This window comes from Narcine bancroftii, chromosome 5 (assembly GCF_036971445.1).
Source record: "Narcine bancroftii isolate sNarBan1 chromosome 5, sNarBan1.hap1, whole genome shotgun sequence".
NCBI lineage: Eukaryota > Metazoa > Chordata > Chondrichthyes > Torpediniformes > Narcinidae > Narcine > Narcine bancroftii.
In genome coordinates this window covers 33608063-33680151 of record NC_091473.1, presented here as the reverse complement: position 1 = coordinate 33680151, position 72089 = coordinate 33608063, and positions in this window count along the sequence as shown.

Sequence of the window (72089 nt, the reverse complement as noted above, 5' to 3'; positions counted from 1 at the left end):
CAGGAAGTTTCTTGTTGGTTTCAGAGAGAGATTTGTTGCTTGTTGGACACACACAAACTGATTCCTTCCAATCAGCCACTTCAGTGTCTTGCCGAACAAACTTGCCCCATCAAGGTTTTCCAAATGATAACCTCTTCTTCTGCAGGTCTCCACAGAGTTCCTTTTGTTTCCATTATTTCAGGTGAAACATTCTAGCCAGCTATTTCCTCTTGTATGGACCACAAGGGTTTTCAAAGGGCTGAACTCAGAACTCACAACCCATCTTCAAAATGGGATTTCAACAAGCGGCCAGCTTGCCATGACTGCAGAAACCAGTTTCTCTCTCTCCCCCTCTCTTTCTCCTTCTCCCTCCCTCCCTCCTTGCAAAACCACATGACATTCTTAGAACAGCAAACTGGAACCAGACTGATTGCATCACCGGACCCAAAATTCTGAGTCCCTTCATCTGTTGCTTTCAAAACAATAATCCATTACTCCACAGCATCTCCAATTAATACCTACTTGTAAAGTCTCTATAGACTTTCTTCAAAGTTTTTACAAAGGCACTCGGAGCCTGGACTGTCTGGCTTGAGAAAAGCTCTTGCATTTTAAATGAGATTTGTTTTGTGAAGTGTTTGTTTGTGACCTACACTACCCCCACAATATATGTCCTTCAAAACCATATCTATATACAATATAAAATATAATATAATCTGTCACAATACATATTTCAAAGTGTAGTTATTCGGCCACATTTAATGTTTTTGACAGGGAAGTGGATTTGAAAAAGGCTAATGAATTTTAATGATCTAATTTTCTTCAATATACCATCTATTTTTGGATGCAAGATTGCCGGAGAGATTAACTTTTAGAGGTCATTCATTGATGGGTGAAAATGAACAAAAATGGTGAAATGAGGACAATTAAATCATAAGAATATAAAATTAAACCAATTTTAAATGGTTTAAACGCAGAGCAGTGGGACATGCCCAGCACCTCAAGTTGTGCTTGAACATAGAATATAGAGCATAGGAACAGGCCTCTTGGTCCATGATGTCTGTGCTGAACATGATGCCAAATTAAACTAAATATCTGCTGCTTGCACATGGTTATTTCCTATGCTCATGGTGAAAGATAAACTGAGCCAACGGATCACTTCCAACAGAAATGGTCAGTTATGATGCAGATAAGAGAAAGCCCTTTAAATGAAGTTATAGAATTCAATATTGAGTCAGGAAGGCTGAGGTATGACCAAGATGATGATGATTCACTGTAATGTCATTGCACCAATAAACCAGCCAATGAAATACAATCTGCATTGACCAGAAGTTAGAAAATAGTGCTACAATAAAACATGCAATTAAAATCAACCATAACACTATTCTACAATGAACTGTTAAAAAGTACTGATTTTTACAATGCAAGTGCAGTAACACTCGCACCGTGATTCGGTGTTCAACGTAGTCACAGCTTTATTTTAAAAAAAGCTATTGGTGCATGAACAAAGGCACCTGTAACATCTGTCCGATGAGAGAAGATTTGGGTTTGATTATGTTTCTCACCCTGCCCAGATATCATTCCCTATAGATGATTTTGATGGTAGGCAATTGGATTCCAATAATCCATTGGGCAGTTTTCACTCCCCTCGAGCCTATTGTGATCTTGTGCAATGCAATTCCCGTACTGCATCGAAATACCGTATGTTAGCACACTTTCAATTGTGCACCTATAGAAATCCAACAGTTTCCCGGGACAAAGATGTATCTTCCTCATGGTCCTCAATGAATAAAGATACTGTTGTGCCTTTTTAGTCAGAATTGAAGGACCAAGTGAGATCTTCAGAGATAGGGGTGCCGAGCAATTTAGAGCTCAGTAAACGATCCACCACCATTGATGTAAATCAGGATGTGAGTGTGGCTTCTGGCACGCCTGAAGTCCATTATTATCTTTATGGTCTTCTGAATTGAATGTCAAGTTGTTATCAGCAGACCACAAGGTCAGTTGCTGCACCTCATCCCTATAAGCTGCTTCATCATCCCCTTTAACCAGGCCTACCACCGTGGTGTCATCTATGATGACAGATAAGTTAATGTTACCCAAACTTATATTGAACAGTGTTATAACACTGCAGGATGCTACTGTCAGTTATGTCAGAATGGCATTGATAAGGAGAATTAAAGTGACAAGCAGCAGGAACCTGAGTCATTGCTGCAATTTGATTTCAGGTCCCTGCAAAGGTGCACCCAATTTGTGTTTAGTTGCTTAATTATATAGAGATTATATTGCATTCAGTGAATGCAGTAAATGAAAATGGCATAAGTGCAGGTGATTTGCTCCTTCATTTGGAAGAAATGTTTGGGTCTGCGGAAGGTGGGACGGAAAAAGTAGAAAGACTTGCATTGCATCTCCAGTGACTGCAAATGAAAATGCCATTAGAATGGAAGTGACTGAGCAGGAATGGAAGAGTGCACCAGCAAGTTGCAAAAAAAAACAGTCCCTTTGAAATGTATAGAGGCAGGACAGGGAAGATGTGTCTGATAATGAAATAGATTGAAAATGGCAAAATTTGCCAAGGATGATTTGTTTCATGCAAGGTGAGGAACAGATATACTCTCATTGTTCTGTCAAAGGCATAGGAGTGACAGCAGAGATGTGGAAAATAGATGAGATGGAGGTAAAGGCTCCATCAACCATGGCAGAGGGGAAGCAGAATTCAGAAACAAGACATCTTAAAGGAATCTGTAAGCCATATCATCAGATCAAATACAACAAAAGCGGTGGAAATGGAATGGAATCCTTACAAGAGACAAGGTAGGAAGAATAATAGTTAAGATAGATGTCAGAGAATATGGAGAGGCAAATAATGTTTTTTGCTCATCAGTGTATCCCTATTCTCCCCCCCCCCCCCACCCCCCCGATTGGGATAGAGAAATGCAGAAGAAGAAGGGAAGAGTTAAGAGATGGACCATAGGTAGGTGAGTGTAGGGTGAAATTGGGCAGAAAGTTTCTGCATGACAGCAGAAAGCAGCATTGATGCAGCCACTGATACACCAGAAAAAAAAAGTTGAGAGAATTGACTGGTGTTTGACTGAGACTAAATCATGTCCACGCATCCAACAAAGAGGTAGATATAGCTTAGTCTCATAAGAATGCCTATGCTATTAACGTCAAAGCACAATTAAAGCACGTGGACCTGAAGGAAGAGTTCAATGTGAGAATGAAATTAGCCAGGCCACTGCCAATGTTGTTGGGGAGAAATTAGTTGGGCCACTGTTCAAGTAGAAAGTGGAAGGTTCTTGCATCTTCCGCATGTGTGATGGAAGTGTGGAAGGATTGCACGCACATCTGGAGCAAAGATGAGCTCCCTCCCACTTCTCTGTGACTTCAAACCAACTTGTTTCTCTCTTTCAATTTTGATGAAGGATTTCATCCTGAAACTTTATATCTTTTAACTGATGCTGCCTGATCTGTTTTTATTTTATTTGATCTTTACAGCTGCACATTGGTTCTGCCCCAAAATTACAAAACGGAGAGCGTTATGGAGATGTGACAATTTGTGCTCCATGGGCCTGCCTTCAGTTCGAATGTTAAATGCTGTCTGTATGGGGTTTAGCGTATTCTCCCTGATTCCACGTGGGTTTCTAGACAGTCCTCTGCTTTAAACCCAAAGGGGAGCTGGTGGCTTAATTGGCTGCTATCCATAACCCTTTATAAGTAAGTCATAAAAGTGTCAAAATGGAGATGGTGGGTATGTGACAGAGAATAAATTGTGGGGCCCGCAGAGAACTAGTAAGCAGAAGAATGAGAGTGGTGGCATTGCTGTTGAGAGCTGGCAAAGAGATAAAAGGCCAAATAGTTTCTTTGGTGTTATGATAAGTAAATGAGAGAAATTAGATTTTACTTTATAACTTTTGGTTTAATGAAAGCAAGTCAGAACAGCCTGTGCAAAAGTTACATGCAAGAAATCATGTTGACGAGATCTGTTTTGAACTTTTCAGAAATACAGTTTGGTTGATTTCCTTAAATGATCACTCAGATACCAATAGAAGTGAATAGTTGAGAGGGCTTTCCTTGTGGATGTTATGGATGCAAGGAGTGCTACCTGACAACCTGAATGCACATTGAGGTTAATGAAATAAGAACTGGGATATTGTTAGCAACTTAAATCAGTAAAACTGGCAAGATATTTGATATAGGAACAAGTACATGTTGTAAGGACTTTATCATTGGTGTTGTCCAGAGGTTGCCTACTGCTGAACATTGACAGGGACATTAACAAATGTCTTTCCTGCAGATCAGGGAGGTAAATGACTGCTCAATACTGAACCTTTGTGAAAAGCAGTCTAATTAGATCATATAGGGCTGTACACAGCAGGAAAGTTAGAAGCAGCTATATTCCAAAGTTTTGAAAATTTATAGAAGGATTGTGGTGCCTAATTAATCTATGTCAATTCAGTGCAAATACTGAGAGCAAACAATTATCTGAATGACCCATCGCAAGGGCTAACTTCATGAGTGGCAAGCACTGGTTCAGGCTGGCCTGTGCTTTTAAAGGACTTATGACAGCAGTAGGTGATGAAGTTTGCTGTAGAAATCATTATATCCTGAATAATAATGATGCAATATAGGATGTAGTGAGCTCCAAGGTTTACCAGTGCTGTAGCAGAGGTCATGGTGAAGGAGGGATTTGCTCCATCCATCTGGAGCCTTATTGAAAATTATCCACAGTCAAAGAGATACACTATAATGACAGAAAAAAAACCAGATCATTCCTTGAGTACCAGGATGTTCATTGAGTTGCAAGGTGGTGAATGACAAATGAAGGCATCTTTAAATGCTTCAGCCCACCAACTGCATCGCTAACTTTACACTCCACCTAATTCACTCTACATCCCTCAAGTTGCAACAGCTTATATTAAAAACCAGAAACCATTTGGATCTAAGTGGAAAGAGACATATCCTCATGTCTCAAATCTTTGAATGAATGGTGATTTAATAGTGCATACATTGCTGAGGTGGAGGGCAAAAGCTATAGAAATGTTGAAGATGATGTGAATCTCTTGTCTCCTTATTCTCACGTTCCTCCTGGACTCAAAACTCTTTCTAACTTTAAAGTTACATTGCAAGTGATGAATGCACTCTTTCTGGCACAGTCCCTTGATATACCCAACTATTTCGAACCTCATCTTCAGGGACAGTCAAAAGCTAGAATTGAGAGGAGATGCAGTCACTCAGTTTCACATTCACAAAAACTGACCCTGAGTGTAAATTAGAGGAGCCGGAAAGGTGAGATATGCCTAATTGGCAAGGCAAACAGTCCAACTGGTTGGTGGGTTAATTCACAAATAAGTGGAAGTTCAGTTTGCTGCCATCATTGGTGTGGACTGTAGTGAGCATAAGTATGAAGGAGGCTCACACTAAATCACAACATTCCACTCATCTGTTGTCCTGTCAATCCCTCAGATTTTTGAGGGACCACCTTTGGGAAGTGGAAACAGTTCCATTGTACTGCCCTTTCTCATGCCTAGAACATTCATTTTCCCTCATTGAATGGCTAACAGTGGTTTTATAGTCAGCCAACCCAGATTGATAGTGCCCATGGCAAGTGTGCACAGCCCATGGATAGGGCTTCTAAGTCTCGGGTTTCGCTCAAAGACCAGCAACAGGCTTCTTCAATGAAAGCACTGGACAGCAATTATTTTCCAAAAAGTTTGCTTCCTGAAAAAAAACATTGAGGATTATGATAGACAACTTCAAGCTGAACACAAAGATAGTTTCAGATTTTCTCCATCACATAGGAAGTTGGAGAAACATTATGTTAACTTATATTGAAATTAGCGTGTTTAATTCCGAGTACCTCTGAACCAAGCTCTCAACAAATGTGAGGAGCCCAGGGTTTGTCTTGGTCATTGATTTTATAACTGAAGAAGATCTCATAGGCTTTCTTTATGAGTGCAGTCATGCTGTGTCTATGAGCCTAAAGCGTATGGCTTCACCGAGAATGGGTAAGAGGCACAGAATAGTCAGGGTTGAAATCAGAAACGAGCACTCTTTTCGAAGAACAAAAAGGATTTAGCAGGTGTCACGGATAATGGCAGGTTTTTTTAGATATTGTATATTTTGTTCACCTAGTCATAGACAGCCAAGGCAGTTATGCATCCATGACTGCGTGGCCAGGCACAATTCCAATGCCATCTACAAGTTTGCCGAAGACACCACAGTTGTCAGCAGAATGACAAACGGCAATGAGGAAGCATACAGGAGGGAGATAGATAGCTCATTGGATGGTATAACAACAACATTCTTGCGCTCAACATTAGCAAAACCGAGGAAATGATTGCGGACTTCAGGAGGAAGTCAGGGGAACACGACCCAGTCCTCATTGAGGACTCAGTAGTGGAGAGGGTCCAGAACTTCAAATTCCTGGGTGTCAACATCTCTGAGGATCTGTCCTGGAGCCTCCATTTTAATATAATCACAAAGAAGGCTCAACAGCGTCTATACTTTGGGACACTTCTGAGGAGATTTGGTATGACAATGAAGACTCTCATAAACTTCTACAGATGTACCATGGAGAGCATTCTGGCTGGTTGCATCACTGTCTGGTATGAAGGCATTAACTCTCAGGACAAGAATGAACTCCAGAGGGTTGTTAACTTAACCTGCGACATCACAGGCACCAGACTTCACTCCATCGAGGACATCTACATGAGGCGGTGTCTTAAAAAAGCAGCCTCTATCCTCAAAGACCACTACTACCCAGGCAATGCCCTCTTTACTCGGGAAAAAGGTACACAAGCCTAAAGATGACCACTCAATGGCACAAGGACATCATCTCTCCCCCCCCACGCCATTCCCCGCCATCAGATTCCTGATTAATCATTGAACCAAAGACACTGCCTTACTCTATGTGCACTATTATTTTATTTTTTTAAAGTAATGTCATAAGATTGTAATAACATGAATGTTTGCACTATGGATGCTGTTGCAAAACACCAAATTTCCTGACTTGTTCATTGGCAATAAATTCTGATTCTGATTCTAAATGTTCCTCTTACAAAATGTGGATTATCAGGGAAGCCAACGTTATACCTGACAACTTCATTTGTGAGAAGTGCATCCAGCTGCAGCTCCTGATGAGCTGAGTTACAGAATTGGAGCTGGAGTTGGATGAACTCCAGATCATCACAGGGGGTGATAGACAGGAGTTACAGGGACACTATCACACCTAGGAGGAGGAGAGTAGATGGATGACAGTCAGGAGAGGGAAAGGGAACAGGCAGGCAATGCATGGCACCCCTGTGGCCATCCCCCTCAATATCAAGTATTCCACTTTGGATACTGTTAGGGGAGATGACCTCATAGGGACAAGCCATGGAGATCAGGTCTCTGGCATGGAGCCTGGTCCTGTGACTAAGAAGCGAAGGGAGAAGAGGTGAGCTGTAGTGATAGGGGATTCCAAAGTTAGGGGAATGCATAAGAGGTTCTGTGGAAGAGATTGAGTATTCCAGATGGAATGTTCCCTCCCTGGTGCCTGGGTCTGAGATATCTCAGATTAAGGTTATGGTATTCTCAGGAGGGAGGGTGAGCAGCTTGATGTCATGTTCCATTTAGGGACCAATGACGTGGGTAGGAAAGGTGAGGAGGTCCTGCAGGAGAGTTCAGGAAGTTAGGTGCTAGGTTGAAGGACAGGACTTCCAGGGTAATGATCTCAGGATCGCTACCCATGCTACGTGATTGTGAGATTAGAAGTAGGAGGATAATACAGCTTAACAAGTGACTAAAGACATAGTGCAGGAGGTTTCTGAATCATTGGGCTCTCTTCCAGGGAATGTGGGACCTGTTCTGATGGGACGGTTTGCATCTGAACTGGAAAGGGACTAATATCCTGCGGGATATTTTCCTAGAGCTGCTCCAGTGGATTTAAACTAGATTTACAGGCGGAGTGGAACCAGAGTGTGATAGAGATAGAGGAGTAGAGGAGGGAAAAGATGGTTAAAATTGTGTGCCCCATTAGTTGAATGTGGTGGAAATGTTCTCAGGTGCATGTATTTCAATGCAAGGAACATTGTAGGAAAAGCGGACAAGCTTAAGCACGGATTGCCACGTAAAATTACGACATTGTGGACATCAGTGAAACTTGGTTGGAGGAGATGGAGGGCTGGCAGCTCAATGGTCTGGGCTTCTATCGCTTTAGATGTGATAGAACGGGGGTGGGGTGGGGAGGAATAGGGGAGGAGTGGCATTGGTTATCAGGGAAAACATCACAGATGTGCTCAGGCAGGACAGACCAGAGTGCTTGTGTACTGACACTATATGGGTGGAGCTGAGGAATGGAAAGGTATGACTCAACTCTTGGGGTTGCATTATAGACAGCCCAATAGTCAGTGAGAATTGGAGGAGCAAATCTGCTGAGAGATAGCAAACAGTTGCAGAAAACATAAGGTTGTGATAGTAGGAGATTTAAACTGTGCACATGTTGATTGGGTCTCCCATACTATAAAAGGGCTGGATGGCTTGGAGTTTTCAAATGTGTTCATGAAAACAGCCAAGATGCACATAGCAAGTTCCTGCAAAGCAGTAGTGAGGTAATGATAATAATGCGACTAGTCTGCCATCAGGTGAAAGGTAGAGGAACACCTTTCACCAGGGTCGTGCTGTCATTGTTGGACCTCAGGACTATATTTCCCTCTCATAATGTCAAAGCATTAAGCATCAGGAAAGATAGAATAACAACATTATTTTTAAGAATCTATCTACTTATTAAAAGGTATTAGCCAGGATACTGCATTTCGATTTGTTCAAAGCCTAACTAAGTGTTCCAGCACCATGCTCTTCCTGTAGCTTTAGCACAGCTGCTAGAAGGTTACTGATTTCACTGGACAGCAAAGATTTTTCTTCCTGAACACTTTTGGGTGTATTTTATGGAGTTTGGGCTGTTGATCACAAAAATCACCTTAAAATGTTCCTATTACATAAAACAACATGGGAGACAGGCCAACTTAGCTTCATGTAGCCATTGCTAATTGGTCCTCACATAGACATTGCCATTTTTTTTAGATATAACCTATTTTTGTGATTTCCTGTCATATTTTGTCTACTAGTATATTGCCCACAAAGCAAGCTGTTTTGGTCAGTCCAAGCACATCTGGGCAAGTACTCAGTGCATGTGCTATGCAAATGCTTTTATGCCTCATTTGCTCCAAGTTGCCTATACCTGTTAAACACCTCTCTCCTTCCAAACCAACTCCCCAATATCCCTTGAAACCCAAAGGAATTTTCTATGCCTGCTAATCTTGTTTTTAATCCTGACAGGAACATACAAACTTTGTACTCTCAAAATTTCACTTTTGAAGGTCTTCCACTTACCTAACACGCCCTTGCCTGGAAACAACTTATCCCAATCCAAATATTCTAGACGTATGAAAATTTTTACTTTGAAAAAGGACCACTCAACAACTTCAAGCTCAAAAGAACAGCTTTATCTGGGATGGTGTACACACGAGACAGGACTGGGTCCCTTTCTGTTCACTGCTTTATCTGAGTCTCCTTTACAGGTGACTCTGACAGTTTTTCCAATGAAAACACCATCTCTGGAGATACATATGTAGTATCCAGTGTCTCCAGGAAAGGTAAATGTCTTAGCGCATCGGCGTTTGCATTATCCCCACCAGCTTTGTACACAATAGTGAACTGGTAGTCTGACAATGTGAGAGCCCAACGGTGTATTCTAGCTGACGTTAGTGGTGGGATGCATCTTGTCTCACTGAACAGGCTCACTAGTGGTTTATGATCTGTATAGAATGTGAATGCATGTCCATAAAGACATTGATGAAAATATTTGACCACAAAATCAATGGTCAGACTTTTTTTGTTTAGCTATGAATATCCCTTCTCATCAGCCATTTAGGGTTTGTGAAGTAAAACCAATAGACTTTTCTGAACAGTCCTCCATTAAATGTGAGAGAACTGCCCCTACTCCATAGGGTGAGGCATCACATGAAATGGTGATGTCCTTATCTGGGTCATAGTGAACCAGCAGCTTCGCTGAGTGGAGAAGTTCTTTTACATCCTTGAAAGCTTCCTCCTGCTCTTTACTCCATTGCCACTTGGAGCTATTGTGCAACAGCTTGTACAGTGGAGCCAAAACCCTTGAGAGGTCAGGAACAAACATGCCATAATAAATCACCATGCCCAAAAATTATCTAAGTTCAATGACACTCTTTTGGCTTGGGGTTTGTCCTCCACCAGGCAGAGTCCCTAATCTGTGATCTTGTGTTCCAGGTAGGTCACACTCATTTTAATCACAGCACTGCACCTGAGAGGCTCTTTTACACCAGTTCCAAGTTAGTCAGATGCTTCACCTCTGTGGCCCCCAAGATCAATATATGATCCAGATACACCTCTATATGTGGAATCCCCTGCAGCAAGGTGTCCATTGTCCTTTGGAAAATGGCAGGGCTGGACACCACTTCAAACACCAGGCGATTGTATTTAAATAATCACTTATGCGTGTTAATTGTGACGTACTCTTTTGAATCCTCGTCAAGCAGCAGCTGTTGGTAAGGGTGGCTCATGTCCATCTTGGTGAATAGTTTAACCCCTGATAGAGTCACAAACTGGTCATCCACCATGGCAATGGGAACTCCTCCATCTTAGAGACTTGATTCATTGAAGCTTATAGTCCCAAAGTATTATCACCATATGTCTGCCTTCAAAACTGGAACAATGTGAGCTGCCCACCTTGAAAACTGGACGGGCTCAGTGATGCCAAAACTGCTGTAAAATGTTCAGCTCCTCATCGACCTTGTCTTTCATGGTGTAGGGCACCACTCTGAGCTTAAGAAAACGTGGTGTGGCCTCAGGGTCAACATTAAAGGGCGTGTCAGTGAAATTCAATGTGCCCAGCTCATCCCTGAAAATGTCACTGTATTGGTGCAAGATGTCCTGCAGCGTGTGTGCATATTTCATTTCATGCCAGTTGAGCTTGATTTTGTGAAGACAAAAGACTGGGCCCACTACCCTTAGCTATCACCAGCTTGGCTTTCGCCATCTGACACTGGCTAAAATATCTACATATAAGACCTCTAAATGAGGTATAGGCTGTCCCATATAGGTCTGGAGATTGAGCTTTGACAGTCTGATAGAAAGCAGGTTGGACCCCCTTGTCCTCCTATAGGTCGTCTCACCAATGACTGATGCTCTGGCTCCTGAATCAATCTCAATATCCTTTCCCCTGTCAGTAACTGTGTCAGGATATGGTTCAGGTGGTTCCTCATCTGTTTCTACTCCAAACATATTGTAAGCACATGCTCTTTCTTCATCTGCTTCTTCTTGGTAGTATGCGGCTGCCAGAGCTTTCCTCTTCACCTTACTCTTTGAACTCCTGCACTTCTTAGCTAAATGTCCATTTTTGTTACAACCATAGCAGACGGTGTCTTTGAATTTGCATAGTCCTGTCCCTTCACACTGAAAACATTCCACTCGCCTTGCTTGTATACCAGTCTCCCTCCTGACCTGGTACACTGGAAAATCTCTAGGACTTTCTTGAACGTCAGCAGCGGGGTTTCCCCAAACAAGCAGCATTGTATGGCATCATTATTAATATTGCATACCATCTTTAACAGAGCATATCGTTAAATATTGCCTCAAAATCACAATGGTCCAATAGCTGCTGAAGCTCGGCCACAAAATTGGCCAGGGACTGTGCTGGCTTCCTGAAAAATCTGTGAAACTTAAATCGTTGGATTATCACAGAAGGTTTTGGATTGTGGTGGTTCCCCACAAGCTTGATCAGTTCATCAAATAGAATTTCCCCCCGGTATCCGTGGTGTGACTAAGTGCTTTATCAACTTGTAAGCCTTTGCCCGACACACACTCAGGAGAATAGAACGCTTCTTAGCCTCCTCAGTCATTCTATTAGCACAGAAAAAAATGTCCCAACCTTTCTTCTTACACCGGCCAATCCTCATTTCCATCCACGAATTCACCGATAATCCCAAATGTAACCATCCGAACACATAGCTCTGGTTTGAAACGGGTTGACACTTCCACAAACGTCATTAAAAATGTGATAACTTCTTCTTTGAAAAAGGACAACTCGATAACTTCAAGCTCAAAAGAACAGCTTCATTTTGGACAGCAAAACCATATATATTATTTAAGATTACTACCATGTGGCTGAAGAAGTTCATAGCACTTCTGCTTTAAGCGGACGCCCTGCAATCCTGAAGTTTTTCCCATCTTGTCCTTGACTCCCACATGGGAACCAACCTTTCTACATTTAGCCTGTCCACGTCTTTCAACATTTAATATATTTCAATGAGATTCTCTCCCCCCCCCCCCAGTTCTTCCAACAAATGCAGAATGTCAAACACTCTTCATATGATAACCTTTTCATTCCTGGAATCATCCTAATGAATCTCCTTAGAGCCTTCAAACGTCAGCACATCTTTTCTTAAATGAGAAGCCCAAAACTGCTCACAGTACTCAGTGAGGTCACATCATGGCCTTATAAAGCCTCAACATCCCTGTTCTTAGATTTAATTCCTCTTGAAATGAATGTCAGCATTGCACTTGCCTTCTTTGCCACTATCTCAACATGCATTTACCTTCAGGCTATCCTGCACGAGGACTCCCAAGTCACTTTGCATCTGGGCATTTTAAATTTACTCCCCATTTGGAAAAAAAAATAGTAGGCTCTTTTTTTTGACCCAAGTGCATGATGGTACACTTTCTGACATTATATTTCATTTGCCACTTCTCTGCCCATTTTCCTGATGTACACCGCAATAGCTATGTGCTGATATTATAACAGATACAATGGAAACCTCATTAATTTGATGTATTAAATGACAAACCATTCATCTCTGATCATTTACAACCATGCACTTCTGAAATAAGCAAACATATATTCAAGACTTATTAGGAAAATGGAGGAATATTTGTCAGAAATCTAACAATGTTTTTAAAAAGATTTAAGTGTGCAATTATGTTAACCTCCTATACAAAGTGAAACACTGATACTAAGTCATAGCATAAGTTAAAGCTGCACATGCATTAATGTGTTTATTTTCTACATTTTCTAATCTATAAAATCTATTTAATTGCATTTCTTAATCTGGTAATATTTAATTGGACCACTCTTGCATAATAGTGACCCATTTCTGAAAAGCAAAGAGAGAACATAATCAAATAGATGTAACGTACATTTGCATGTTTGACCAATTCATTTTGAGAATCCTCAAAGAATACAATACACATAATTAATTTAATTAAAGCTTCTGCTCATTTCCCAGAATGATCATAGTTTTGAAACCATTATAACAATAAAAGCATTTAGGAATCTGTCATATAGGAGGAGGTTGGATGAGTACATGGATGTGGGGGGGGTTGGAGGGTTGTGGCCAGGTGGATGGGTGGGTGGAACTAGTGGAGTTAACATAGGTTGGTGCGGACTGGAGGGGCCGATATGGCCTGTTTCCGTACTGTAAATTTTATATGGTTATAAATCCAACAAAAATAGAGTTGGTTTATTCACTATCAAATTAAAAATGGGCTTCCTTGATCTACACTCGATAATCTTGAGGTCATTCAAAATTTCACTGCACCCAATGTCTCTTATTTAACCATAGCTGCTGTCTTGGATGACCACATTCATTTCTGGTTTTCATATTGTTATTGCCTCTTTCAGTGTCTGAAATCCTCTTAGATTTCTGATTTCTTCCAATTTTTCCTTCTTACTCATCACATTATGAGTGATCACTTATTTGGCTCTGGAATTCTCTCCATAAGTCTCTTCATCTTTTTATTTTTTCCTTATTTTGGATAGTCTTTTAACCTCTTTGATTAATCTTCTGCTCACTTGCCTTGATATATTCCCAAGTGACTCGCTGCTAAGTTTTGTTTGTCTGATCATTAATGTAAGAAGCACCAAATACGATGTTTTTTGTTGCATTAATTGTGTTAAATAAATAATTTTGTTTTTTTTTTGTTGTTGTTTAAAGTCACAGGAATTTTGAATTCCTAGAAATTTGAATTCCAAATGTAATGTAGTCCAAAGAGAATAATGGGTAGGCCATTTTACAAATACCAGGCAATAAATAACACCTGAGACCCAGACTTGTCCTGCTTCAGATTAAAAGTGAATTCCTTAAACTGTATACATTAATCAAGAATCTAATTGTCCACCTACGGCTCCTAGAACGCTTCCACCAGCGTTGTCTCCGCTCCATCCTCAACATCCATTGGAGCGCTCACACCCCTAACGTCGAGGTACTCGAGATGGCAGAGGTCGACAGCATCGAGTCCACGCTGCTGAAGATCCAGCTGCGCTGGATGGGTCACGTCTCCAGAATGGAGGACCATCGCCTTCCCAAGATCGTATTATATGGCGAGCTCTCCACTGGCCACCGTGACAGAGGTGCACCAAAGAAAAGGTACAAGGACTGCCTAAAGAAATCTCTTGGTGCCTGCCACATTGACCACCGCCAGTGGGCTGATAACGCCTCAAACCGTGCATCTTGGCGCCTCACAGTTTGGCGGGCAGCAGCCTCCTTTGAAGAAGACCGCAGAGCCCACCTCACTGACAAAAGGCAAAGGAGGAAAAACCCAACACCCAACCCCAACCAACCAATTTTCCCTTGCAACCACTGCAATCGTGTCTGCCTGTCCCGCATCGGACTGGTCAGCCACAAACGAGCCTGCAGCTGACGTGGACTTTTTACCCCCTCCATAAATCTTCGTCCGCGAAGCCAAGCCAAAGAAGAATTGTCCAACTGTAATTTGCCATACATTTCCCATCACTTACAGTTATCGCTCTACCTACACAATAGAAAGCAAGCAGTTTAGCAGTTCAAAAGTTTACCTTATTTATTGCTTTCATTTTCAATTTAGTCTTCTAAGTAGGCACAAAGAATTACCATAGGTAAGAATAGTGTCCTTCTTTAAATATTAAGTAATGTCATGGTGTTGTGTCTGCAACTTTAATTGTGCATTGAGCAGGAAAGGTTATTGTAGGATTTCCTTGAGGGAAGGTCAGTGAGAAAATGGATCTGGTATCAGAAGAGGAACTGAAGTGTCTCTGGGGTACTTAGAAAGGTTCATGCTACTTCTGTCTTTAAACTTGTAGTGGACCTCCCAAAGGGCTTTCCCATGAGAACTCTCTCCACTTAAGAAGTTAAAATTATCCCAAACCTGAATTACCAAATTGAAAGGTGGTTTGACAAAGTTATTTGTTGGCATCTTCCTCTCATTCCATCAAACTCCCAATCTACTTCTTTCCAGTCATCTTATCATGTATGATCATCACCAGTGGTGCTCTGAAGACTAGTTAGCTGAAGCTATGCTTTTAAATACAAGGATATTTTTAAAAATATATATAGTCAGGAGTATTGTTAACAGATTGAGTGCCTCTTTTTTTTTAAATTTATGATTCCTTTCATTTTTTTTCAATTGGAAATATGTATTCAATTGAGGCACACATCTTCGAGACATTCTCACAGCTGTTCAGGTGACATACCCATTAAACTGACCCTTACTAGATTTGACAATAAGTATAAATAATTTAGATTTCACCAAAGGTACTGATGCTATGCGATGTTTGTAAGTTGGCAGAATAAGTCAAAGGGAAAATAAAATCAGCGAACCTATCAAGTGTAAAATTCCCCTAAAGGGTATGGTGTTCCCTGTTTAACAGTGGACAGCAAAACAGATAAGACACTGCTCTACAAACCAAAGCATCTGATGTACACTATTTTCCATCTAGAGAAATGTAATAGAGTGAACAGTAGCAAAATCTCCTGGAGATGACTACAGCAGGTGTTTAGGGTCTACTTGAAATCTTGTCAATATTTCAGAAAATAAAGAATGTAGCAATCTTTTTAGGTTTCCCATCACTTACTGGCTAGATGGAAGTTAACTCGTTTACTCAACAGAATTTCATTCCACAAAGCAGTTGAACTATTTGGCAAGCTTGGTATTCAACACAAATTGCATGCCATCCCAAGGAGTCTGTATGGGTATGTGATCTCCAGAAACGTTGACTAAAGAACTTTTCTTCTTTGGCTTGGCTTTGCAGACGAAGATTTATGGAGGGGTATGTCCACGTCTGCTGCAGGCTCGTTGGTGACTGACAAGTCCGATGCGGGACAGGCAGGCACGGTTGCAGCGGTTGCAAGGGAAAATTGGTTGGTTTGGGTTGGGTGTTGGATTTTCCTCCTTTGTCTTTTCTCAGTGAGGTGGGCTCTGCGATCTTCTTCAAAAGAACTATGTACATTAGAAATGCATTTTATTTTCAGTCTGTTGACCAATAGCAAATATTTTATTTGTAATCCTATTAATTTATGAAATGTTAGTGTCAGTGAATAAGGCTACGTGAATTTCCTTTCTCATTAATGAGATCGGTGTAATTGCATTCAGGAAGCAGTATTAGAAAATGTACTGTATGGTACTGTGCTGCTATTGATGCTGGCATTATCCTGTTGAATTAATTCTTCACATGGACAATTCTACTCATTATATCAAAAAGAAAGTGACAAAGTGATGGAACAGCCACATCCTCAGCAAATATTCTATGAAAATTAACATCTCATTTTAAACCCATTCACACCGTAGTCTCTTGATTGGTATTGAAATACAAAAATCTGCAGGCACCGTGGATTAAGTAAAATCACAAAGCTGGAGAAACTCAGCTGGTCAAACAGTGGACTTTATATCGCAAAGGTAAAAATACGAAAAAAATGTTTGGGTCTTGAGTGCTTCATCAAGGTATGAACCAATGTTGGCAGTTGCCTGAATGGTAGGGGCAGGGGGAGGAGCAAGGAGCCAAAGGCAGGAGGTAATAGGTGGATAAGAGAGGGAGGGCCCGCGACCAAGCAGGGAAGGAGGGATAGCTCTGTGAATGGAAAGGGGGTGGAGAGCTAGAGGAAAGAAGATAAAAGGAAAGGGAAGGGAGGGAGAATGGAGAAATGGGAGAGGTCGATGTTAATAACATCTGGTTGGAGAATGCCCAGATGGAAAATCAAATGTTGTTTCTCCAATTTATGGGTGGGCTTGATGGGATAGTACATGAGGCCATGTACAGACATGGGAGTGAGCCATGGAATTAAAGTGGTTGGCCACAGAGAGATCCCTATCACTGATGCGGTCAGTGTGAAGGTGTTCAGCAAAAGGATCTCCCCATCTCTCTGTAGAGAAGATTACAAAGAAACACCGGATGCAGTAGATAACTCCCACAGATACACACATGATGTGTGTACCTTCATTAGAAACATTTGGGGCCTGGAATGGTGGTGAGGGAGGAGATGTGGGCACAACTGTGGCATTTTCTGCGGCTAAAGGGGAAGGTGCCAGGAGTCAATTGGTGTGAAGGAATGAGTGGATGAAGGGGTCATGGGGGCAGCGTACCCTAGGGAAGGAGGAGAGGGGAAGTTGTGTCTAATGGTGGGATCCTGATGTAGGTGGTGGAAAATATGGAGGATAATTTGTTGGATGCGGAGGCTAGTGAGGTGGTAGGTAAGGACAAGGGGAATCCTAGGTTCGTTATGTCTGGGGGAAAATGGAGCCAAGAAATGGAGAAGAATGGGTCATGGCTGAATTGATGATGATGGAGGGGAAGCCATGTTTGTGGAAGAAGGTGGATTATTTCAGATTATCTGGATTGGAGGACCTCATTTTGGGAACAGATGCGGCAGAGATAGAGAAACTGAGAAAAGGGAATAGAATCCTTGCAGGGAATTGGGCGTGAAGAAGCATAGTTATGGGAGTTGGTGGAAAGCTGGTCTCCCGAGATGGAGACAGAGAGATCAAATAAGGCGAGAGTGTAACCGGAGATAGACCAGGTGAATTTGAGATCAGGGTGGAATTTGGCAGTGGAGTTGATGAACTCATCATGAGTTGTCAATATAGGAGAGGAAGAGTTGAAGCAGATAGAGGTCAAGACAAGGTGTTGTGGTTTGTTGCATTGACTTCTACCTTGCCAAGGCCAGACAACAGCTCACAGCCACCTCCTCCTTCTTACCCCTTCCACAGAACCTTACCACAACACTTTAAGCCACCATCTCCATCCTCATCACTTCTTACCTTGACTCCATCGTTTTGCCCCTGGTTCTACCTACAAACATGTACTTCAAATGCCCTCCATATTTTCAATGACTTTCAATTCCCTGAACTTGATCAGCTCATTTTCACCATGGATGTCCAATCCCTTTGCATTTCCATCCCCCATATAGAAGGTCTCAAAGCCCTTTGTTTCTTTCTTGACAAGAGACCTAACCAGTCATCCTCTAAGACCACCTTTCTTTGCCTAGCAGAACTTAATAACATCTCCTTTCACTTATCCTACTTTATTCAAATCAAAGAAGTAGCCAACGGTAACCTCATGGTGCAAGCCTACACAGGCAAGGCCCTTCAACTCTTCCTCCACTGTACTGACAGTTCATTCAGGGCTGCCTCATGCACCTGTGATGAGCTCGTCAACTTCATTCACTTCGCTGCCGACTTCCACCCCGATCTTAAACTCACCTGGTCCATCTCCAGTGACACTCTCCCCTTTCTTAATCTTTCTGTTTCCCTCTTGGGAGACAAGCTTTCCACTGACATATTTTACAAATCTACCAACTCTCCTTACCTCAACTACACCCAGTCCCCTGCAATGATTCCATTCCCTTCTCGCAATTTTTTCTCTGTCTCTTCCACATCTGTTTCCAAGATGAGGTCTTCCCATCCAGATCATCTGAAATGTCCACCTCCACCACCATCAACTCAGCCCTTTCCCCCATCTCCTCCATTTCCCACTCATCTGCCCTGGTCCCCTCTGCCCCTAGAAGCAACAAACCTAGCACTCCCCTTATCCTTAACTAACATCTCACTAGCTCCTGCATCCAATGCATTATCCTCAGTAAGTTCCTATATCTACAACAGAATTCCACCACTAGACACATCTTCATCTCTCCTTCACCCTCTGCCTTCCATAGGGACCACTCCTTCCATGACTCCCTCATCCACTCATGCCTCCCCACCAATCGCCCTCCCCCCCCCCCCCCCCCCAGCACCTTCCCCTGTGGCCACAGGAAGTGCCACACTTGTCCCCACACCTCCTCCCTCACCACATTCAGGGCTGCAAACCGTCTTTTCAATGAAGCAACACGTGTATTTACAGGAGTTATCTGCTGTATCCACGGCTTCTCTTGTGAGAGACTGGGCGCAAATTGAGAGTTTGCTTCGCTAAGCACCTTCGCTCTGTCTGCATCAGTGACAGGGATCTCCCAGTGACCAACCACTTTAATTCCGCACCCCACTCCCATGCTCACATGTTTGTCAAGGGCTTCATACCCGTTAAATGAAGGAGCAACACAAATATCTATCTGGGCACTCTCCAGCTGGAATGGCATTAATATAAACTTCTCTGGTTTCTGCTAGCCTACTCTCTGTTCTCACTCCCTTCCCTTTCCTCCAGCTCTCCACCCCATTCCCTCTCCATTCTCAGAGCTATCCCTCCACCCCCAGCTTTCTGGTATGCCTTATTCAGAAGTATGCTGAACAGGCTGATCCTTGCATTCATTGACTCACAATGCTAGTTTAACTGCAGAGCTGCGTTTTGAAATACTTAGCTCCAATCAGCACATTCTTTAACTTTGAACAAGTGAATAAACATTCAGATGTAGAAAAGGCCACCTAGGGATGCTATTTAATGAAATCACTACCTTCTTGTCGGTGGACTGCTAAGGTTGATTTCTTCCAGCTATTGTGATCATTCTGTTATGTTTGGTGCTTTCCTGAATGGCTGCATTCAAAAGGCTGGATTTTCTGTCTGTGGGCCATCGCTTCGTTTGTTCAGGTGCCTTGCTGTTCGGCATGGGCAATCATGTCTCTCCGTCTGTGACGACTCTGACCCTCTGAATTGTAATTATTGCCTCCCTTGTTTCTAACCAAGATGTTACTCCATCCATCATTTTCATTCTCTGCCTGCCTTTGCTTATTTTACCTTTCAGCATTCCAGTTGTAACTAAACGTTCTTAGTATCTCTTCGCATGATGTGTCCGAAGAATTTTGATTGCTGTTTTCTGATCCTTTTAAGTAATGTACATTTTGTTTTCATTCTTTGTGGAACTTGTTCGTTTGTTATCCTGTCCGTATATGATATGCATAGCATTCTTCTGAGAAACCACATCTCCGCTGCATTGATTTTTTTTTCCCATTGCATTTGTGATGGTCCATGACTCGCAGCCACACATCAATACAGGAAGAATGTAGCAGCTGAGAGTCCTAAAGTGGATGTCAATTGCTATTTTCTTGTCCGTTACGATATTTCTGATTTCTATAGATGCTGTTCTTGTTATTGCTTTCTTGATTTTATGTCTATTTTGCATTTGTCATCAGATGTTACCCATGATCTATGATACTTGAAGTTGTAAACTTGTTTCAGGATTTCATTTCCCAATACAATACTACAATTTGGAATATCAGGTTTCTTTGATATTACCATCACTTCAGTTTTCTTTTTGTTTAAAGTTAGGCAAAGTCTTTTGATCTCGGTGTTGATAGTAGACACTTATTTTATGTAAATTTACTTCACTGTTTGCTATCAGTACTGTATCATCTGCATAGCAGAGGCTGTTAATATTGTGTCCTATACTTATTCCAGGTAGGTCTTGTATGTTCTCATGTACAGGAAGAACAGGTCTGGTGATAGAATACAACCCTGTCTGATTTCTCACTTTGGCTGATATTCACCAATCTTATTGTCTATCTGTATGGCTGCATTTTGTTGCCAGTAGAGATGCCTGATTATTCTTAGATCTTTAAGCATTTTCATGATGACTTGGTGTTTCTCTGTGCGAAAGGCTTTTGTGTGGTCAATGAAACATAAGTATAGGGCTTGTTGTACTTCTATTGACCTTTCGATAATATTTGTGAAAATTTAAGTGGTATTTGATGTTCCTTGCCTTTGACAAAGCCTCCCTGTTCTTCACTGATCTCTGGTTTAATTTTGTTTCTTATTCTGAGCAAGATGATTCAAAGTTGAAAAGATATCAAAAATATGACATATCTCTCTCACACACACACACACACACACACACACACACACACACACACACACACACACACACACACACACACACACACACACACACACACACACACACACACACACACACACACACACACACACACACACACACACACCACACACACACACACACACAAAACACCACCTAACCTATTCTATTCAAAAAAATGAAAACTAACCAAAAAACCTGAGGGTTACATATACTTTGTAGCTTTTAATTCATACCATGAATCAAAAAACAAAGGTAAGACTCTATCTCATCAGGAAGAGTGAGTACATCTAATCACATTAAATATATTTACGTCAAATGAAAATAAGACTTAAAAGGTTGCCAAGTATCTCTAAATTTCAATGCATGATATCTAATTTTTTTCCTGAACATAAACAGAACATGATATGAGAGAGCCATTGAAACATTATTGGAAGTCTGGAGTCTTTCCATTTGAATAAGATGGCTCTTCTAGCCAACAATGTAGAAAAGGCCACAACCCCTTGTGCAGGAACAGAAAAAACTTCCTATGTCTGGATCAATAACCCCAAAAAGAGCTCAACCTGAAATATGATTGAAAAGATATTAACATTTTTTTCCAATAGATTTCTAAGGATGGACAAAACCAAAATGTAGCAAATCAGATTTGCATCTGTCACAAGTAAGGTTAATATTAGAAAAGATACAAGCCCGCCTATCTTTGGACATGTGAACACGATGCATTTCTCAGTCTTTATCATCGTATAGATCTTTGATATATTCTGACCATCTTTCATTTTTCCATAATTGTAAAGTTATCTTTTGCTTTTATACATTCTGTTGTTACCTGCTTTTCTTCCAATTTATGACATTTTTAATCGCAACGTGCATATGTTTACTGTTGTTGGTCTTCTGCAATTGCTCTATTAATTGTTAGGTCTGCTTTCCCATCTCATGATGTTTTACCTAACAGGAGTACAAGGACACCTCCCCTTCTTGTTACAGCCCTGCACAGGGTAACTCCTTACACATTCCCATCTCATGATGTTTTACCTTACATAACTCACACTTGTCCTTAAGTCATGTTTCTTTTGGTTCCTTGTACTTGATTGTTATTTGTGCATGCCTCAGATGGGCAAAAATAAGCCATCAGTCTAAAAAGCAATCAAAGGGGAAAGTGGAGATCTGAGGATCAAGTTATTTGTACAGAGGAGGTGGTTATGTGAATAAGCTGTCAAAGAAAGTGAACGAGGCATAAACAATTACCATTTTTAAAATGCATTTGGACAGGTACTTGTATAGGAATGGGCCATCAGTGGGGAAGTGGGATAAGAGTAGGCTGACATCACAATCAGTGTGGATGAATGGGCTGAGGGACCCATGTCTGTGCTGTATGACTCGATGCAACCACAAGGACAATGGGATATATTGATAGTTGAAACAGGATAATTGTTTTTTTTTTCCTGATAGAAGATGGATGTCCATCCAGATGTTTCCCAGTAATACTTCCCAGTATTATCTCAGAAATTCTGGTAATTTGCTTGAAGGCAGATTGCTTGACCACTGTAAGATCCTATGATGGTTGTAATCTCAACTGATGTGGAAACTTGGCCTTGTGTTCCGACTACAATAACAGAAGTCTTTGAATGGACACGTGTTGGAATGAAAGCTTTGACTTTGGCTGTTAAATGCTAGGTCACATATGGCCATATAAGAGTGAAAGCCATATGTTGACTGTTTACACATTGGAAAGGAAATGCTGCAAGCTCTGTACAAAAACTTGTGCTCAACTGTGCTGAACACATTTGCAATTAAATAAAATTTCGCTCCCCAATGTTTCCACCAAAATGAGAGTCTATAATTCTCAAGGTAATCACCATAAAATCTATTTGAGAGTTAATTAAAGATTTATTTCTCCATATAAGAGGCAAAAAGCACAGATGTACAGTATTTAAAAGAAAGTTGAGGGTTAAAGAAACAGTAGTATATACTGTCAAACTTATATTTTGAGGTAGGTAACTACAAGAGGCAAAAAGCACAGATGTACAGTATTTAAAAGAAAGTTGAGGGTTAAAGAAACAGTAGTATATACTGTCAAACTTATATTTTGAGGTAGGTAACTACAAGAGGCAAAAAGCACAGATGTACAGTATTTAAAAGAAAGTTGAGGGTTAAAGAAACAGTAGTATATACTGTCAAACTTATATTTTGAGGTAGGTAACTACAAGAGGCAAAAAGCACAGATGTACAGTATTTAAAAGAAAGTTTGATAAATATCTGAGGGTTAAAGTATAAACCTAAAAGTCCTGTACATGCGTGAATAATGCAATTAAACCTAATTTGTTTAATTACATTATATGTGTATATATAGGGGACATTTTGCACAAAAGTTAATGCACATGGTTTCAGCTGTGTTCCCATGGTGACACCCAGGTCTTATAGAGAATTGTTACATTTGTTAGCACCCTTGTGGATTTGCAAATTACTCAATATAATACATGATGGGTTCTGGATTGGCGGATTTCACCTGGGTTGTCAGCAGATTGCAGGACCTGGTTCACCAAGTGGAGAAAATCAACCTCCAATCTCTCTTTTGATCACTGTGAGGCTACTGTTGCTATAGAGCAGTGGTTTTCAAAGTGCCCACCTAAACTCACATTCCACCTGAAGCAATCCCTATGACACAAGTGCTTTGTGATTAGTAAGGGATTGCGAGTGGGAAAGAAAGGTTGAGAACCACTGCTCTAGACCCAATTGCTACTGAAATATTTTGCTTGAGAAAAAATATAATTGGCCCATTTCCTTTGGAGTTACAAAATTCCACTCACATGAAGCAATCCCTTACTAATTAATCACAGAGCACTTACGGCATAGGGATTGCTTCAGGTGGCATGTGAGTTTAGGGAATTGTAATTCATTGCTGTAGAGTGTACATATATGTGCATCTCAGGCAAAGACAGGATGAGATTCAGCTGTTTTTTCCTCATAGTAAAAAGCTTGTCACATTCACAGTCCAAGCTCCCCTTGAACCATAATCCACTAGATGTGATTGAAGTATGACAGACGTCCACAGAATACAGACTGATCAGGCATTCTAAGAATGGGAAATAAAATCACAGTGCTAAAAGATTCATATTCTTCCTTACTTTTAACAATTTCCAATGATTGGTAAAATGCAAAATCAAGATGATATTAACAGAACTGGATATACTTGTTGGTATATTTGTTGGATATACTTTTCACATTCCTTAAATGGCTCTGACCTGAAGCTCTGGTTATTTTTTTTCTGTGTGTTAAGCAAAGAAGATCCAAAAGTTATTTCACAATTAAATTACAAAGTCAGCCTCACCTCTGGAACCTCCAACATTCTCTTCAAACATTGAAGTGGCTGCTCCGTACTCTGGTTTTAAAAACCTTGTCTCATTGCAAATCTTGAGAGATGCAGATGAGGAAGGCACCTTGGCTGCTCATTTCTCTTCCAGAGCAAGCATTAGTCAAACATGTCACTGTATCCAACCATTTAAAATATGTTTTAAGGATTTTCCTGTTCACTATGCCACTTATTATAGTTCACAGTTGTTTAAACCATACACCACCAACCCTTTAGCCACAGAACTGTGGTCAGTGTATGAAATCCGAACATAGCTCATAGGAATAGCATAGAAGAGTCAATTACGTAAACTAAACAAAAATGAATTGAGTAAATGTTATAGTTCAAAATAAACCATAAAATTACAGGAAAATTGATATTATGGTAACACCCTGGCCTTTATTTCCTCTGTTAATCGGACCCTGTTAGTCAGGGGTCCATTTTTCAGCAAGATATCTTTTATTGTGGGAGTCCAAAGGCAGAACACAAGCCTGATTCATGGATAAGTTTTATGTATTCCTGCAACTGATCAATCTATTTGAATTGACAACACCAGCCTTTTGGTGGAACTAATCTGTGGATATGGAAATCCAAACACATGAAGTCCCCCTCTGCTGTCTTCATCAACTTTCATGTGTGATGATATTTTCTAGATTAATTAATACAGAAAATCTTTGTGAGGTTTTTCAATTGGTTGTTTTTCCAGACTCTATTGTGTAGTCTTCCAAAGGCGCTATTTGCCTTGGCGAGTCTGTTGTCTATCTCGTTGTCGATCCTTGCATCTGATTAAATGGTGCAGCCGAGATAGGTAAACTGGTTGACCGTTTTGAGTTTTGTGTGCCCGATGGAGATGTGGGGGGGCTGGCTGATGGAGGACCTCAGTTTTCTTCAGGCTGACATCCAGGCCAAACATTTTGGCAGTTTCCGCAAAACAGGACGTCAAGCGCTGAAGAGCTGGCTCTGAATGGGCAACTAAAGCGGCATCATCTGCAAAGAGTAGTTCACGGACAAGTTGCTCTTGTGTCTTGGTGTGAGCTTGCAGGCTCCTCAGATTGAAGAGACTGCCAGTCGTGCGGTACTGGATGTAAACAGCGTCTTCATTGTTGAGGTCTTTCATGGCTTGGTTCAGCATCATGCTGAAGAAGATTGAAAAGAGGGTTGGTGTGAGAATGCAACCTTGCTTCACGCCATTGTTAATGGAGAAGGGTTCAGAGAGCTCATTGCTGTATCTGATCCAACCTTGTTGGTTTTCGTGCAGTTGGATAACCATGTTGAGGAACTTTGGGGGGCATCCGAGGCACTCTAGTATTTGCCAAAGTCCTTTCCTGTTCACGGTGTCGAAGGCTTTGGTGAGGTCAACAAAGGTGATGTAGAGTCCTTTGTTTTGTTCTCTGCACTTTTCTTGGAGCTGTCTGAGGGCAAAGACCATGTCAGTACTGGATGTCAGTACTGTTTGCGCGAAAGATGCACTGTGATTCTGGGAGAAGATTCTCAGCGACACTAGGTATTATTCTATTTAGGAGAATCCTAGTGAAGATTTTGCCTGCAATGGAGTGCAGCGTGATTCCCCTGTAGTTTGAGCAGTCTGATTTCTCGCCTTTGTTTTTGTACAGGGTGATGATGATGGCATCACGAAGGTCGTGAGCCAGCTTTCCTTGGTCCCAGCAGAGCTTGAAAAACTCATGCAGTTTGGCATGCAGAGTTTTGCCGCCAGCCTTCCAGACCTCTGGGGGGATTCCATCCATACCTGCTGCTTTGCCACTTTTCAGTAGTTCAGTTGCCTTATATGTCTCTTCCCGGGTGAGGACCTCATCCAGCTCTAGCCTTAGGGGCTGTTGAGGGAGCTGGAGCAGGGCGGATTCTTGGACTAAGTGGTTGGCACTGAAAAGGGATTGGAAGTGTTCTGACCATCGGTTGAAGATTAGCGTATACAGAGCCGTTGTCATACCCACACTCCTGTTCGGCTCCGAATCATGGGTCCTCTACCGGCATCACCTACGGCTCCTAGAACGCTTCCACCAGCGTTATCTCCGCTCCATCCTCAACATTCATTGGAGCAATTTCATCCCTAACATCGAAGTACTCGAGATGGCAGAGGCCGACAGCATCGAATCCACGCTGCTGAAGATCCAACTGCGCTGGGTAGGTCACGTCTCCAGAATGGAGGACCATCGCCTTCCCAAGATCGTGTTATATGGCGAGCTCTCCACTGGCCACCGTGACAGAGGTGCAGCAAAGAAGAGGTACAAGGACTGCCTAAAGAAATCTCTTGGTGCCTGCCACATGACCACCACCAGTGGGCTGATATCGCCTCAAACCGTGCATCTTGGCGCCTCACAGTTCGGCGGGCAGCAACCTCTTTTGAAGAAGACCGCAGAGCCCACCTCAGTGACAAAAGAGGAAAAACCCAACACCCAACCCCAACCAACCAATTTTCCCTTGCAACCGCTGCAACCGTGTCTGCCTGTCCCGCATCGGACTTGTCAGCCACAAACGAGCCTGCAGCTGACATGGACATTACCCCTCCATAAATCTTCATCCGCGAAGCCAAGCCAAAGAATACAGAAAAAGTATCCCAAGATCTTAACTGCATCATTGTCATATAACTAAATGTAATATGAGGTCACATGAAGATATTATGTTAGCTGATCAAAAGCTTAGTCAGAGAATTACATTTTAGGAAACTTTTTTAAAAGAAGGAAAGGAGCTTAGAACCTTGACCATACTTGATGGTGAAGTGATTAAATTAAAGCTTGATCAAGAGGGCCAAATTGGAGGATTGCAGTTATCTGGTTCATAATGACACCAGGTGGTTTTGCTCATGCTAAACAGATACTGAAGAGATGAAAGCAGTCAATGGATAGGAAAGAAACTTTGTGGCAATGGGCACCAGACCTAATCAGGTCCACCCACTGTCAGAACAAAGGCGGGGAAACAGCATTATCTGTCCAGGAGTTAAATTCTTAGGCTTCCTGCTGCATGCATTGTAATGTGAGGGGTGCATTGAGAAAGACTGCATATTTTCAAGGACTATCTATTGATGTATTAAATATTGTTGCAATTGGAGACCATCGATCTGAATATACCATTCAGAGATGTCAACTTTAAAGTCAAATGTCAAAGCACCTCAGATCAATAGGCAAAAGAATGTAATTGACTCAAACCTTGAATGCAAACAAATCAAACAAAGGGAAAGAGGGCAAGAGTAAACAAGAAAAACAAAAAAAAAATTTGAATTCTTCCTTATTCCAAAGCAATTGTTCAATAATTGTCAATTACAATGTAGAAGTAAGTTAATCATTCAGTGTTTACCATTTATTTTTTCTCTCTAGGTGAGGTTTCATAATCATGTGACAGATTTTGTGTTTTGGAAAGTTTGTGTTGCAGCCACAACTTGGTGCCTTTACTTAACATATTGAAAACCCCAAACAGCTGTGAAGGCTTTGCGTTCATTCAAAGTAGAGAGGAATCAAGGGATGCTTGTTTACTGCTGAATAATGGTGCTGAGATCAGCCCACTTTTTGAATAGCAGAACAGGCGAGGGGATGAATATCATAATTCTATTTCGTATCTTTCCGGTGTTATTACAGAAAGTTGTGTTCAAGCTTCATAAGTCACAGTATGTAGAAAGTAATATCCCTGTCAAATTTAAATGAAAAATGGGATGTGATGACCTATTTCAATCCAAGTTACTGCGTTCGCAGCGAAAGGAATGATTTTCTATGTAGTTCATGTTGTCACGATGAAATGGTGATTTTCAAAGAATTCACATCCCAAACAATCTGATGACTTCTTGATAGCTCCAGACATGGTGCCATTAATGAAACAAAATCGAAGGAAGCTTAGAGCAAAGTAGCTGGTAGGCCCAAAAGTAGCTTGGACAGTTTATATGCATGACCAATATGTAGAAATTCTGCTTGGCCTGCAGGGAAAAGAATCTCAGGATTACTTACAATGTCATATCTTTACTCTGCCAATACATTTGAATTTTGAAGGTAAAGATAGTTGAAATGGTTAATCATTTGGTAAATGGTTCAATAAATGGTTAATAAGTTGAAATGTTGCATGAACAGGGTCCATAATGATATACAGATGTGAGTCTGGGGCTTCAAGCATCCAACACAAGTTGTTATGTTCGTAATTTTCTATTTTGATCTCATGGTGTTTGAATTTGTGTAGTAAGGAATGTTCTTGAATCTGCCTTTAGAGAACGTATTGGCTGATTAATCAACATATATCGCAGCATAAAATAATTTTCTATTTTTGAGAAAGAACTAATTAAAGCCAATTTTGTGGATACTACCCTTGAGCCTTTTAATGATGAAATTAAGTTGACATGTCTTGAAAATGTCTGCAAGCTATTCATCTGCAATGTATTATGGTGTATTCAAGCATCAATCTGGTGATTTTTAACCAATGTCCCTAGTTTTTGTAGCATTCTTCTTTATTAGCATTTGGTACAGGTATTTAGTTTTACTGAAATACAGTAAGAGAGAGATAATATCAGGTCCATAATAAATTCAAGATTCAATTTATTGTAATAAAAGAGTGTCGTATTACATGAAATTTCCTTTTGCCTGCTGCAAGGCAGACAGATTAGCCACCGGCAGAAATTGCCAAGGCGCCTTTTGCATTTCTTACAGCCAGAAGGCTTTTTCAGGCACATTCTATGCTAAGAATGTGCCTGAAGAAGCAGAAGCGGCCCTTTAAATTGCAGTTCAGGTGGCAGCGTTTAAAGCACAATGCTGGCCACCTGAAGGACACAGCTGCATAGGATGTGGCTCTGAGCACACTCTGGCCCCTGCCCAGTGTCAGCTGTGATTAGCAGCCTGACCCTTTAACATCTGCTTTCAGCCAGCTGCATTCAGGTGGCTGGGGAGCCACTGAGCTGAATTGATTATCCCTCTCGGAGGAGGGTTACGTAGTTTGCCTCAAGAGTGCTTCCTGCACATTCAGGTGACCTCAAAACAGCTGCATATTGCCTAGACTTGCGGCTTTACATGTGGAGCAATTGGCCACTTGAAAGTGCCTTCTTTCTTTTGGGAGTCTCCAAGCCTCAGAGGTCTCCAGCCCGTTCGAGTTTGACCTCGGCGCCAATCCTGCCTCTGCAAGATGGCGCTGACATTTTGGTGAGTTTTGCCGTTGCCGACCTGCGTTCACGTGAACCCGTGCATGCGGGCGGTCTGGGGACGTGCAGTGTAGCGTCAGAGGATGCTCCTGTGCATCTGGCGGCTTTGCCTGGCTTGCATGGGGCATCCCGGGTCAAAGAATTGCTGGACAAAGTATGGACTTTGGGGGAGCCCAAAAGATGACGTCCCGAAGAGGTCAGGGTGCCAGCGTCAGGTGTCTAGACCCGCAGCCACTTAGCTAAAGGATCTACGATGACTGAGGAAGAAGAGGAACTTACCTTATTGGAATTTGCCCAGGAGGAGGAGCCTGTAGTTAAAGGAGGCAGACCTCAAAAAGTGGAGGCGGAATCTGGAATAAATTCAGTGTTCACTGTTTTGGAAGGGATTGCTTGTCAAATGCACAATATTTCAAAACAAATATCAACTCAGGTGAATCAAGGATTATTGGAGATGAAAATAAAAATGAATATCCTCTGTGATGAAATGTCAACTATGAAACAGGAAATGACTGTAGTTAAGAATGATATTAATAGATGTATAAAATCAGTTGATACTGTGCAAGATAATTTTAAGAAAATTGAAACAGCCTTTTCTGAATGTCAAAATCACGTGGAACATAATAGAGAAAAAATGGAAAAAGTGGAACGTTCTTTTGTAGATTGGAGGATTCAAAAAAGAGATTGATTTGTTGGAAAATCAAACCTGAAGGAAAAATGTGAAAATAGTTGGTCATCCAGAGGACATTGTAGATTCCGATCCAATAAAAAATTTTAAGCATTGGATCCCAGAGGTGCTGGGTAAAGAGCTTTCTCCTGAAGGCTTGGAATTGGATCGGGCTCATAGAGCTCTGAGAAGAAAACCACTTCCAGGACAAACACCGAGAGCAGTCTTGGTTCGTTGTTTAAAATACCAAGGCAGAGAAATTATTCTACGTATGGTGGTACAGAAAGCACGGCAGAGTCAGTCTCCATTAATGTTTCAAAATAACATAGTGTTTTTTTATGCCGATTTGAGCCAAGAGGTTATTAGAAGAATATGAGAATTTAATACAGGCAAAGATGTTTTGTGGTGAAAAGGTTACAAGTTTGCTTTTCGTTATCCTGCAATTTTGAAGGTTTTTTATGGAAATTTTCAATCTCAATTCTTTGAGAATGATCATGATGCTTTGGTATTTGCTAATTCTTTGCCGGAACTGCGAAGAAATGGGTGTTCTTCCCCGTTGTCACCTAAGAGGAGGGTAAATGGAAATGGAAATGGACATGGGTATGGAAAGAATGAAAAGAAAGAAGAGTTGACACAAAGTCTTCTTGATGTTGAAGATCTGGAGCAGTCGTTGGGCTTAGAATCATTGGTCTGAATATATGGACTATATTTCATTGTATTTAATTAAATAATAAATATGTATCTGGCTGGGGGGAGGGGTGGATGGCACTGAAATCTTTGATAGTCATCTGCTGCTAGTGGGGTTACCACACCCAGATTTTTAGTGTATTACTACCTTTGGGTGAGTTTTTTTGTGTTTTTGTGTTTTTGTGCTTTTTTTTATGGTTTTTTTTTTGAAGAATTATAGAGGGGAGCATTACTTTAGTAGTTAAAAAAATGTCTACATTGAATTTTGCAACTTTTAATGTTAAGCGATTAAATAACCCAATTAAGAGAAAGAGAATATTGGCTTATATTAAAAAAAATGAAAATTGATATTGCTTTTTTACAAGAAATAAATTTGACTGTAAAAGAACATTTGAAATTGAAAAGAGATTGGGTTGATCATGTTTTTTCTCTTCTTTTAATTCTAAGGCAAGAGGAGTAGCGATTTTTATTCATAAAAATTTACTATTTGAATTGGAATCTTCAGAGGGGTACGCTGGCAGAGTATTAAGAGTGAACTGTAAAATATTTGCTGAATCTTTGACTTTGCTGAATCTTTATGCCCCTAATATAGATGATGAGTGGTTTATTTCAGAAGCTTTTTAACTGTTAACTGAAGCTAATGAAAATGTCTTAGTTGGTGGTGATTTTAATTGTGTTCTGGACCCTTTAGTGGACAGAAATCCATAAAGTATAAGGAAATCAAAGATGGCAGCACAAATTAATGCATTAATGAAAGATTTAAATTTTGTGGATATTTGGAGAAAAGTTAATCCTACAGAGAAAGATTTTTCTTTTTACTCTTCACGACATGATTTGTTTTCTAGAATTGATTTATTTTTGGTATCAGCACATTTACAAGGTAGAGTATTATGAGCTGAATATAAAAGTAGAGTTATATCAGATCATTCATTATTACTTTTTTGTTGTGAAAGTTCGGAGGTAGTACATCTATCGTTTAGATGGAAGTTTAATGCAATGTTATTGAAAAAACCAGTTTGTTATTTTTGTTAAAGAGCATATCTCTTTATTTTTGACTGAGAATATTAATTCTGTGGATCGTCATTTTGTAATATGGGATGCTTTAAAAGCTTATTTGAGGGGGAAGATTATTAGTTATTCTACGAAAGTTAAGAAGCAATATATGCAGAAAGTTTAGTTAGAAAATTAGATTGCTGTGTTAGAGAAAGATTTTCAGAAAGGTGTAACAGAAGATTAAAAAAAAGCCGCATTAGCGAGGTTGAAATTATGTTATAATACTTTACAAACTTATCAGTTTGAGCACTTAATTAATCGATCTAAACAACATTATTATGAGTTGGGGGAAAGAGCTCATAAGGTACTTGCTTGGCAATTGAAAGCTGAACAGACATCTCGGACTAGTAATGTTGTTAAGAAGAATTCAAAAGATACATAAACCTCAGGAAATTAATGACCAGTTTTATTCATTTTATTTAAAAATATCTACTTCTGAGGGGAAACAAGATAATGGTTCTATTAACTCTTACTTATCTAAATTAAAGTTACCGGTATTAGATGGAAATGATGTGCAGGAATTGGAATCTCCATTTACAGATTTTGAAATGAAGGAAGCTATTCAGGAAATGCCTAATGGAAAGTTCCCAGAGGTTGATGGATTCCCAGTGGAATTTTATAAACTTTTTATGATGATTTCTCTAATGTATTTGGAGAAGTGTTGAATCAAGTTACTGAAGATCAGAAGTTACCAGAATCATGTTCAAGTGCTTTAATAACTGCTATTCCAAAAAAAGATAGAGATCCTTTAAAAGTTTTTTCATATAGACCTATTTCTTTATTAAATGTAGATTATAAAATTATAGCGAAAGTATTAGCTAATAGACTTGCTAAATATTTACCCAAATTGGTACATATTGATCAAACAGGTTTTATTAAGAATAGAAATGCATCAGACAATATATTTTGATTAATTACTTTGGTCAACACATACTGAAAGTAACCTAACAATTGCAAAAGTGTTGAAATTTGGAGAATTATCGGGATATAAAGTTAATTGACATGAAAGTAAAATTTTACCAGTTGGAGTGGGAGATTATTCTGAATTTAAACTATTACAAAATTAAGGTGGGCAAGTAAAATTAAATATTTAGGTGTGTTTATGGATACGAATTATCAATCATTATATCAATTAAATTACCTACCTATATTAAGATGGATTAAAGCAGATTTGATTAAGTGGAAAGATCTTCCATAAACTTTGATTGGTCAGGTTTATTGTATTAAAATGAATATTTTTCCTCGAATTCAATATTTATTTCAGTCAATACCTTGTTTACTTTCTAAGGGATTTTTTTCAAGATTTGAATAAAACAGTGTGAGAGTTTTTATGGAAAGGTAAATTAGCTCGAGTGGCATTGCATAGACTTGCATGGAAGTATGTATTGGGTGGACTACAGTTACCACATTTTCAAAATCATTATGAAGCGGCCCAGTTGAAGTTTGTTAGTAGATTAATGGATTTAGATCAGCCTCCTAGGTGGGCTAAAGTGGAGATGGCATATATTTCTAGGGTTGAGATACATGAATTTATATTTCATTGGAATTTGATTTTATTACAGCAATATGATATGCTGATATTGAAACATTTGTTAAAAATTTGGATTAAAAAATAGGGTGTTAGGGTCAAAAGATAAATTATCAAATTTAACTCCATTGTATAATAATCAGCCTATTCCTTTTTCAATGTTTAATAATCATTTAAAGATTTGGGTCTCTAAAGGTATAAAGACAATACAAGGTTATTTTGAAGAGGGGAAATTTCTTTCTTTTAATCAATTGAGAGAAAGAATTGATATACCTGTAAATTCTTTGTTTGCGTATTATCAACTTAGATCTTTGATTAAAGATAATTATGGTAGAGAGATGATTTTACCTACTTTGTCGAGATTTAAGTCTTTGATTTCCTCAATACCAAAAAAGGGTTATATTTCAGTTATGTATAATTTGTTACAAGATAGTATGGATAAATCAGATTGGGAGAAATCTAAACTTAAATGAGAGAGTGATTTAATATTTATTTTTCCCGAAGATGATTGGGCAACTGTGTGTCAGGACAATGTAATTAAATTGACTAATGTAAGATATGGAATGGTTAATTATAATTTTTTACATCAATTATATTTGACCCCAGAAAAGCTAAAAAAAATATGGGTTTAGTAATTCAGATTCTTGTTTTAGATGTGGCTCATGTATTGGAACTTTTCTACCTGCCGTTTGGACTTGTGGTAAAGTTCAATCATTTTGGCAATGAATTAAAGTAGTTTTGGAAAAATTATATAATTTTATATTACCATTAGATCCAATGATTTTTTTGTTGGGAAATATGTATTCATTAAGGGGAATGGGATTGGACAAAATTCAAATTGCTTTTGTATGTTTGGTGTTATCAGTAGCACATAAATATGCTGCTAGTATTTGGAAAGAAGATACTGAGATTAATATATCACGCTGGCACAATGAATTGAAAGCATGTATTGTCATGGAAAAAATTACTTATAATTTACATGATAATTATTCTTCATTTGTTAGTAAATAGTCTCCGTATTTGAAATATATGCATTTAGAAATACTTTGAAATGTTATTAATGTTTATAATATTTTCTTTTTATATATATATATATATAATTATATATTTTTTTTGCTCCCCTTAAGGGAGTTGTTAATATCTTTGTAAAGTTTTTTTAAAATTATTTCTATACTGTATGTTATGTTTTTTTCTATCTTTTAAATAAAGTTTGAAAAAAAAATGTTGCTGGCACTCCAGTATGTACTGAACTTTTTTTGACACTCAGTGATCATGGCCTTAACAGGCTTTCTGTCCTTCAGCTGAGTAATTGCGTTAAGGTCATGCTTGACTTTGTATGTTTGAAATCCTTCATTTCCTTTTGAAGAGGATGGAGAGTCCTTTTGTTTAGCACTGGCATCTGTAAGTCACGGCTGGTTCAGAATGGGCGCTTACATAATAACAACTGACAGTCAAAAAGATAAAATTAATTATAAATGCATCAGGTTATTTTGCTGTGATACAGCAATTTTAATAATCTGAATAATGATTTTTATTCGTCCCATTAGTACGATGAGACACACGTGACTGCATCTGTGATATTTGTACTCCTGAGTCATTCATTTCACTGCAAGAAATCTTATTTAAATATCTGCAAATTATTTTGCTGTCCCATAATATCTTAGAGCAAGCTAAAATACTGTGTTTGAGCTCAAATACCAAAGGTTTTAATTAGGTTAAGAATAAAGCAGTTTCTGCTGTTTCTTAATGGTCCAGCAAAAGGTGAATCTGTTGCCATCTCTTATGGAACCTAAATTATTAACTCTCTGGCACCATCTTTGTCCATCTATTTTGTTGTTGTGCCTCACTAGAAAAAGCTTGAGATAATTTGACAAGATTGTTCTGCAGGAGATCAGGGTTCTGAATCATGAAAATAAAAATCATAATAATAAATATCTACAGGTATATACTGTATATAGAGCCATTAATGTAATAAAACAATTCACTGCTGTGTTATCAAACAATATTTGCTTCTGAACCCGTGAGATATTGAGATAGGTGACAAAACCTTTATTCAAATAAATATATTTTAAAGGAGGAAAGAGTGTGGGGAAGTTTAAGGGAGTGTATTTCTAAGTGGAGGCAAGTGGAATCATGAGTAAATTAAGGGATGACTCAGAATGAGGGGAGTTCAGATAGTTTCAGGAATGGAGGAAATTACAAGAACATGGAAGAGTTAGGGCAAGAGATATAAAAACCAGAGTAAGAATGTTAACACTGAAATTTAGTTTAACCAGGGATCTCGGTATGTCCGGCGCTGTCTGTAAGGTATTTGTATACTCTCCCCATGTCCGTATGGGACTCCTCCGGGTGGTCTGGTTTCGTCCCACCCTCCAAAATGTACAGGATCGTAGGTGAATTTGGGTGTAATTGGGCAGCATGGGTTTAAATGGCCAGAATCATCTTCTACCATGTTGTAAATAATTATTTTTTAAAAGAGATCTTTGATGAAAGATGGAGTATGAAAATATGTCATTTAATAAATGTGAAGAACAAGGTTAAACAAAGAGGTGCAAAAAGACTAATTTGTAACTGAAATCAGGTTTATGCCAAAAGTGATAAATGCATGGAATGACTGAACCCAAGGAAGTGAAGACTCTGGAAGCAGAGAAGTATGCATGAGGTCGAGGTATTATGCCTTAATTATACAAGGCATTGCTGAGACCTGATCTTAAATTCTGTTGGAAGCAGTTCAGAGAAAGTTTACTGGATTAGAAACCAGAATGACTGGTATGTCTTATGAAGAAAAAATGGATGGATAGTCTTGTTCTCCATGAGAGCTGAGAAGAGTGAGAGGGGACTTGGTTGAAGCATAAGATCCAGAGGGGTTGAAAGTGCAGAAGATGTTTACTCCTGTGAGGAAAGCTCAAACTCAGGATCATTATTTAAAATGAGGGTTTGGTGAAAGCAGACTGAATATTTTTAAGGCAGAGAGTGGCTGATTCTTAATAAGCAAAGAGATGAAAGGTTGTCAAAGGAATACAGAATTAAAGTTTAAAAGAAGTTAGAATTTTTGAAAGGTAGAACAATTTAGAAGGACCAAGTTGTCTACTTCTATTTAATAATTTTTCATGCAATGGGAAAGGATCAAGGTAATTAATATTTTCAAATGTTATTCATATATTGTGTGCAAAAGCCATTTTAATTTAACAACATACATTTTTATTTGAGCAATTAAGTTTATTCATTGATGAGACTGGTTTAATTACTGCCATGTATTTATAGAGGAAGGAAATATAAAGTTCAAGTATGCGCAGCTCAACTTCCACAATATGTTCTGTGAAATTGGGTGTTATGTGATATGGACATTGTGCAAACACCCTATTACTATATACACTTAGCAACGCTATATGGGAAACTGAGCTCAATTAAAAGTGTTTAATTTTTTTTCACTGTGAAAACTTTGATGGAAAGACTTTCTTAGCCTATATCACGCACAATTTAACAGAGAGGGTCAGAATCATCCACATCTCTGTTCTCAATTTCCTCAGTGTTCCACTGGAAGAGTTTCAGGTTGAATAACCACCATTGATGAACAGTCTCTCTGAAGGGCCTGGCTGAGGCTCTTCTTGGGGAGGTGTTGGCTTCTTCAGCAGTATGTCTAGTGTTGTTTGCTTTTTCTTCATACATTTCTTGATATGCAGCAAACTCTACATGAGCTTTCCTCTCTATCAGTGAAAAGCGTTCAGTGTGTGGGTCCATCTCTTCAGCAAGCTGTTTAAGGTCTGCAAAGAATTTGGCTAACCCCTCAACGGTGAACCTCTTCTGCACCTTCTGCAGTTTCCTTTTCCCTTTCTTCTTCTTCGGCTATTCACTCTTGCTCTAGCTCCAGCAACTCTACATTTGTTAGTTCCCCAGGAATCACCTCGAGGAGTTCTTCAATGTCCTCTTCATCTATGTTTAGGTTCAAGTTGTTATTTACCATGTTAACAATACCTCTATTAATCCTTGCAATCTCATCATCTTTTTCAAATCCATTAAAGTCATGCACATACTGCTTCAGTATTTTTTTTCCATATGCACTCTTTGGTCAAATCATCGTTAAGCAGCATATACCTGTATTCAAAATCTTTTGCAGTTTATTGATAAAAAGCACAAGATTTGTCCCATGAGACTTTTTTTGAAGCTGGTTCAATGATAATGGTCAGTCATGCAGAAATTTATAGTAAAAACACTGCTGGAGGACCTCAATGGTTCTTGCAGGATCTGTGGAGGCAAAGAGGTATTTGATGTTTCAGATCGAGACATTGCATCAGGAAGGAAAGTGCATGGGGAGATGGCCATAAAGAGGTGAGAGGGAGGCGTGAGGCATGGGCTTGCAGGCAAAACCAGGAGAGCAGGGAGATGACTAGTAGATGGAGCCAGGTGGCGGAGAGGGAGGGGTGAAGTGGAGACAGTGGCTTGAGGGTGAGGCATAGAGACAGACAAGGAGCTATATAAAAGGGACAATAGAGCCAAGTTGTGAGGGTGGTGGTATTAGTTACAAAGTTTGAAAGCTGATAATTGGAAACTGAAGAAACTACAGATGCTGGAATCTGCTAAGTAATGAACCAGATAAGGGAGGTATGAAGACCAGATAGAACCAGATGGGGAAAGGGATAGGAGATCCAAAAGTGGGTGGGTGGGAGGCAGGTGGAAACACGTGGAGGAGGGCAACAAAACTGGGAGACCGAAGTCCGCAATCGGGAGGTCAAAATGGCCTTTGCAGCTGCTCTGTAAAATAGTGGCCTCGCCTATCTCACTCTCGCTGATGAACACCGAATGCAGCAGACAAAGTGGTAGGAGGGCAGTATAAATCTTTGTCTGGCTTGGAAGGCCTATTTGGGTCCACCGATAGTGTTGAGGGAAGAGATCGAAGGAGAAGAATTGTATCTCCTAAGATTGCAGGTGAAAGCCTCAAGAATCAGGAAGGCCTGGGTGAAGAAAGATGAGTCAAGAAGAGGTTGGTCTCTGTTGAAAGAAGAAGAGGATGGAGAGGAGAAGATGTGACTAGTGGTAGGTGGCGGAAATGACAAAGGTAAACATGCTGGAATGGAAGGTTGAAAGGTTCAGTCAAGGAAACTGCATCTCTTAAGAGCAGAATTTCAAGAAATGGAGCTAATGCGACTGAGGGCTCCATCAAACATAGGAGAGGAGAAACAGTTTCCTAAAAAAAAAGAAATGCTGAAATCTTGGAACAGCAAGCCACATCTTGAGGACAGAGAAACTGAAAAAAAGAGATGACATCCTATTACAGTCAGCAGAAGGAGGTGTATTCAAGCTCATGGAAGTCAGTGTCATAGTAAATGTTAGTAGATTATTTGTCTCCTAAGATGGAGCCAGAGAGATGCAGAAAAGGGATGAGTTATCAGAAATGGTCCAAATGAATTTGGCGGTGGAGTGGAAGTTCAGAATGAAGATGGTAAAATTGATGGGTTCAGCACACGCAGGAGGCAACAATGCAGTTACTAATGTAGTGGAGAAAAGATTGGGGTTTGGTGCCAGATTAGATTTAGAAAGACTATTCCATGTAACCAACAAGAAAACAGGCAGTGTTTGTGCCCTTGAGAGTATTCATGGCTGCACTATTGATTTTCAGAAAATGAGAGGAATCAGAAGAGAAGGTGTCCATGATATGAGCAAATTCTGAGAATGTTGGGAAACCTGATTGAATAATTGTTCCAGAGAGAAACAAAATGCCCCAAGACCTTCCTAATCAAGGTAGGGATGCATAAAGCCTGGGTGTAATAATCAAGTAGAGAGGGAGGCCCAGGGAATCAGAGGCTGTCTAAATGGGCATGCAATGTCCCAAAATGTGTGGTAACTTTCCTTTACCAACTGAATGGGTTGAGTCATCTTTGTACCAAGAGACTTAAGAGTTCATACTAAATTTAAGGCTGATAGGTGGTTCAACAGGTTCTTAAAGGTTAAAGATCCCATAGGTTTGCTGACTAATAAACTGACCGATTTATTCATTTAAAGTAACACATTGGAGAATTTTAAAAATAGATTTGTTTTACTGTGGAGGATGCAAATTATTCAGGTACTGAGAATTTTATTAGCACATGGAATATTAAATATGCATAAATAGATTATCTTCACTGACAACACCAAATAATAAAATAATTATTAAACTTTAGCTTCAAATGCCATAACCTGCTTAGAATAATTGGAAGTAATGAAGAATGCAGATATTTTGTCAACATTTATGGGGCACATTACTATAATTTTTCTCAGAGAACATAAATCATTACAGCACAAGATCACAAGATAAATGAACAGAAGCAGGCCACTAGGCCCATTGAGTCAGCTCTGTGACTATGCACTAAGTTCAACTAAATTCACCCCTAGTTGCAATTACCAGCCTTTTCCCCATATCCCTTGATACCCTTACTAATGAGATACCTATCCATTTCCTGCTTAAATACTCCTAGAGATCTGGCCTTCACTGCTTTGCGCGGCAGTGAGTTCCACAGATCTACGAGCCTCTGACTATATAAGTTCTTCCTCCTCTCTGTTTTGATTGGATAACTTCCAATTTTAATACTATAAATCTTTGTCCTCGACTCGCCCATCAAGGGAAACATCTTATCCACATTCACTCTGTCAGAACCTTTCAATATTCAATATGTCTCTATGAGATCTCCCCTCACCTATACTCCAACGGGTCCAACCCAAGAGTTGCCAAACGCTCCCCATACGCCAGCCCCTGCATTCCTCTGCATCCTTTCCAACAACATCACATCTTTTCTAAGATAGGGGGCCCAAAACTGTACACAGTATCCAAATGAAGTCTTACCAGTGCCCCATTTCTACTCTTAAACACTATACCTCTCGAAATCAATGTTAGCATAGCATTTGTTTTCTTCATTACCAATCTTACCTGGGCATTAACTTTTAGATTACTCTGCACAAGCATGCCCAGGTTTCTTTGCAACTCAGAGAATTGAATTTTCTCCCCATCCAGATAGTTCTCTGCCTGTTTATTTCCACTGCCAAAATGTAGAACCAAACACTTCCCAACATTGTATTTCATCTGTCATATATTTGCCCAGTCTCTCAATCTGTCCATATCCCTCTGCAATCTCACAGTTTCTTCAATGGTTCCTGCTCCACCACCTATCTTGGTGTCATCTGAAAATATGGTCACAAAACTATTTAGACCACAATCCAAATCATTAATATAAATTGTAAACAGCAGCGGTCCCAAGAATGACCCCTGAGGAACACCACTCATTACAGACAACCATTCTGAAGGATCCCTTAATTTCAACCCTATCAGCCAATTTTCTATCCAATCTAATAGCGTCCATGTCATTCCATGGGCCTTCATTTTATTTATTAGCCTAGCATGCAGTACTTTATTGAAAGCCATTTGAAAATCCAAGTCAATAACATCCACAGCCTTCCCTTGTCTATCCTACCTGAGATTTCTTCAAAAAACTCTAATAGGTTAGTCAAATATGATCCACCCTTTAAAAACAGCTATGGTGACTCTAGGACCTAACCTGACATGCATTTCCAGGTATTTCATAACTTCATCCTTGAGGATTGACTCTAATATCTTCCCCACCACTGATGTCAGACTTATAGGTTTATAGTTTCCTTTTTCCTGCTTCCCACCTTTCTTGTGCAGCGGAACCACATTCCCTGGAACCATGCCAGAGACTAATGATTTCTGGAAGATTGTCACCAATAGATCTACACTCTCCAAAGCCACCTCTTTCAAGACCCACGGGTGTACCTCGTCTGGTCTGGGAAATGTATCTTATCTTTAATCCATTCAATTTACCTAGCACAATTTCTCTAGTAATCGTAACTGTATCCATCCAACTCTACTGCCCTGAAGCTTCTGTCTGTCAGGGATATTATTAATGTCTTCCACTGTGAATACAGACATAAAATATTGATTTAATTCTTCTGCCATATCTTTGTCACCCATTATAATTTCCCCAGCTTCTTTTTCTATTGGTCCTATGTCAACACGTGTCTCTATTTTATTCTTTATATATTTTTTAAAACCTCTTAGTTTTTTTTTAATATTGTTTGCCAATCTCCTTTCATAACTCATCTTTTCCTTATGACTTTATTTATTTATTTCTGGAAGTTTTTAAAGGATCCCAGTCCCCTGATTTCCCACTAGCTTTAGCTACCTTATATGCCCTCCCCTTTGCTTTTATCATGGCCTTAACTTCTTTTGTTAGCCACATTGGTACCATCTTTCCTTTGACTACTTTCCTTTTTCTAGGAATATATCTATCCTGTATGCCTTTTATCATTTGCAAAACTATTTTCCACTCCTATTCTGTTCCTCCTACTAGTTTGCTTTTCCAGTCAACAGCACGGGCCCTTCAGCCAATGATGTTGTGCTGACCCACATATAACTGTCGCGGTCGCATACTTACCTTCATCTGGAGTGGTTCCAGTCGCCTCTGATGATGTGTGATGCGGCGCTCGTGAGTAATAGCGTGCATGTTCAGGTATGTTAAGCATCAGTATACGGGTGATAGAACCCGGCTGCAGAAGGAGGAGAGTGAGAGTGTCAGGATCACCCGTATGGCAGTGAGCCAATGAGAAGGTCAGAGGACTTTGGCTGGGTGATGTTTGGAGAGTTGAAGAATGCAATGTTGTGTCTAGTGAATAATAAAGCTGACTTCATGGTGTGCTGAAAGAAACCAGTGAGTGTATACTTTCTTTTTTTGTAAGTTGTGGTAAATCAGTACTGTTCCATATCCACCAAAAAAAACCTCAACCCTCCCAACCTCAGAACACTCTATTTTTCTTTCATCCATGTACCTGACTAAGAATCTCTTAAATGCCCGTATTCTTCTAGCCTCTACCACCACCCCTGGCAATGCACTCTAGGCACCCACAACTCTCTATGTAAAAACTTACCCCTGATGTCTCCCCTAATCTATCCTCCCTTCACTTTGTTCAGATGTACTCTGATGTTTGCTACTACCACCCTGGGAAAAAGGTGCTGACTGAATACCTTGTCCATGCCTCTCATAATCTCTTGGACCTCTATTAAATCATCTCACATTCTTCTTCACTCCAAAGAGAAAAGCACTAGCTTTTCATAAGACACATTTTCCAATCCAGACAACATCATGATAAATCTCCTTTGCATCCTCTCCATAACTTGCAATTCTTTCCTGTAAAGAGATGACCAGAAATTAACACATTATTCAAAGTGTGGTCTCACCAGAGATTTATAGAGCTACATTACCTCAAGACTCTTAACTCAATCCCCAATTAATGAAGCCTAGCATACCATAGGCCTTCTTAACTCTCCTATCAACCTCTGAGGCAACAAGAGATCAATGGACCCCAAAGTCCTCTGTTCTTCCACATTGTTAAGTATCCAACCATTAACCATGTACACTGCCTTCAAGTGTGACCTACCAAAATGCATCACCTCACACTTATTTGGATTGAACTCTATCTGCTACTTTTATGCCCAACTCTGCATCCTGTCTACATCCTGTTGTAATCTACGACAACCTTCAACACTATCCACAACCCAGCCAACCTTCATATCATCTGAAAACTTACTGACCCATCCCTCTACTTCTTCATACAGAAAAATCCAGTCTAGGATACATAAAGACTCATAGTGCAAGCCCTCATTAAAGCTATAAGCTTCAGGAGGGAAAACAGGAGTAATGAAGATATAGTAGATTCATGATCAAGGTCAGGTTTTAAATAACACCATTTGTAGGAGAGAGGAAAGATTTCCCTCCTACCACTTTTGGACATTAAACATTAAATGAATGGATGAAAGAATGTTAAATCTAATTCGCTGAACTTGCAAAGTGGTCATATTGATTTGTTATTAATGACAAAGATATTATAATGAATGTAGGACGCAAATAAAGGAGCAACCAATAACAATCCAAGAAGTTGCTATTTTACCTTTTGCCCTCAATGTTTAAATGTAGTTTGACATTTTCTTGAATCCCAATGAGATACAACGTTCAGCAATTGTTTTACTTCTGTAAAATGGTGAATGTTTTCTATTTTCTTTCAAATAGTTTCTGCTAAAATATACCTATTCTCAGAAAGTAAGGTTTCATTCCTCGATAGGTTTATAAAATGAAAATGCGAGAACTACCATGTTATTTTGACTCACTTTCTGACATAATAATTATTATCATTATGCATAAGTTGTCAGACAGGTAAAATAAATTATTTTACGTCTGTTTTAATTGTATCGAGACTACCCACAGACAACAGAATTTGATTTCATTAATATAATGTAATTATACCTGTTTCCACATAAAGAACTATGTCAGTTGTGTGCAAAGAAGAACTGATGGCTATGCTCAAGGGAATTTCTTTTTCAGCTCAGATTTATTGACTGCACTTTATAAAGAAAAACAATATAGACAATTCTATTCATTTCTGAAACTCATTTTAAATGTATAAATATTGGAGATTTAAAAAACAACCATGCCCCTAGAATGAATTATTTCAATAAAATGATGACTACTCCTGCAAGGTATTCTGCATGTAGTTTCTTGCTGAATAGATATTCACACAGGGATAAGTAAACAGGGAGACTTAAAATGCCATTGCAGTCCTCGTCTTAACATTTATGTGGTTTTGAATAAAATGTATTTAGGTATTAACTGGGATTTGAAAAGAATTAATGTGATCAAGCTTTCTTTCTGATAAAGATGTGCGAGTTAGCATTTTACATAGTCAATGGTGCCATGATGAGACTCTTTGTTAATTGGTTCAATACCACTGCAGCATTTAGGATAGTTTAATAATCTATTGTAGCATTTAGAGAGTATTCTACTTACATGGATACTGTCTTGGATGAAATATCAGTCTGGATCTTGTGATCGTAGGGATGGTTAAACTTTCAGCATTCACTCTCATTATACCGTGAAGCTAATGGGAATTTGGGGAATTGTGTACATGATTTCATAAAATGAACCACTCAGCATGCTTTTGATTCATTACCAAATTGAATTGAAAGGTAAAATCATTTGGAAATACATTTGGGACTTCATATTGCATAAAACCACATGATTGTGTGGTTTTGTGTGCTTTACATAAACAACCATTTAAACATTTTGGGTTAGATAGCATCAAAGTTCACAATACATTAAGAAGACATTGACATCTGTGACTTGGGTACATTTTACACTTGTAGGTGACACCCAAAACTCTAAATTTTTGCACTTGGAAACCTGTTTCCTTTTTCCTGCGTGCCTGCCTATTCTCAGCAACTCAGAAACTCTACATTGGGCCAGGAAGAAGGCTCATCAATGTCAATGTGAAATTGGTGTGAGCTGTAACTTTTGATCACCATTGAGCTGTACCCCCAATGAACTAGACCAAACTCAATTTTCCTTCGTCATTATAGCTTCCTGTTTTGCCACCCATTTGTTTCTGAACATCTCAGTGACCCTCTCTGAACAAATCATGAAGACCGGAACTAATAATATGTACTGCCTAACATTTTAACTATTCAATAAAGAATAAAAGCATGCAACAGGTGACCAATAATCACCTCATCCAAATCTTTAGTGACTGTCTTCCACATGACTCTATCTGCCCCACTACTTACATACAGATTGTTTCTATTGGAGTGGTTGATGATGGCTTTCTTGAAATGGATACTGGAAGTGATGGGAGAGAGCGGAGGAGCTGGGGCGTGTTCACCTCAGGGAAGGTTGCAGTGCAATGTTACGGATGGGTTTAGGGTCATTGAGGAATCCAATCCAACAGCAGAAGTGGGACTTGGAGTTCGGGGACTGGTCAAAACCAAGGGAGGTAGAGAGGAATAAAATTCTACTCTACCCTCAAGTTTTAGACTTCCTGACCCTGGGAAAAGGCTGTGATAATTAATTTTATCCCTGTTCCTCGTGTTTTATACATCTCCCTCAGTCTCCAGGGGGAAAGGTCCAAGCCTATTCAGTCTCTCCATATAACCCGAGCCCTCCAGTCCTTGAAACATTCTCATGAATCTCTTCTCCTCCTTTTACAGCTGAGAACATAGAATAGGACAGGGCCTTCAGCCCACAATGTTGTGCTGACCTAGGTAAAACCCACTCCACATCAAACTAATAATTCCCTACCTCACACTCATGATTCTGTTTTTCTTACATCCATGCAGCTCGTTCCACACTCCCACCACTCTGTGTGAAGAAGTTCCCCCTTATGTTTCCCCTAAACTTACACCCTTAATCCATGTCCTCTGGTTTGTATCTCACTGACCCTCAGTGGAAAAAGCCTGTCTACATTTACTCTGTTTATCCCCCTCATATAGCAGGAGGTTTGAGCTAGTGGAGATGTTCTAGTGAACTGGTGCGGACTTGAAAGGCCGACGAAGCCTGTTTCCGCTCTGTAAATGGTTATATGGTTATATAGAAGATCTTATAGTTGGCTGTGAAATGGAACAACAGTCTGGCCAGTGCACGGATGTGCATCTGTGAGAAAATTTCTGGGACCTCTGTTCTCATTGATCCAATCACAGGACCACCTCCCTACCTCCACTTACCAACTTCACCATGAGCCAATGAGATCAATCTTCTATCTCCATCTCTCTCTCCCTTTCTCTCTATTTCTATCTCCCTTTTCCTATCCCTGCACAGACCTTGATCCTTCCCATCTTCATCTATCCCAATTTCTCATTCCCGTATTATTGTGGAAGCTTCTTTCCACTGCCCTGACTATTTGGCAGGTGAGATAGTTGGAAGGGGATGAAGAAAAACATCATCAGGCTATTAGACAAGTCTTTATCTTGAACCTCAATCCATCATGTAGAATTTTAGCTCTACACTTGTGGTCCTACTTGTCTATTTAATAAGCAAGCATTGTCTTTAAATTCCCAATGTGAATTGAACTATCCTTGTTGCTCTCACCTCTTCAAGATTAATAAACCTCTGAGATATTTGTGCAGTTTGTATTCTGACCATTTCCACATTAAGTTGCTTCATCACTGACAATTGTACCTTTTGTCTCTATGGTCAGGAATTCCCTCCTAAATCTTTCCAGCATCTCTTCCCATTTTGAAATGTTAATTCCGGTGCATCTCTTTGACTGAGCTTTTGATGTTTGGATCTAGAGCTTGGGTTTGGACTGAAGTTTGTATGGTCGCAGAGGCTAAAGGAGTGCTGGAGGTGAATCCATGGACACTCAATGACTTGAAAGGACTCTCTTTTGCTTTTCTTTCTCTGACCGTAAGGGGAGCTGAGCAATTTACAGTCAACTAAATACAATTTTGTGTAACATTACATCTATTTTATTATTTTTAAATATTTTTATTAACATTGAAATTTCACGGAGGAGTCACGTGATGGAGTAGTGGCCGGACGGTGAACTCCAGCCCTCTCCAGAAAAGTCGGGAAAAACAAGGGAAAACACAAAGGCACAGAAATAAAAGTTAAAGAAACGTGAGTATAAAGGTGGAAAGAAGATGGCGACAAAAAAAGAAAAATTAAAATCAATGGTAAGAAGAGAGGAAGAGAAGACAACGGAGGAAGAAGGAAAAGGCCTTACCTGTCCGAAGAGGCCCGCTGTGGAGAGAGAAGCCCGCTTCCTCAGGTCGGTAGAAATAGAACTACAAAAATGGCTCGCTGAGCCGAGTAAAAGTGCGCAATCGCGCATGAAAAAAAACACACCGACGGGAGGGGGGACCAGCTGGGGAGTCGATCTCCACAGCCGGCAACGACAGCTGCAGAACACTTGCAGCAAGAAGAGAACACAGAAAACAATGGAAACAAGAAAGAAGAGAAGAAAAGGGCAACAAAGAAACAACAGATGGCCAACCCAGAGGAAGAAGAGGAGGAAGAGTACAGTGAAATAGAAGAAGAAGGGAAAGGCAAGATAAAGGATATACTTTCTCTTGTTAGAGGATACATGGAGTCATTTAAAGAATGGCAGACACAGGAATTTAATGATTTAAGAAGCAGAATAAACAACACAGGAGAGAAAATGAACAAAATAGATATGACCTTAACAGAAATGGGAAAGAAAATGGACAAGATGGAAGAGCGGGCAGTAGCAGCAGAAATGGAGGTAAAAGACTTAAAAAAGAAATTGGAGGAATCTAATAAAAAAGCTATAGAGACACAAGAACGGCTAGCTCAAAAAATAGATATATTGGAAAATTATAACAGAAGAAATAACATAAAGATAGTGGGCCTTAAGGAAGATGAAGAAGGCAAGAATATGAGGGAGTTTATAAAAGATTGGATCCCTAAGAACCTAGGATGTCCAGAACTACAGCAAGAAATGGAAATAGAAAGGGCACATAGAGCATTGGCCTTTAAACCACAACCACAACAAAAACCAAGATCTATTTTAGTAAAATTCCTAAGATATACTACAAGAGAAAAGGTACTGGAGAAGACAATGGAAAAAGTAAGAGAGGGCAACAAACCACTGGAGTATAAAGGGCAAAAAATTTTCATTTATCCAGATATAAGTTTTGAACTCCTAAAGAAGAGAAAAGAGTTCAATACAGCAAAGGCGATTTTATGGAAGAAAGGGTATAAATTTATACTAAAGCATCCAGCGGTATTGAAAATATTTATTCCAGGACAACAAAACAGACTATTCTCGGATCCAGAAGAAACACAAAAATTTGCAGAACAATTACAAAAATAGACTGAGGGATGAAGACGGGCAATGAGAGTAAAAATGACCACGATTGATATGTATGTGGGTAAAGAGGTATAAGAGTGAATAGATACAATGTGCATACGTGAATGTATCTGTACTTAGAGGAAAATATAGATAGTATAGACAAGAATTAATAAGGGAAGGTAATGGAATAGAGAGAATAAGGAGGGAATTAAAAGAGTGACCTTTGTTACATATGAAAAGCGAAATCTTTTCTGGGGGGGCTGGGTGGGGGGGAATAGCGGTCACTGCAAAATCAGTTGATGCTTGCGAGTGAATTCGCAAACCCAAATGGAGAGGGGAGATATGGTTGTCCGACAAGGGATAAAGGACAACTCAGGAGGGGAAGGGGAGATTGGGGATAAAGAAGATAGAAATAGGAGAATAAGGAAAATGTTTGATGTTGTAGGAATGTTGTCTTATAAAGAGTTGAAAATAAGAAAACAGAAATGGAAAAGGAGGAAAGGTAATGATGGAAAAACGGAAAGAGAAGATAAACAAAGTATAAAATGGCTACACTGAACTATATGACTTTAAATATTAATGGAATACATAACCAAATTAAAAGGAAGAAACTACTAAATTTACTGAAAAAGGAAAAAATTGATATAGCATTTATCCAAGAAACACACTTAACTGAATTGGAGCACAAGAAATTAAAGAGAGATTGGGTAGGACATGTAACAGCAGCATCGTATAATTCAAAAGCAAGAGGAGTGGCTATATTAATTAGTAAAAATGTGCCATTTAAAATAGAAGAGGAAATAATAGATACAGCAGGGAGATATGTTATGATAAAATGTCAGCTCCTAAGTAACATAAAAAACAAAGAATTTGGAATTGATTTGGAGGATGCACAAAAAAGATTTGTTAAGATAGCCCTAGCCGTAGCAAAAAAATGTATTATGTCAACCTGGAAATTGGAAGATAATTTGAAAATACAACAATGGTATATAGAAATGAATAAATGTATTCCATTAGAAAAAATAACATATAGATTGAAATATTCGAACAAATATGGCAGCCTTACATTAAATACAATAGCGAAAACCTACCGGGGACAAAAATTACCTAAGTTGATGGAAGGAGAAGGAAAGAAAAGAATGGACTCAGTAGAATTTCTGGTGTAATTTTGTTGAATGACAACATTGTCTGACGGGTTTAATGCAACCTAGATTGTATACCTAAAATGGATGAGAGGGGGGGGGGGGTGGGGGGGTGGCTTGGGAGGAGGGGGGGGGAGAAAAAGTCACTGTATATGTGTGAAAAAGAAAAAGTGTATATCATGGCTAATGTGATTTATGGTGTGAAAAATAAAAAATTAAAAAAAAAACATTGAAATTTCACATCCAAAAATACAGAGTATATATGGATATATGTTAAAATTCAAAAAGGTACATTAGACTTACATCATATCATTTCATCCAAGGTACTCCATTTAATCAAACAGATTATATATTACTTTATTATTTAAAAAAAAAGGAAAATCTAAACTCACTACCAGAAAAAACTGTTTGGCCAAAAATTAAAGAAAGACAGAATTCTTATAAGAAGGATAAATTACCTAATTTCTACCTTTATGATAAATCAAGGATTATAAAGTTAATTCAAAAAGGGTTCCCAAAGTGTTTGAAAATTTACATTCAAATTCGAAATTGAGCATTTCATCTTCTCTAAGTTTAAACATCACATGACGTCGTCACATCGCCATTGAGCATGTTTAGGTGGGGTATCGTCCCTCTATCTGAGCAACACTGCCCACCGAGCCATAAGAAAAATAAAAACTCAAATGTCGTTAATGTTATGCCACACTCACATCTGTTTTATTAAATGACAATAAAAGAATCTTGAATCTCGATGCATTCTGAGTGTGGCATGGCATCAACCTATGCTTGGTAATATTCCTGACTAAGTATCTTGGGATGTTTTCAATATATTACTTGGTGTTCCATGCTGTAGCACATTCTTGAACGTTCCCAAGTCACTCTCTGCCTCCAGCAGCGCCACCAATATTACAATGCTGCTACTTGTCTTGCAATAAAATTGTTTAATTACCAATTAAGTACATTTGAAGTGATGTTGTTAAGTGGAAACTTGTAATTAGAAACTTGCATTATAAAATGTTATCCTTAGGTGTAAGTCATTCTACACACTGAAAGGGCAACAAAAGAGTATCTGATAGTTTAATACATCCATTCATAAAAGTATACATTGTTGCCCTCATTATATGGTGATAGAAGGAACATCTATATACTACATATGTTTCTTTATGATTAATCTTTGGAACAGAAGAATTGGAGCAAAACTAGGACTCTCTTCCCTTTGAAACTGCCTCAGCATTTAACAAGATCATACCTGACCTTCCTCCTCAGTTGCACTTTCCACTGTGATTCTCATATGCTGTGAAAGTCAAAGAACGAAAGATGCTGAATATCTGAAATACAAGCAGAAAGTGCTGGAAATGGTAAGTTTTGAGGCAGAATGTAGAAAGAGAAACAGTCAATGTTTCAGACCAGTGACCAATCTGAAACATCAACTTTTTTTTCTCTACAAAGGCACTATCCATCCTGCTCAATTTCCCATAGACTGCTATAGCACAGAAAACAGGCCATTCAGCCCTTCTATTTTGTTATCTTTGCTGTCCCATTGACTTGATCCCATTCCATAACCCTCCAGACATCTCACATCCATGTATTTATCCAATTTATTCTTAAAACAAGATTGAGCCTGCATTCACCACATCAGATGGCAGCTCATTTCACACTCCCACCACTCTCTGAGAGAAGAACTTTCCCCTAATATTCCCCCAAACCTTTCCCCTTCCAGCTTAAAACGATGACCTCTCATATTTATCTTCCGCAATCCAAGTGGAAAAAGCTTACTCGCATTCACTCTGTCTATACCTCTCATAATATTGTAAACCTCGATCAAATCTCCCCTCATTCTTCTTCACTCCAAGGAATAAAGTCCTAACCTGTTTAATCTTTCCCTGCAAATCAACTCCAGAAAGCCTGGAAACATCCTAGTAAATCTTCTCTGCACTCTTCAAATTTTATTGATATTCTTCCTGTAGTTAGGTGACCAGAACTGCATACAATATTCCAAATTTGACCTCACCAATTCCTTAAACAACTTCATCATAACATCCCAACTCCTAAACATAATACTTTGATTTATAAAGGCTAAGATGCCAAAAGCTTTCTTTAAACTCCTGTCCACCTGCCACATCACCTTCAGGAAATTATATATCTGTATTCCCAGATCTCTTTGCTCCTCCACATTCCTCAGTGCCCTATCATTTACTGTGCATGTTCTACCTTGATTTTTCCTTCCAAAGTTCAGCACCTCACACTTATCTGCATTAAATTCTATCTTCTATTTTTTTGGCCAATTTTCCCAGTTGGTCCAGATCCCTCTGCAAACTTTGAAAATCTTTCTCGCAGTCCACAGTGCCTCCCATTTTCAGCAAACTTGCTGATCCAATTTACCACATTATCATCCAAATCATTGATATAGACAACAAACAACAATAGTCCTAACACACATTCCTGAGGCACACCCCGAGTCACAGGCCTCCAGTCTGAGAAGCCCCATTCACTATCACTCTCTGTTTTCTCCCACACAGACAATTTAGAATCCAATTTATAACTTCTCCATGGATACTTTGTGTCATAACCTCCTGAACTAACCTCCCATGTGGGATCTTGTCAAAAGCTTTACTAAATTCCATGTAGACAACATCCGTAGCCTTTCCTTCATCTACCTTCTTGGTAAACTCCTTGAAAAATTACAAGATTTGTTAAATACAACCTACCATGCTCAAAGCCATGTTAATTGTTCTTAATCAGCCCATGACTGTCCAACTACCTTATATCCTGTCTCACAGACCTTCTTCCAATAATTTACCTACTACTGACATCAGGCTCACCAGCCTATAATTACCTGGTTTATTTTTGGAAACTTTAAAAAAAACAACAGAACAGCATGAGCTACACTCTACTCCTCTGGCATGTCACCCATGGCTAAGGACAATTTGAATATATCTGCCAGGGCCCCTGCAATTTCTACACTGGTCTCCCTCAAAGTCCATGGGAATATCATACCCAGTCTGGGGAATTTATCTACCTTTATTGATGAAAGGCAACAAGCACATCCTCCTCCTTAATTCTCCATATGTCCCAATGACACTTCTGTTTGTTTTCCTTCCTTATGCATTATGCCAGTTTCCTGAGTAAATACTGATGCAAAAAAAAAAACTGTTGACGATCTCCCCATTACGCAAGGTTCCACACAAAGTTGGCCACTCTGGTCCTCTAGGGGACCAATTTTGTCCATTACCATCCTTTTACTCTTAATATACTTGTAGAATCCCTTTGAATTCACTTTCACATTATCTGCTAAAGCAGTCTCGTGTCTTCTTTTTGCCTTCCTGATCTCATTCTTGAATATTTCATGTATCCTTTGATCTCCTGGATTCCAGAAAACCTCCCCATTTCAGCTTTGCATATATTTAGTGATCTGAACATCAATTGCCCACCCTGGAGCAAGCAATTCCCCAGCTTTTTGTGAAAAAAAGAATCCTACCAATCTCAGTCCAGTAGATTCTGACTGTGACCTGCTAATTTTTGGAATTATTAACTCTTAGCTTAAAGCCTGGCAAAGCCTTGTTGAAGATTTATGTTCCATTGAAATAGTCACTCATTCTTCTAGCTCTACAGAATATATGGTCACAATACTTCCTCATCGGATGGTCTTCTTATCTCCAGAAACAATGGAGGAAACTATCCTTGCATCAAGACATATCGACCTTTTCTAAAAGACAGGGAATATAAAATCAGTCTGTTTGCGGATGATGTGATAGTGTACTTAACAGAACCAGAACTATCAATAAAAGAACTATATAAGAAATTGAAGGAATATGGAGAAGTGTCGGGATACAAGATAAACGTAAATAAAAGTGAAGCAATGCCTATGAATAACGCGGATTTCTCAAAATTTAAGGAGGAATCCCCATTCAGATGGCAAACGCAGGCAATAAGATACCTAGGTGTGCAAATAAACAAAAATCTAGGCCAATTATATAAACTCAATTACAATCCACTAATGAAAAAAATTACAGGACGATTTAGAGCATTGGAAAGAGCTACCACTAACACTGATAGGAAGGATAAACTGTATTAAAATGAACATTTTTCCAAGGATACTATACTTATTTCAGGCATTGCCAATACAACTGACAGAAAAATTCTTCAAAGAGTTAAAGAAAATAATAAGGAGATTTTTATGGAGAGGGGGGAAACCGAGGATAGCACTAGATAAATTAACAGAATGGTATAAACAAGGAGGCTTACAATTGCCAAACTTCAAAAATTATTATAGAGCCGCACAATTAAGGTACCTATCAGATTTTTATCAAACAAGGGAAAAACCAGACTGGACGAGACTAGAATTAGATAAAATAGGGGAAAAGATACCTGAACACATATTATATAAATGGGACGGAAAATTGGTACAACATAGAACTTCTCCAGTATTACACCATCTCCTCAATATATGGAAGAAGATTCATGTAGAAAGAAATAAAATAAATTACCAAATACCAAAACTAATATTGACGCAAAATAAGCTACTCCCTTTTACAATAGACAACCTTGCCTTTAGAAAATGGGAAAAAAAAGGGATTAAAAGAATAGAAAATTGTTTTTCAGGAAGTAGATTCTTATCCTTTGAACAAATGAGAGATAAGTACAATATAACTGGAGATACAGCGCTGGCATATTACCAACTGAGATCCTACTTGAAAGATAAATTAGGAAGCAACTTGAGTTTACCAGAGAGAAGTAACCTTGAATATGTGATTACAGATACAATGTTAATCAAAATATTTATAAAAAATATGTATATTAAACTGCAAGAAAAGGAAAATGAGGAAACAAATGGTAAAACTAAACAAAAATGGGAACAAGATTTAAATATAAAGATAAAAAAGGAAACATGGGAGAAGTTATGCTCTGGAACGATGAGAAATACAATAAATACGAGGCTGCGTATGATACAATATAATTGGTTACACAGACTATACATTACACCGCAAAAGTTAAATAAATGGGACCCAACAGTATCTGATAGATGTTTTCGATGTAAAAAAGAAAGGGGAACAACAATTCATGCAATCTGGACATGTGAGAGAGTAGAAAAATTTTGGGATGATCTCAATCAGATATTAAATAAAATAACAGAAAACAATATACCAAAGAATCCAGAGATCTTTCTCCTAAGTAACATAAAAAATAAAGAATTTGGAATTGACTTGGAAGATGCACAAAAAAGATTTGTCAAGATAGCCCTAGCCGTAGCAAAAAAATGTATTATGTCAACCTGGAAATTGGAAGATAATTTGAAAATACAACAATGGTATATAGAAATGAATAAATGTATTCCATTAGAAAAAATAACATATAGTTTAAGAAATAATATTGAAATATTCGAACAAGTATGGGAGCCTTACATTAAATACAATAGCGAAAACCTACCGGGAACAAACATTACCTAAGTTGATGGAAGGAGAAGAAAAGAATGGACTCAGTAGAATTTCTGGTGTATTTTTGTTGAATGACAACATTGTCTAACTGAATTAATGCAACCTAGATTGTATACCTAAAATGGATGAGAGGGGGGGGGGGTGGGGGGGTGGCTTGGGAGGAGGGAGGAAGGAGGGAGAAAAAGTCACTGTAAATGTGTGGAAAAGAAAAAGTGTATATCATGGCTATTGTGATTTATGGTGTGAAAAATAAAAAATTTTAAAAAAAAAAAGACATATCGACCTTTTCTGAGATAAAGAAGATAAAGATCTGATCATCACTCTGTGCATGTTTCTTGCCAAAGTCCCAGATAATTTCAGAAAGTCTTGCACCCCAAACTTTTATATAAAAGTATGTACTTTTATAGCAAATTATTTTCATCAGCTGCATAACTTCTTGTGATTCCTATACAAGAACACCCGTATTAACAAACCATTCAGTAGTTTCCTACAATTTTAGGAGATATTCTGTTTATAATTTAATTTAAATCTAATTTAAGTTGGAGGTATTGCACGGTAACATGCCCTTCCGGCCCACGAGCCTATGACACCAAATACACCCATGTGACCAATTAACCTAACCCAGAATGTCTTTAGAACGCGAGTGGAAACTGGAGCAGCAGAGGAAAACCCACGTGGACACAGGGAGAACGTACATCCTCTTTACAGACAGTGGCTGATTGTAACCCAGCTCAATGGCACTGTTGTAGAGTCATGCTAACTGTTATCTGACCTAGCTAACAAAATGGTTATCTTCACTTTCGCCTGCATATAATTTATCTGCTATCTTCATTTAAGATTCAAGATTCAATTTATTGTCATATGATAAAAACAGTATCATTTGCACAAAATTGCCTTTTGCCTGCTGTAAGGCAGACAGATTTGCCATCAGCAGATATTGCCTGTTGCACCTCTTAAAGTCAGAGAAAGAGAAGCAAAAGAGAGTCGCCGCCAGAGTCACTGAGTGTCTGTGCATTTGCCTCCAGCAGTCCCGCAGCTGCACAGAATCCAGTCCAAACCATCAGCAACCCGAGCTCCAGATCCGAACCTCCGATATGTTTAGGAACCCTTCAGTGCCCTTGTCACCCTCATGCATCCCAGTTCAGATACCTGGTACCCATTCAGCCAGTTTTGAGCCAGCCTCCAGCAATCCACAGCCTGGTGCAAGTCCCTTGACCACAGTCTCCAGCAGCCCGCCGCCTGTGTTGTTCCTTCAGCCACAGAACCCCTCACTGCCACCATGTTCACCATGGGATGTCTCCTCTGCTTCTCCTTCTCAGATGGGGGGTGTTTTCTGGTGCCCTGCGCCAGTCTTCCGCTCCCCTGGAGTTTGCAATGCCTTATGGCTGCCATTTTGGGTGCAGATCCTGTGGTCGCGGGATTTTAAATAAAACTGCAGTCGGTTCCTTTAAGAGTCCTTTTAAAGCCTGTGCAGAGGTGATGACAGTCAAACTGGTTGGACACCGCGGGAGCGCTGTGTCTCCACTCCCCACTCTATGGGTCTGCACCAGTGGCAACACTGCTGCTGCTACAGTAGCTCCAGCAGTGCCGGCATTTTCATCCCAATTAACCTTGCTATACTCATTTGCAAAATCTTTTTATCGGCCTGACAAATTAATTCTAAGATAATTTTGAATTGTTAGAAAGTCAGAGGCGTCATAATCAGTGTCTTCCTCTGTATTAACAATGAAGATGTTAAGTAACTGAGGACTAGACACAATTCCTTGTGGCATCCCACCAAGTAAAACTGAGAAGACTCTCAGAAGGATAAGGTAGCATCTGTGCTGAGAAAAGCAGTTAATGTTTCAGAGTGGTCACTGATCCGGAACATCCAGATTCTGCCTCAACACTTACCGTTTCCAGCACTTTCTGCTTGTATTTCAAATATTCAGCATCTTCAGTTTCTTTGATTTTCACAGGATTTGAGAATCATGGTGGAAAGTGCAACTGAAAAGGAAGGCCAGCCGTGATCTCATTGAATATTGAAGCAGGCACAAAGGGAATAGATTCTTATTTTTACCCCTATTCTTCTGTTCTGAAGATGCATCATACAGAATATACAGTTCATCCTATCACCATGAAATGGAAATAACTTATTTAGTCCCCTACTCTGTTCTCTATAAATTGTCCTTCTCTATTTGGTACTAGCCAAATCAGATACAATTGGGAAGGAAACTGATTCCATTGTATTTAACGAACTAATCTTCTAAATTACCTTTGCTAACTTGATTTGTCCAGGCTATATGAAATTTTTGTGTTATCCTTGTTACTTGGTCTTCATACTTCTTGATTAATATTCTGCCCAGTGGTGAACCAATAGTCAACAAGCCAAAGACAACTTCCCATGGTGTTATCTGCCTCTTGTTTCCTGTTTATCCTATACTGCTTCCTGATTCGAGAAGTTGGATCATTCCTGATTATCCTTTGTAGTAAAAAGAAGTGTTGAGCAGATGCTCTGTCGGAAGGATCCCTTTACTTGGTTTGGTTTGATTAAATTCTTTGGTTGCCAAGGTGGCAGGAATTGGAATTGTTTCTCACTCAATCCAAGGCTAAGGTATCAAAAGTATATTATGAAGAAAGGAGATTTGATTCAGCAAGATCATGTTGCTGAGAAGAAATTATTATAATGTTGACCAGCAGCTAAAAGCTACCTGATGGTGGTTACATGTTGTTCTCAAAAGTAATGCCACACAGTACAATGATGAAACTGTTAGTCAACCATTTAAACGTGGAACAATACCATCCAATTAAACTCTGTTTCTCTTGGCATCAAGCCACTATTTATTCATTTTCATAACCCAAAAACAAAGCAAATAACCTCTGAAAATTATGGCAGTGCATCATTTAAAATGATTAATTGTGTACAAGAAATAAATGAATAATGAATATAGTCCTTTGTGTCTTAGAGACTATCAGTTGTACATTATCAGATAGTGTTTTAACATAATGTCTCATTTTGAATTATTAGTTAAACCACTTAATTCGTATTGTATGGAATTTTTAAAAAAATGTATTAAGAAATGGGCATTGAAAGGAAACTTATTTCACATCGACTAGTTTGATAATAAAAAGTACTGTAAATTAGTCACAAAGCTTTGAAATACATCCAATTACTTTAATGGATTGAAATGATAAATAAACTATATAAAATTTAATTATGTGATCACACAGGAATTTAAACTATTGCTCTGTGAAAACAAAATGAAAACCTATTTGATTGAAACTTGTGTGATCCATTAGGAACAGGTTTTATAATTTTTATCACGCTCTGTCATTTCCCTAATGTACTTTTGAATCAAAATGAGTAACTTTTTTGCCACCAGCAAATGCTACTTCCATGCCAATCAGACTTGTCATTGTCAATACAAGCCTACTCAAGGAAGGCTCCTCAACACTTCCTCTGCTGCATTGGCAACGACATTTGTGCTACCCCATGCACTCATGATGAGTTTGTCAAGTTTTATCCACTTTGCTGCCAACTTCCACCTAACCTCAAATTAAATTTGTCCATCTTGAGTAACTCACTCCCTTTTCTTAATCTTTCTTTTTCCATCTCGCGAGACAAACTCTCGACAGACATTTTCAACAAGCCCACCAATTCACACAGTGGCCTAAACTACACCTCTTCATGTCCTGTAAGGATTCCATTCCTTTCTCACAATTCTTCTATCTCCATTGCATCTGCTCCCAGAACAAGGTCTTCTATGCATGGTCATCCGAGAGGTCCTTCTTCAAAATACCTGGCTTCCCTTGGTTATGAGCCCAGAGGACCCCAAAACCCAGCAGCAATATATATTCACCAAGACAAATAGTTACTTAAACAAGAGTTACTTTTAATTATCTTTAAACATGAAAACAGGATCACACTTTAACTTATCACTATTAACTAACCTAACTTAACACTCTCTTCTAATTCTAAGCGCACGTAATGTGTATGTAAGTTTAGAAAAGTTCTTTGAATCACAGTCCAATCTCACTTCTCATTCCTCCAAGTTTACTGATTGCAGGCAATACTTATTCTTTCTTTGGCTTGGCTTCGCGGACGAATATTTATGGAGGGGTAAATGTCCACGTCAGCTGCAGGCTCGTTTGTGGCTGACAAGTCCGATGTGGGATAGGCAGACACGGTTGCAGCGGTTGCAGGGGAAAATTGGTTGGTTGGGGTTGGGTGTTGGGTTTTTCCTCCTTTGTCTTTTGTCAGTGAGGTGGGCTCTGCGGTCTTCTTCAAAGGAGGTTGCTGCCCGCCGAACTGTGAGGCACCAAGATGCACGGTTTGAGGCGATATCAGCCCACTGGCGGTGGTCAATGTGGCAGGTACCAAGAGATTTCTTTAGGCAGTCCTTGTACCTCTTCTTTGGTGCACCTCTGTCACGGTGGCCAGTGGAGAGCTCGCCATATAAAACGATCTTGGGAAGGCGATGGTCCTCCATTCAGGAGCCATGAAAGACCTCAATAATGAAGACGCTGTATACATCCGGTACCGCACGGATGGCAGTCTCTTCAATCTGCAGCGCCTGCAAGCTCACACCAAGACACAAGAGCAACTTGTCTGTGAACTACTCTTTGCAGATGATGCCACTTTAGTTGCCCATTCAGAGCCACCTCTTCAGCGCTTGACGTCCTGTTTTGCGGAAACTGACAAAATGTTTGGCCTGGAAGTCAGCCTGAAGAAAACTGAGGTCCTCCATCAGCCAGCTCCCCACCATGACTACCAGCCACCCCCCCCATCTTCATCGGGCACACAAAACTCAAAACGGTCAACCAGTTTACCTATCTCGGCTGCACCATTTCATCAGATGCAAGGATCGACAACGAGATTGACAACAGACTCGCCAAGGCTAATAGTGCCTTTGGAAGACTACACAAAAGAGTCTGGAAAAACAACTAACTGAAAAACCTCACAAAGATAAGCGTATACAGAGCCGTTGTCATACCCACACTCCTGTTCGGCTCCGAATCATGGGTCCTCTACCGGCATCACCTACGGCTCCTAGAACGCTTCCACCACCGTTATCTCCGCTCCATCCTCAACATTCATTGGAGCGACTTCATCCCTAACATCGAATTACTCGAGATGGCAGAGGCCGACAGCATCGAATCCACGCTGTTGAAGATCCAACTGCGCTGGGTAGGTCACGTCTCCAGAATGGAGGACCATCGCCTTCCCAAGATCGTGTTATTTAACATTTATGAAGTTCAGCAGGCTTTGGTGCTTGAAATGTAAATATAAGTGGCTCAGAAAGAACCTCAGAAAGGTTCTTGTTGGTTTTCAAAGAGAGATTTATTGTTCCTGGATACAAACTGATCCCTTTTAATCAGCTACGTCAGTGTCTTGCTGAAGAAACGTGCCCAATCAGGGTTTTCTAGATGGTAATTTTTTTCTTTCAGGTCACCACAGAGTTCCTTTCTGTTTCCCTTATTTCAAATGAAACATTAGACAGCCACAAGGGTTTTGACCAAGCTGAACTAAGCACTCACAATCCGTATTCCAAATGTGTTTTTTTTTCCACAAGCTTGCCAGCTTGTCCTGTTCCAGTCCCGGCTGCTGCTGAACTGCAGAACTGATCTCTCTCTCCTAGAAAAAGCAATTCAACTCTCTCTGCTTGCAAAAACCACACAACCCTCTTAGAATAGCAAGCTGCACTCCCAAACAGCCTGCAACTTTGAACTACTCCTCTGATCTCTTTCACCTATTGCTTTTCAAATGAAGTGACATCTCTTGTGCACTCCCCAAAGTTTTTGCAAAGGCCCCCAACAGCCAGTCGGTCTAGCTTGAGCAGAGCTCCAGTATTTTAAATGAGATCTGTTTTGACCTACACTAAAAACCTGGTCCAATTTACTTCCGAAAAACATATCTGTATTCAATACAAACACAACATAATCTGTCACACACTCTGCTACCATCAACTCGATGCTCACCCACAAATGTTCCATTGTCCATGCATCTGCCATGGCCCCCTACACCTAGATGCAACAGGACAGGAATCTTCTTGTCCTCACATACCACCATACCACCCTCCACATCCAACAGATCATCCATCACTATTTCCTTGACCTACAATGTGATCATACCACTAGGCACATCTTTCCCTCTTCTCTCCACTTCTCCAGGGACTACTTCCTCCATGACTCCCTCGTCCACTCCCCCCTTCATACCAATCGCCCCCTTGGCACCTACCTCTGTGACTACAAGAAATGCTACACTTGCTACCACACCTCCTCCCTCAGCCCCCAGACAGGGCCCCAAACTATCCTTCCAAGTAAACAAACACTAACTTGTGAATCTGCAGGTGTCATTCACTGCATCCAGTGCTCCCCTTGTGGTGTCCTCTACATCAGAGAGACTAGATGCAGACTGGGAGATCACTTCATCCGCACCTTCACTGCAATAGCAGGAACTCCCATTGTCACCCTATTCAATTCCCTGACCATTCCCTTGCAGAGATATCTATCCATGGTTTCATGCACTGCCAGACTGAGACCTCCTGCAAATTAGAGGAATGACTTCTCTTATTCCATCTGTGCTCCTTAAAACCAGATAGCATTAACATTGACTTCTTTGGTTTCCATAGTCCCTTCACCCTCGTCTCTCTTTTTCCCTATCCATGTTTCTTCTTCTAGTTCTGTGTGTCTCTCTCTTTCACTCCCCCTTTCCCTCAGTCTTCTTTTATCCAGCTCTACATTCAGAGGCACCCTCAAACAATTCTCACCTTTCCTCTCCTAACCTATTCATGTCTAATTATTGCCTGTGTTCCTCCCCCTGCCCCTCTTCACTCATCCCCCAGCTTTTTATTCAGGGATAGATAAATAGATTTTTTTTAAAATGGCTTGGCTTGTTTACAAAAACATTTGGTTCAATAAACTATTTCAAAACCAAGTAAGTGAATTAATTTTCAATGCTGCATTCTTTATCTTTCTGACATTGTGTCATATCTTGATCTAATAGCCCTCTTAATCAATTTTGGGTTGCTCTGGGGATGAGATTTACCCCCTCCATAAATCTTCGTCCGCGAAGCCAAGCCAAAGAAAGATAAGAAACCATAAATGTGATGTTCCAAACACACAGGAAGTTTCTTTGCACAAATTTCAGGTTCAGAAGGAATCAGTAAAATTCAGTTAAAAAATATATTGATTTACACTCTAAGATGTTTTTGCATGATTTAAATGAACCTCTTAATTATTCAAGACTAGTTTAAAATCAATGGAAATGAAAATAGGGTGGTTTATATAAGCTCCAGATCCACTTTGTGAGTTTAATATAAAGAAGACAAATTGAAAATCTATCCCTAGGTTTTGACAAGTGGATATACATCAGTTTATCAAAGTATCTTTACAGAATCTGGTAAAGATTCCTCCTCAGTTTTGTAATTTTAAGCACATTGTTCCCCATTTTCTGATATTTCCTATAGTAATATTCTTTTTAGAAGTCAATGGAATAGAATTTTGGAACTGAATTTTGAGTGTAGTGTTGATAGCAGCCTTTTCACTGAAATGCATGTTAGTAACAAAGGAACAAGTAACTAGATGATTTGGTGTCTCATGAAGATGTGCTAAATCCTTTAGGAATTTATGGCAGCATGCTTCATTTCAAATGTTACCACTATCACAAAATACTTGTTATATATGCTGCTTTTGAAGAAGTTGACCTGACAAAATGAATGAATGCAGATAAAACCTGTTTCAATTCATTTTCATAAAACAAATAATTACTCTTTTCACTGAAGTCAAACTTATGAAATTGCTTCTGTGATCTGTGGCGAAAACTGTTTAGACAAAAAGACGACATGCATGCAATTATGAAGATACTTAATTCAGTAAATATAAGGTAGATTTTAATACAAATTGAATGTACTGAAAAAATGACATTCTTTTTAAAGCACAAATGATATAAAAACAGGACCAAATTCAAAGTGACTCCAACAAATAGAAATTTTTATAGAATAAGAAATTAGGGAGAATTAAAGTTGATGCAAAGTTTGCAGTTATTTTATTTATGTTATTAGGTAACAAGACCAAATTTAGAGTGATTCCAATAAAGTTGCTCATGGAAATTTTTATAGTCAGGGAGAATTAAATTTAATGCAAAGTTTGCAGTCAGTACATTTACGTTATTGAGTAACAAGCTGATGGATCTGAGTTTTAAATCCAGCATGGATAGTCATGAAATTAAATTCAAAAAAATAATTTGTGGCTTGAATGATCATGAGTTGAAGTAACCATGCAAAGTGTAAAGGGCCATCACCCATAACTTGGTCAGGAATATGTGCAACTGCTCCTATGTTATGTTGTTGATTCTGAATGTCTAAAGGGCAACTAGAGTTGGGTAAAAATTGCTGCCTTGCTCAAGCAAAAATAGATTGCTGAAAACAAGGATACTCTGGAGAATTATTGGAATGAGTTGGGTATACAGAGTTGCAAGGAGCATATTGAAAGACATTCAGAGAATTTTACTGAGACTATTTTGTTTCCAATGCACATCTATTCTGATGAAGACTCATTGTAAGAGTTGATTTACACAGCATGCTGGCAAAGGTCAATAAAATATGAAATATGATGAACAGTGGTACATGATGTTAATCTTGAACTCTGTTACTGCCTAGTGAATGCTGTAGAACTAATAATCAATGGACTGGATTATACAAGATTTGGACTGCTGCTCAGACTTGGATCCCATGGTGCTTGCTCCCACTTAACACTATCTGGACAACGAGGGTTAACTGAGAGGATCTTGCGATGTTAGTAATTCAAAGACAGGAACTAGGCCTCAGGCAGCACAAACTAGGCTATGCCTCTGGACTGCTCTGCTTTATTTTTTGTTAACCAAAAACAGACTTTATCACAATAAATTATTTACAAAAAGAAAACCAGAGAGAAAACTCTTTGCACCCTTAGTGTTGTATCCATAGATTTCAATCATTGTGCATTGCTACATTCATGTTCTATTCAATAGCATTTCCATGACTGTGGCACATTGTGTTGCGGAGAAAGAATCAACTACCGACACCAGGGTAATGCTTCTGAAGGGATTTATTAGCAAAATTTCTTGGAGAGCATGCCCAGCACCCAGCCTGAGCTTGCTCTGCTCACAGCCAGTTTTAACAGAGTTTATATACAATAAATGGCAGTGCATCCCTGCATGTGGGCTTCCTGTTATAACCATATAACCATATAACCACTTACAGCACAGAACAGGCCAGTTCGGCCCTACTAGTCCATGCCGTTGCAAATCCCCACCCTCCTAGTCCCACTGACCAGCATCCAGTCCATACCCCTCTAGACCCCTCCTATCCATGTAACGATCCAGTCTTTCCTTAAATGTAACCAATGATCCCGCCTCGACCACGTCTGCCGGAAGCTCATTCCACATCCCCACCACCCTCTGCGTAAAGAAATTTCCCCTCATGTTCCCCTTATAATTTTCCCCCTTCAATCTTAAACCATGTCCTCTAGTTTGAATCTCCCCCTTTCTTAATTGAAAAAGCCTATCCACATTTACTCAGTCTGTCCCTTTTAAAATCTTAAACACCTCTATCAAGTCCCCTCTCAATCTTCTACGCTCCAGAGAAAAAAGCCCCAGTCTGCACAACCTTTCCCTGTAACTCAGACCCTGAAATCCTGTCAACATTTTCGTGAACCTTCTCTGCACTCTCTCTATTTTGTTTATATCCTTCCTATAATTTGGTGACCAAAATTGTACACAGTACTCCAAATTTGGCCTCACCAATGCCTTGTACAATTTCATCATAACCTCCCTACTCTTGAATTCAATACTCCAATTTATGAAGGCCAACATTCCAAATGCCTTCTTCACCACACCATCTACCTGAGTATCAGCCTTGAGGGTACTATTTACCATAACTCCTAAATCCCTTTGTTGCTCTGCACTCCTCAATTGTCTACCATTCAATGTATATGACCTGTTTAAATTTGCCTTTCCAAAATGTAGCACCTCACATTTTTCTGTATTAAATTCCATCAGCCATTTCTCAGCCCACACCTCCAGCCTTCCTAAATCACCTTTTAATCTACGGTAATCTACCTCACTGTCCACAACACCACCAATCTTTGTGTCATCCGCAAACTTGCTTATCCAATTCTCCACCCCTACATCCAGATCGTTAATATATATAACAAATAATAGTGGACCCAGGACCGAACCCTGAGGAACTCCACTAGTCACCGGCCTCCAATTGGACAAACAATTTTCTACCTGACAACCTGACAATAGTTTATCATTGTCAAAATTAGGCAATAATTTAATCATTGTTTCACAGAATTCCAAAGTTTATCATGTCTGCAGATAAGCGTGTCTGCAGATAAATCACAACCTTGAGGTTCCCTGCCTCCACTTAAGCAGTATGCAACTGACTCTTGTATGTTCTTGTAAGCAATTTATGGGTGGACCCTTAACCCTTTGTGTTCAGATTTTCCTCCACACCTTGTCATTACCCCCCCCCCCCCCTCGGTCTCAGCCCCTCAGTGCCCAGTAAAGGAAGGACTCTAGTCTGTAGTTGTTCCCCACAGCGCCCTCGGGTTGTTTGTGCCAAACCTCAGTACGTCCCTCAGCACGTACTGCTGTAGCTTGGAATGTACCATTCGGCAGCATTCCCACACCGACGTCTTGTGTGCTGAGAGACCAACAAGTTTCTGGCAGACCAAAGGGAGTCTTTTACCAAGTTGATAGTGTTCCAGCAGTTCAGGATGACTGATTGTTTGTGCAGCCCAAGGAAAGCTTGTAAATCAGAGAACCCTCTTGTCATGAAAATGCTGGGGATGAACCGTGCCATTGTTCTCCACACATTCTTAATGAATCTGCATTCTGAAACTGTCTCCACTCCACCACAGTCACCTTGGGGACATGTGTTTTGGGTGATGTTCTGGTTTTGCAAGAAGGATCTGACCGGAGGGCTCCTCTCACTGCTATCAAAGCCAAGTCCTTGTACTTGTTTGTGAACACTGGTGATGAGGCATTTCTCCAGATGTCCTGGATGGTCTGCTCAGGGAGCCATGCTACTGTAACCATTGAGTCTTTGTCTCTCAGTGTCTGCAGGACGTTCCATGATGAACACTGCCTGATGGATTGTGGTCAAAGGTGTTTCCATGAAGAATGGCAATGTCCAGCTGACTGAGACATGCTGCCGGAACAGAACCAGGCCCATCCAACACATAGCGGCACCTGATGCCCTCATACTTTGGTTCCAGGCACAGCCTAATGCAGTCACACATGGAGGTACTCACCAGGGTGAGGGCCAGGTTAAATACACCCTTTTCTCCATTGCCCCGAAATGAATCAGAAAATATTCTAGTTATAACTAGGGCAGAGCTGCAGGGAATGGTTCACCACATACAGCAGGACTGAGAGCACCTCGCACCTGATGATCAGGTTCTTCCCTGTTATTAAAAGTCAAAAGTTCAGATTTATTGTCAGAGTACATACATAACATTACATCTATCCCTGAGATTCTTTTTCCTGTAGGACAGGCAGAATTTCTACTTGTTGATAACTGTACACTGTACTTAAGAAAAAAGATATATATACAAAAGAAATAAATATAAGTAAACTGTACAATACAGGAAAAAATAAATTCAGTAATAAAATAATGTGCAAAATAAGCATCCTTAAAGTAGTCTCTAATTGAGTTTGTTGTTTAAGAGTCTAATGGTGGAGGAGTAGCAACTGTTCCTGAACTTGGTGGTGTGAGCCTTGTGGCACTGATACCTCTTTCCTGATGGCAGCAGCGAGAACAGTGTGTGAATCCTTGATGATTGCTGCTGCTCTCCAACAGGAACTCTCCATGTAGATTTACTCAATGGAGGGGAGAGTTATGCCTGTGATATACTGGGTTGTATCCACTACCTTTAGCAGAGCTTTCCGTTCAGAGATATCGGTGCCCTCATACCAGGCCATGATGCAGTTTCCACTACACAGCTGTAGATGTTTTGATGACATATAAAACCTCCACAATCTCCTGAGAAAGTAGCAGCTCTGACGTTCTGTCTTCACAATGACATTAGTGTGTTAGATCCAGGAAAGAACCTCTGAGATAGAGACTCCCAGAAATTTAAATTTGCTCACCCTCTCCTCCTCTGATCACCTAATGATCACTAGATTGTACATCTCTGGTTTTCCCTTCCTGAAGTCTAAAATCATCTCCTTAATCTTTCTGACATTATGTGTGAGGTTATTGATGGTAAACTGTTCAGTCAAATTTTCTGTCTCCCTCCTGCATATCCCTTTTGATGCAGTTCACTACTGTGGCATCATCAGCAAATTTATAGATGGAGTTATTATCGTACTGAGCCACACAGTCATAGATATAAAGCTAGTAGAGCAGGAGGCTAAGAAAGCAGCCCTGTGAGGCTCCAATGTTGATGGAGATTGTGGAGATGTTCTTGAAGATAAGGGTAATAATGCCCTTCCTCTTAAGTCTGACATGTCACCTGCCGGGAGCATTGAACTATATACTTCCAGCAGGTCCAGGCCTTCTCAGTCCCACAGAGCCATGGACAACCCAACTGGTAAGATGCTGCTTCCAGGAGTTGTTTGACCCAAAGGAAGAGATGGATTTTGTCAGCTCTCCCAGGGTAATTGTCTGGTCCAGGTTCTCCAGCTTTCTGTCAACTGAGACCTCTGTGATAGAAAACAGAAAGTTTTGGGAGGCTATTCTGTCCATAGGTTTAGTGATGTACACCTCAGCATAAAAGGATCTGCTGTATTCCCATCTGCAAGGATGACTGAGCTGTCCTCTTCCTCAAGGCTTTTGATCACAGAGCTCCCTCTGTGAACCTCTTGGAAAAGGAAGCATGAGCACATTTTCCTGTTTGGACCCTGGATCAGAATATGGTCTTGAAAGACTCCAAGGTGAATAGCATGGCTTGTCGGCTCTTCACCTCTCAGAGTTCCTCTCTCACATCCATCCCTCTTTATCTGCAGAAGGAGGAGTTGCTGGAGGCCAGTCTGGAGTTAGCTCAGTTCCCTTTTCCTCCATCTTGCTCTCTGAGCACCTTTGAGGGCAAAGATCTCTTGATGTTCTACTTCTTGCTTCCCACCAGTTCACTGGGGAATCAAAGAAGTGTTCCAATCAGTGAATTCAAAATTTCTCTACATTCCCTGGGGCTGCAATTTTACCTTCATTTTTCCAATTTCCCCTGCCAACCTTCTGGTCCTCCTGCAGGTGACAGGAGACACGAAGAAGGCAGTGGTCCGAGAAGAACACCAGTGCAATGTCAGTGGTTCTGACCGTGACGGGCTTTAACATTAAAACAAAGTCTATCTGAGACTGAGTTGAGCCATACAATCTCAACCAAGCTGCGGTTGTGCTCCATCTACAGGGTTGCTGGAGCTATCCAATTTGCAGTCGGCACCGCTGAACCATTCAACTGCATCAACAATGCAATTGAAGTCACCGACTAGAACAACCAGACTGGGGATCACCAGCAACATGGGAGTTGCTGAAAGATGGCCAGTCCCTTGCTCTGTACAGGCCAAGGCGTACACATTGATCAGCTCTGTTGTCCCTTTGACATGTGGTTAAGGTTGACAATTGTCTTCTGGTTGGGTGGTTATTTCAAGTCAGCATGGCTTCAGAGTTGTGTAATTCAAAGGGAAGTGAAGATCATGGTCCGTTTGTTACTCGGTGTATGAAATCACTGAGTGGAAGAAGCAAACCAGAATGGTGTGCAATATTTTTAAATCAGTGGAGCATGACGGAGAGAGTCATTCTAATATTTATGGTGATATGATCAGAACATAGCAGGAAAGACTTTAGTTGTGAAATAATAAGTCTAAGGACTGATAGTTTCTACAGGTGAAAATCTGGATTGCTGCTGTGGAATAAGTCAAATCCAGATCATGGAGACTAAGTGACCAGCTTCATCTCAATTTCTTTGCAATGCTGTGAACAAGATCAATCAGATTGTATCGAAAAACTACATTAGAGACTACTCCATAATGTTTATAACTGAGAAGGATTACAATGACCTCAAAGGTTTATTATTATGTTGGATAGATTAAATCATTTAAAAGTAAATAAATGAGAAGATGGCACCCACTGCTGTTTTTGATTTCTATTTTTTAAAATCTTCTTAACTTTAAAAAAAAATTAATTAAAAAAAATAGACATACAGCACTGCAGTGGACTATTTCAGCTCACGAGTCTGTGCCGCCCAATTTACACCCAATTAACCTACACCCCCAGTACGTTTCAAACAGTGGGAGGAAACCAGAGCCCATGGGGAAAACCCAAGCAGACATGGGAAGAACATACAGAGAGTGCGGGATTCAAACACTGGTCCCGATCGCTGGCGCTGTAAAGGTACTGCACTAATCACAATGCCAACCAGGTGCTAACGGCAATGCCAACTGTGTAGCAATTTCACATTCACTTTTCCACTTTCCCCTGCCCACCTTCTGATCCTCCTATAGGTGACTTTGCAGGTGACTCTTTAAATTTGCAGAAGTAGAAGCTTGAATACTTGACTTTACCAGGTTATTTTATCATGGCATTTGCAAATTATAGAAGACCATCCCATACGAATAGAAATAACATGAACAGCATTTAATAAAAATAATATTAGCAGTTCACAAATGAGTTCATTTTATTGAGCAACAGTAGATTTTGCTTGAGGACAGATTGGATCGCAATTATATGTTGCCATTGTTATTTTAATGGTGATAAAATAGATAGAGGTTGCTCAATTATATTGGCAAACACATACATTGTTGCACTTGCTTTATAATAAGTTAACTTTTCAGTTGTATTCAAAATATTTTTCATTTATAAAGCTTGATATGTTTTTTTCCTTTGAATGAAACAAACTCCTCCCACTATACTTTTAACAATTCTGTGCTATTATACTTCAGAGGTGTTTACAAAGGACTTCCTATTATTTATTTTTGTTATTGCCAATTTGTTGTAAACATGTAATCATGCATATCCACTGTGTAATTCAATACATTTCCAAATGACTTGTGTGCGTGCAGCCAATGGCAAAGATGTGCTTATCAGATTTAATATTTTCTCGGTCCATGAAGCACCTGTCAATGAAAAAGTGCCCAGTTCTGTGCTTCCACCGTCTCGTAATGTTGCGAATATTTCCTCTGTTTCATTTTAGTTTCGAAAATATATTTTCAATAACAAACTCAAAGCTAGCGTAGCATGCGCAATGATAAAAAAATTAATTAATATGACATAAAAATTGCAATGGAACTGGATTTGAGTGTTGTGTTGAGAAAAGGAAGAACAACTAAATTCTCTCTTGAGAAGATGGAGAAACGAATTTATTTTTTTCACAAAAGCAACCTCTTCTCATAGAGAAATCTTTGGACAATATCACTTCTAATTAATTGGTGTGCTTCAGTTATTGTATGTATCTCGGAAACTCTGAATCTTAGCTTGACAGATGTGCTAAAATTAACTTTGTCTCAGATAGCACAAAGCAAAATTACGTAGGTAATACTTGAACCATGAAACGTCTATGAATAAGGGAAATGAAAAGCAGCATGCACAACATCTTGTGTTCATAAAAAGTAGCAAAGTATTTATTCTGAAGTAACTCTGAGCTTAGTTGAATTGTTACTAATTCGGACCATGGTATAATGTTGTAAAAGTAAGAAAATTCAATTAAGTAAACACAACAAAAGTAGAAAAGCCTTTAGAGGTTAAATAGTCCATCTATAGATAACAAAAAAATGCTTTGCTCTGTGAAAAAGAATACACCTGGGATAAATACTCCATTAAGGTAAAACTAAACCTCACGAGCAAAACTCAATACTTTCTCCACTTAATGCACTACCAGTCAAAATGAACATACTGCTTAATACAACAGCACCATAGCTTGGTTATTGATCACGTCACAAGGATTTTTTAAAGACATTAACTGGTTGCTTTACATATTGATGAACACTCTTTATTTTAATATTGTATTTATAATTTTTTCAAACTCAGGCAGTTTCCATATTCAAATATAATTATAGCCATGCACAAAATCAACCACCAAGTTCAAGTAATTTATCCCATCTTCCATTGCCCACTCCCTCCGATTCTCCACACCTCACACTCATACCTTGCGTACAGGTCATGTACAACATAGGAAAAGGAATCAGCATTGGAATTACCCCTGTCCCTTATTCCTTTCTTAGCTCCAGGGCTCTTTCTATACATACTATACATACTTGATGAACATTCTTTAGTGTTGTGGAGTTTCTAGACTACTTCATTCTACATATTTTCTTTAATGCAGTGTCAAAAATTATATTAAAGCAATTCAAATGAAAAACGATGATTATTTTCAGCAAGGGATAACTCTGAAAAAGTCGTAAAACATAAAAATGGTAAAACAAAACAAAAACCTCATCTGATCCTATAATGTGCATGTTAATAGTTTTCCACTTTTGCTCCTTTGAAAGCTATCGACGGAAAATCAGAAAATACTCTACATCATACAGACATAAGAAATAACATGAAGAACAGCTTTATAAAATATCCAAGCCAAATACTACTTGAGATTGCATAACTAATGTCTTAATATACTTCTTTTCTACTTGAGTGTATGTTGTACATAAATTAGCAAAAGAATAAAAAGAATCTTTTGGCAATTCTCTTCGATCTTCGATTCAATAAGTGGATCACATTTACCAGGGGACAAGCAGCTTTAACTTGAGACTCTGAATTCTTTGATAAAATAATGTGAAGGCCTTGTGCCAACAATCCAGCAAGTTAAAATGCTGTCTAATCCTAAGAATTAGCTGCAGATCTGAAGCAATTAAGTTAAAGATTTTGAAGGTGAGCTTCCTCTCTTCAAAATTTGTCCAACACAACGTGAGTGGTGGTTGCTTGCAATGAGACGACAAAGATTTGTCAAAGACTGTCATATTAATGCAGCTGAAGAATTGCCAAGCTAAGATACAAAGCCACATAATACCACAAATAGACATACCATTTTGAAGCCTCTGAATAGACCATATACGACAAGACTAGGCTTTGATAGCTTGCGAAGCAGAGCTCAAAAGTGTAAGGTCATAACTTATTTGTCATTCATAACTTATTTGTCTTCAGAATTGGGTTTCAGTGTCTAGCGTTAGTTATTTAAAAAAAACAGATATAAAGACTGAATATTATATAAATAAGGGACATATTCAAACATGGAATAATGAAGAACATAAAACCTAGAACAATGCAACAGAGAAAATATCCTAATGACACACAAAGGTGTGTCTGCACTGTATATTATCCCCCAAGTGCTTGCACTTCCATATCCCTCAATTCCCTGCACATTCATGAATCTTTTTAGAACCTTCTTAAATGCTTCTATAAAATCTCTTTCCACCACTACCTCCTGGTAGCCCATTCCAGGCATCTAGCATTTTTTTTGTTTAAAACTTTGCACCACCCAGCTCCTTTAA